General features: G+C 43.8%; 1 protein-coding gene and 1 long non-coding RNA gene across 2 annotated transcripts in view; both read left to right on the plus strand.

The window, feature by feature from the left end:
* The first annotated feature begins 11360 nt into the window (after positions 1-11360).
* On the plus strand, positions 11361-14044 carry LOC144691937 (histone H2B type 1-L-like). Its single transcript, XM_078560504.1, has 2 exons — positions 11361-11590; positions 13215-14044. The coding sequence occupies exons 1-2, from the start codon at positions 11558-11560 to the stop codon at positions 13629-13631; spliced, it is 450 nt and encodes a 149-aa protein (XP_078416630.1). The 5' UTR covers positions 11361-11557; the 3' UTR covers positions 13632-14044.
* Positions 14045-63381: 49337 nt separating this feature from the next.
* Positions 63382-72089, plus strand: part of LOC144691938 (uncharacterized) — a 24508-nt gene continuing 15800 nt past the window's right edge. The window contains exon 1 of the long non-coding RNA XR_013579237.1: positions 63382-63705. This is a non-coding gene — a long non-coding RNA (uncharacterized LOC144691938). The remainder of the gene's footprint in view (positions 63706-72089) is intronic.

A 72089-nucleotide genomic window follows, 5' to 3' on the forward strand; every position in this document is an offset into this window, starting at 1 on the left:
TTGAGGAATGGTAGTAATACTCTCCATTTCTGGTATTTGGTTGTCTCCATTTGATTCATTTTTTGCACTCCGAGTTGTGTTTCTCTTTATTAACAACCCATCTGCTTTTTCCGGACATTGTGGGTTTGTCCCATTCCTTCTACAGGGAATGTGCACTCCGTTCATTCCTAGAGTCGACTCAAATTTTCTTTATCCATGGTGTCCGCCATGTTCTTGCTGGATGTGAACGTTTCACAAATGGAACCATCATTTCCACTTGTTTCACAATCTCAGCCAAACACTTGTTGCTGTTTTATTTTCAAGGCCTCAATTTCATGGTTGACGTGTGTGCGAAGTTGGCGGGCCAGGAAGTGGATGTAGAACCTGCTCCCGGGAAACATCGCATTCTCAAAGTGAATTCATGCTGGGTGGCCAGTTAAGGCCTGCTTAACATGAAACGTATCTTCTGGTTGGCCTGACTGTGCAGGCAAGGGCAGGAATGAGTCAGGCACCAGGTCAAATGGTATCCCCCATGACTTTGGTAACTTCAATTAAACTTCCAGTGGAAAAACAGATAGATCTACAACATGGAAACGAATTTAGTGTAACACTGCGGCTTTTCGGCTATGAACTGATCCCTGACCAAAACCTTCATTGACTCAATGTATTTGTGTATAGTAGCTCTGAAATATGCCTTGAAAATCTGCAGGTCATGCTCAGCATCTGCCACTGATTGAACTAAACTTTGTGGCAGCAGTGAGGAAGCTGTGGATGGGGGGAGGGGGGATAAGAGTTGGGGAGAGGGTTCCCTTCATCTACTTACATCAGCGAAGAAAGAAAAATAATGAATACACATTTCTCCAGCACCTTTCATGACTTCAGGACATCCCAAAGTGCCACACTGCTTTCTGAATTGTGGTTACTGCTATAATGTGGAGAATGTGCCAGCCAGCCAATCTGCACACATCAAGCTCCCATAGATAGCAGTGTTGGATCTTTTACATCCATCTGAGAGGGTAAACATTGTCTCAGGTTAACATCTTATCTGAACACTGGCACCACAGACAGTGCATCACTCTCTCAGGAGTGCGCTGGCCTGTAAGCCCACGTACTCAACTCTCTGGAGTGGGATTTGAACCCACAACCTACTGAACTCCAGAAAGCAGAATGCTCCAACATGGTTGACATCCATGCCATCAAGAGTGCATCTGGTCTACCTGCTATTGCAGCAGCTTTGGACTACATGGCTGAGGTGGCACAACTAGGGCTACTGGCTGTGGTGGGGGTGCAAAGTGAGTGAAGGGATGCTGGGGCTGCAAACGCAACATGGTTGTTCTCTTTTGCAGGGGTATCCTTTTCGAAAAAACTGTTTTTAATTATGCAGAGATCTGATCATATTCCACATCTACTGCTGAGTCAGTTGGGACACTTCTGATGACAAACCTGCAGTGTCTGTATGCTGCGTCATAATGAAGACCTGGATTATAGGGAGCCTGACGTTCAGTGAGCTCCTACCCTCAGCTCAACACCCCCTCCTCCCATATAATTACTGTGGCAATATGCCAAATGGCCATGGGATTTCAAGGCCAATATCTTTTGTAAACATCAATGTTCCCATGGTTTGTACAGACTGATCTATTTTGTTAGAACTTTGGCACAGATTTATAGGTGAACCAGCATAGAAAGCCAGGGCAAAACTCAGGAATATGACAGCAGCAATATCACAAATAAAACGAAAGTGCTTGTGCTCTGGCGGCTTTTTATCTCTCCTTTGGATGACAATTTGATAAAAAATGTGCTGCCCGCCTGCCCATTTTGCATGTGCAATGAGCACAAAATCGCACGGGCAATGTAAAATCTCGATCAGTAGGCTTTTTAATGGCCTTAATTGGCCCCTTAATTGTCAAGGGGCGCAGCTCTGACTCCTGATGCGCCCGCCGACCTCAATATTGCACATGTGCAGGATGATGGCAGGACGCACACCCTACGTCATTTCGCGTGTGCCCGACCTTAGAACATAAAATTCAGGCCCAAATCTTTTTGCAAGCTTATGAATCTTTTCATTCAGCTCAATTTTGTCTTCTCCTAGTTCCTTGCACTTTAGTGTCGGATTTGCATTTTCCGGTCTTATTTCTGTCTTTTCTCTTGCTGTCTACAACAGAACTTTGTCCTTGTCCTTCATTTTATTTTCACTGTTGGCCAGGTCTGTTTCCAATGAAGTGTTAACTTGTTTCAGTTTTGTAATTGTGTTACTCATGGCTTTGTTATCCTCTCGCAGCTTGGAAAGACCTATGGCTTTTTCTTTCAATGCCTCTGTATGTGGCTTTTTTTTCTTGTAGTTACTGCTTTAAATGTCATTGCCCCTTTAAGGCTATCTGTGCAGGAACTGTTTTTTTTAACTCAGGCCATCTGCAGCCTGTGGGCTTCTCTCTCTGTGATTTCCCCATGCTTTTACAAGTTTTGTGGGTTCCCCAGTGATCAGCCACTTCATTTTTTTTTAAGCTTTCTAAACTTTTAAAACTGGGGACCCAACTGGAAACAGATTCCTTTTCTAAACTGTGCAGGCTTTTTCTCCTATTTTTTTTCCTTTTTTAACTGTCAGTATAATTTTTTTTTAAATCTTGAGAATGGCAGCAATTCTTTTTTTTCTTTACTGATAGACTTTAGTTTTCCCAACTGAAAAGGGTTCCCTCATGATCATGGGACATTTCCTTTTCTGAAAAAACCTTCAAAACTGCTTTGGTTTCTTCTTTTTTCCTTTTTCTTAAACTCTGCAGGAACTTATCTCTTTTTTTACTTCAGCTCAGCCACCTCATGTTATATGGTGCCAGCTGCCATGGCTGCTTTCCTCCTGCTGCCCTATGGATATGCTGAGCTGTGGGATTGCCACCTATTCTATAATGTAAGTACAGCTTCATTTTTGTAACTTTGCTCACCGTCTTGTGAGCTGACCAGTATTGTTGACACTGCATCACACAGGGTCTTGAAATTTTTTGTAGTTTTGCGCACGTCACTCAGGCGTCTTGCAACTGTTTCTTCAATTTTTCTTCTTAGGTGCACATCTCTCTAGTCCAGTTTTAGTTTTTCTTACCTTGGGATTATTTTCTGGGTTCATTGTTTAAAATGCCACCTTTCATATTACCACTGATCACCATGTTATATACCACTGCTGATCATCATGTTCATTATGATACCATCGCTGTGCACCATGTTGTGCTATGGTTTAATCTGATGTCTCAGTAATGAAATCTGGAGACTTGTACATTCAATCATGAACCATTTATTGCTAATCTTTAATTATGTACAGATCCCACTTGATGTCATAAATAGCGCTGCTGCCAAGATAGCTTGCTTCGAGAGTGTTTCGTCAGCCTATTACCATGTGACTCTCTACATCATACTGTGGGCGGTGCTATTCTCCAGTACCACATTAACCCTTGCTCTGCTGAATACCTTTACATTACAATGGCATGCAGGCACACACAATATCCTACAACAGTGAAATGTACTTGATCCATGCTAATGTTTAAGAACATAAGTAGGTACAACATAAAAAAAATCATTCATCAAGGCTGCTGCATCAATTCTGGGGCAAACCCACAACAGAAAGCTGTCTCTAATTGATCAGAGATACGTCATATCACCCAGATAGACAGGTTGATGTGTGACAATATTAATATAATAATGGTATACTGGCAAGTTAAGGGTAAGATACCCTGTAAGGGCAGTGTACATGGTAGAGTATTCTAACCTACTGGTTACTGAGTCCACATCAGCTTTAAACTGAACAATACAACTAGACTCTAAATGGTATTCATGCAAAAAAAGGAAAGGATTGATTCCTCAGCACTAAAATTCCTTATTTTGCTAAGTTTAAAATTCACACATACAAAAAAGAATTCAGCAATCTCATTAATCTAACAATTTCCTTTCTGTCAAAACTGGTTAGATTATTGAAGTGCAACAACATTCCAAATGCTAAGATCTTGTATGCAACCATTTCTGCCTTCAATTATGAAAGAAGAGTTATAATTTAGTAATCACTTTGTCTTCTTCACAAAATTCTGATAAAGCCATGATTTAAAAGTATGGGCCAATCTCAAAAGCATTATTTTTCCTTGGATATTCAGTGACACATGAATAATCTATAAAGCTACTTATACACATATATATATATATATACATAAAGAGTGGTGCGTATATTCTATAAATATAATAAAAATGATGTGCCTTCTAAATGGGACCCTAACCTATAATTGTTTTCAAAAATATTACTGCCTATCAGCTTTTTTGCCGTTTCTTCCTGTTTGATCTATCTTCTTATCATCCTTCCTCACCTACTATTCTTTGTTCTATACAGTGTTTATAAAAAAAATTGGCCAACAGCCAGAAATTGCCTCATGCAGATTTGAACTCAAATATACCATCTTCTAAAATATACACATAATAATCCCGAAACATCGCTAACGATTTTGAAAATCAGGGTCAAAGTCAGATATTTGAGCATTATTATGTTATTGTTAAATATGGTTTGAAAATGTTTAACTTGAAATCGATAAAGTAAGAACACAGGAATGCTCATTTTGATAGCCTTGTCAGTCCAAAAATATGAAAAAAGGCATACACTTTTCTCTCTTTCATTCGTCATACCTGCCTTTTTTGCCAAACATCTTACCTGGTTCTCTTTTGATGTGTCAGCACCATCTGCTTCTGGTGCATTCATCAAGCATATTGGGCAGAATTTTACTCTCCCCCCTGAGGTGGCCTATATAATTGGGCAGGGAAGTGCGGTGTGGAGACCCTGTCACCTTCTCGATTTATTCCGATTAAGTCCAGGGTAGGGAGGCCCAAGGACAGCCTTGCTGCCCAGAAGCCAACTGAGGCCCTTAAGTGGCCACTTAAGGGTCTCATCACACCTTGGTACTTAACAAATGGCAGCCAGGGCCACAACATGCTGGCAACCTGCAGCCTGGTTGGGGTGGATTGGGGGAGGGTGACGTTCTACTTGGGCAGTCCATGCCCAACAGGGATATATGCTGGAGGCATGGGCCACCCACAGGCAAAGACCCCCCTTTGCCCTAAACACTAACTGCCCTCTCCACCTCACTTGGTCTCCTTCTCTGATCCCAGTGAACCTGCCCCACGTATCTTACTCCTGGGGCTCCATTGCTGATCATTTGCCTGAACTTCCTGTAGACCAGCAGTGACCACTGCTCCCAATGGTGCTGCTGGTACTGGAAAACTGTCAACCTTTGATTGGCTGACAGCCCTCGACGCTGGGAATTCCTGCTGAGGACAGCAAGGACCCTGACTCCAACCAGGCAAGAACCTGATTGGCTCTAAATCAGATTGGCTGGGGGGCGGGCGGGCGGGATGTGGAATGACTGTGGCTGTGTTGCCACCGCTACTCTGGCCAAAGGACAGGCCGACCACCCGAGCATTAAATTTCATCCATTTTCACTAAACCAGTTTACCATCCTTCTTAGCTTAAGTCTACACCTTCTTGTTTTAGAGTTTGTGGCAATGTCATAGAATTATTAATATTCATTAAATGCAACACCCATATAAGTTTTAATAAGATTTCCCTTTTCCCCTCTAAGGGCTCAATCCAAAGTAATAATTAAGCTGTCCTTTGCTATATCTTTTCCGATACCAGTATGTCTTCACTGTCCTATAGTGAATAGAATTATACACAATACTCTAAGTGGGGATGTGGCATTACTTTGTGTTCACTTATTGGGGTAACTTTCAACTTTTGTGTTGGTAGAAAACTGTCAGTAGTGGATTGGTTGCCTATTATACACACTACCTGATTTTCCTTTATATTCTCAGTTGCTGGCAGCCTATTATAACATGGATAAAAACCACAATTGTAACGTTTGACCCTCTGATCTCTTTGAAAATGTTTTCACTGTATTAGCACTCCAGCTCCTCCTGAACACAACTAATTCTAAATGGAATAGATCTTTGATATTTAACATGGCCATTCACCCGCCTCCTGCATTGGTCCTTCTGTTGATTGCAAAAGACTACCTTTGATGTTCAGTTAATTCTTCATTGCGGTGCCAATGATGTAATGCGACTTTTCAATGTTAACTAGGCCTCCAGCTGCCTTTTGTGGGAGCCTCATCCACGACCTGATTTGGGGAAATAAAAATTTAAAGTTGGGAAGACGGTGGGTTGGAGCTGGAAATTTCAATTTTTAATTTCTCCCACCGCACCATTCCCCTTGGGCATTGGTGGTGGCAGTGGTGGCTGGTAGTGGTTTGTGAGGTGGGGGAATGGAGAGGAAGGTGAGGGTTAAAATCAGGGCCAATGGATCCTTACTCTGGAATGGACAGCAAAATACATATCTGGATAATGGACAGGTCAAAAAATGGTGAGGATGAGAGGATGGATAAATGTTCTAGATTTAGAATATTTGACAATTAGCCAGAATTTCCCCAGGGCTATTGAATACATAATAAAATAGATTGTAGGAAATGAGTTTGCAGGGTTGAGCATCAGTTCTTATTCCTTATTTTCTTATCTTAATCTTCTACCTGATATTTCCCCTTGTCATATTATTTGCTTCAATTTGTTTGTTCTCTGTTATAAGCCTGTAGCATTGTGCTTTTAAAAGATTCTTCTTAATTACAGGATAACTTAAGCTCTTGTAATAAGTTAAAAATCTACATGTTAAAACCTGAAAATTAAACAGTTTTAAAAATCCTGTGGTCTTAAACCTAAGTGTACGTTAATATGGGCATTTTATTTAAATTGCCAGGGGAATTAACCACAAACAGCTTTGCTATTGAAAGTATAACGTGCAGGAGCTCAGGAGCAAATAGCAGCTCAGAGCCTTTTTTGAAATCAAACACTAAAGTGACTTTTATTACTGTAACAGCAACTTATATTTATATAATGCTTTTAATATAATAAAAGGCTCCAAGGTACTTCACAGGAACAGTATATAGTGAAATATCACACCATGATACATAAAGAGATATTTTTAAGGAGTGTCTTAACGGAAGAAAGAGAAGTGGTGAGGTATAGTGAAGATATTCCAGAACTTAAGGCCTAGGCAACTGAAGGCGCAGCGCCATTGATGGAGTGATTAAAATCGAGGTGCTAAAGAGCCCAGAATTAGAGGAGCACAGATATCTCGGAGGGTTGTGGGGCTGGGAGAGTTTGAAGAGATAGTGAGGGGCAAGGCCTTGGAAGATTTTGAAAACAAGGATGAGAATTTTACATAATAATTGTTTGATCATATGTCTTTGATAAAATGCCACTTCATCAGTGTTGCATTTAAAAATTATCCATTTCTAACATTCTCAAACCATTGTCCTGGGCTCTCATCATGCTGCTTCTTACTCTAACTTGTATTTATTCAGGACCTGAGAACTGTGAGGTGGTGTGGAAAGGAAGCGACTTTCCTTGGGCCACGGTCAAGGCCATAATAATTGGATCTAGTGCAATTGGCCAGGATTTTCCAGACACCCCAGCGGCAGGACCTGTCACGGGTTTTGAGGGGTGGGGTTTAGAAAATTTGGCGAGCCAGCAAAACGCCCATTGCCTTTTGGCGGGGCCAGAAAATCCCACCATTGTCTCCTTCAATGTCTTCAGCCTGAGTTAGTAAAATAGCTGAAGGTTGTTTTCCTCTTACCCCAGCCTTGGAGCTTTATAATTGTGGCCCTGTGCTTCTCTGATGGACCTAGTCTGGGCATTCATGTCCTTTGAGTTGATACAGTTGGCTATTTGTGAAGTGATTGGGGAGGAGGAAAGAGAGGCTGCCTTTGACAGTAAAGGATTTATGGAGATGAGGTTGGGTGCATAAAGTAGCGCAGGGCTACTGTTTCTTTCTGATTTCTCTCATGTGCCATCTACCTCCATCATTACTGGTGTCAAGAATTCAAGTTGCATGCCACTCGGTCCTTCGAACCTGCTCCACCATTCAATAAGATCATGGCTGATCTAATTTTAACCTCAACTTCACATTCCTATCTACCCCTGATAACCTATCACCCGCTTGCTTATCAAGAATTTATCTAACTCTGCCTTAAAAATATTCAAAGACACTGCCTCAACCACCTTTTGAGGAAGAACTCAGAAAGAAAAACATTTTCCTCATCTCTGTCTTAAATGGGTGACCCCCTATTTTCAAACAGTGGCTCCTATTTCTAGATTCTCCCACAGAGGAAACATCCTTTCCACATCCACCCTGTGAAGACTCCTCAGGGTCTGTTATATGTTTCAATCAAGTTGCTTCTTACTCTTCTAAACTCCAGTAGATACAAGCCTAGCCTGTCCAGCCTTTCCTCATAAGACAACACACCCATTCCACATATTAACCTAGTAAGCCTTCTCTGAACTGCTTCCAAAGCATTTACATCTTTCCTTAAATAAGGAGACCAATACTCTACACAGTACTCCAGATGTGGCCTCCCCGATGCCCTGTATGACTGAAACATAATCTCCATACTCTTGTATTCAATTCCCCTCGCAATAAACAATAACATTCTATTAGCCTTGTTAATTACTTGCTGCACCTGCGTACTAACCTTTTGTGATTCATGCACTAGGACACCCAGATCCCTCTGCATCTCACAGCTCTGCAATCTCTCACAATTTAGATAATATGATTCTTTTTTATTTGTCTTGCCAAAATGGACAACTTCACGTTTTCCTACATTATACTCCATTTGCCAGATCTTTGCCACTTACTTAACCTATCTATATCCTTTTGTAGCCTCCTTATGTCCTCTTCACAACTTACTTTCCTACCTAGCTGGTTTTCAGTGCTATATTGGGGTTTGGTATCAAAAGAGAATAGAAATTCTCTTTCTGAAATGATGCATGAGCACCTGCAATTTTAGTTGAGTTGAACCAAGTCCGGACAAAATGAGCCTGTAGTGGGCACTGAGCTCCTGGTTCAATTCCTGTTAAGGAAAGGGTTGATAGGGTGAGCAGACTTTGGGCAATAAAAGGGAACATAATGTAATTTTAGGGCTTACTAAATTCTTCTTGATGTAAGGTGTAGTAGTGCTATTCAACAGGAGCAAGATAAATTACCAATTGTTGTAAACCACACAAAAAATACTACATATAGATACAATTTTAACATGATTTCAAAGCAACAAAACTCATAGAGCAATGGTACTTTCTTCATCAAGTTCAACTGTATGTGCTGAAGAAAACTGAGAAGGTGAAGGTGTGAATAGAAAACATTGGACTTGATTATTAAGAATGAGCTCCTCATACTCCAATGTAAATATTAGTGATGAGTTCACAAGCTCACCCTGCTTTAATTTTACAGCTGATGAGCCTTTAATAATTGTGAGGCGAGACTTCTGTCCCATTCCAGGAAGAAGTCCTGCTTCATAGTGCTTTTTTTTAATTCATTCATGGGATGTGGGCTTCACTGACTTGGCCCATCCCAAATTGCCCTTGCTCAGAGGGCATTTAAGAGTCAGCCACATTGCTGTGGGTCTGGAGTCACATGTATACCAGACCAGGAAATCTACTGTCTTTAGCAGATTTCCTTCCCGAAAGGACATGAGTGAATGAGATGGGCATTTACATCAATCATTTCATGGTCATCATTAGACTTTTTTAATTCCAGCCATTTTTTTATTGAATTCAAATTCTACCATCTGCTGTGGTGGGATTCAAACCCAGGTCCCCAGAGCATTATCCTTGGTCTCTGGATTACTAGACCAGTGACAATACCACAACACCATTGCCTCCCCTAATTGGCTGCCGGCCAGTCGAAGGCTACTAGCTCAGCAGTACCGGCAGTGCCACCAGGAGCAGTAGCCACTGCCAGTACTGCACCACGGACATTATCATGGAATGGACCTCCAGTTAAGTCTGGGACCCTACCGTGGCCGTGCTGGCAGGCTGCAGTGAGGGGTGTGAGGAGGGCATGTTGGACAGGGCAGGTTGGAGGGTGAACACAAGGAGGGAAAACTATAAGGAGAAGCCTCCGATTGGCAATGGGGACCTAGAAAGGAGGCACCTCCCTGCCTTTAATTGGTCAGCAGGTCCTCTGAACTCAAAATTTCCATCAGCCAGTACCTGGTGATATACTTCCAACTAAAGTATCTTATACATTGACTTCACAATTACGCAAGGGAGAAAATAAACATCAATAAGTTTGACTCAGCACATTCATATGGTTGAAACCCTCACCATCATAACCATGGGCATCATCATATTGCAAACACACTGGCAGGAAGTCATTCACAACCTGGCCCCCTCACTTGAACACCAATGACTGCAAATAGGGGTACATACCACCAAATGCCCAGTACATACCACCAAATGAGAGTGACACGATATCAGGCTTCAAACTTTATACATGCTGATGGGATAGTATGTTGTAGTATACACGCAAATGAGGCACCTCACACATGAGGAGCCCATAACTATGCAACAACAGCTCTCTAAAAGAACTTGCACATCATCCATTCCGGTCAATGGTCCAGTTTCTGATGTGGGTGCCATATGCATCATTCCTGGCTGCCATATACCTCTGCTTACTGCACAAAGCTCATCCTGTGACACCTAGAATGCAAATGCAGCCACAGTAGTGGGTACAGCAGACAATCAATATTACCTGCACGATACATGGCCTCTCGAGCTGTGAAGCCTACACCTAGGTCAATGTGTAATACTGCAGTGTAGAAGAATGTCTTCCACCCAGCACTCATGCTTGAGATGCGCCTATTGCCTAGCATCTAATCATGGGCAGAATTTTGTCCTCGGATGGCGGGCGGGCCCCACCAGCTCAGCAGCAGGCGGACAGCCGACCCCCGCCACCGAAACGGGGCCCGCTGCCATTTTGAGTGGGTGGGCCAATTAAGGCCCACCCAGCAGCCTGCCCGACAGGAAGCGCTATGCACTTCCTGTGTGGGTGGGGGTGGGAATCCCCATCTGTCAAAGTGCGCTCTTTCGCACATGCGCGCGAAAGAGCGCACTGCTCCCTGAGGCAAAGTCCTGTCTCAGGAAGATTCGTGACAGGTAAGTAAAGTCTAAAAATAGATAACTATTGAAATTATTAACATGTCCCATCTCATGTGACAATGTCACATGAGATGGAACATGTTAATAATAAACACATAAAATTTATTAAATGTTTAAAAAACAGACATGAAACTTCATCCCGCCAGTGGATGAAGTTTCATGAATAATCAGAAGCCCACTGGGGCTTCTGGCCTGCTGCCAGCCTTAAGTTTGGACAGACAGGTCTTTAATTATCTTAATGAGCCTGTCAATGGCCTCAATTTCGCTGTCCGCCCGCCTTCCTAAAAATTTAAAGGGACCAGGATGACATCGGGGATTCCTCCCGACGTCATCCTGTGTCATTTTCCCCTCGGCGAACGGGCCTCGCCCCCAAATTGCCGAGGGGAAAATCCTGCCCATGTAGTCTGATCATTGAGCGTCCCTTAAAGCCAAACTTAGATGGAGAATGAAAGATACAAGGATAATCTCAGTGCTTGACCTTTTGCACTCTGGAATCTTACAACAGAGAAGGAAGAAGCCCTCCAAAATATCATAAATCAGCCGACAACTTTGATCCCCTTGACAGCACATAGTGATGGGCCTCAGCATTCCACCCTCATTATTACTGGTAAGAATCGCCTTCGTAATGTTACCATGCTTTTTGAGCTCTCCTGTGTACTAATACGCACTGAGTTATGTACAACAAGTGTAAATAAATATATTGAAGAAGTGCTCAAATGTATTATGTACAATGTGAAAAGTATAACCACAGTGAACCCATTAGTGCTTTCGGTGAGACGGCATCCTTTGCTCTTGCACACTCCTATGAAGTGTCCCCTGTGTTGCCTCGGAGAAGGTGGAGGCAGGCTGCTCATTTCTCTGTCCAAATGGCAGTGAGGAGGGTGGGGGCCTGCCCTGTCATGCAGGCACCCATTGCGGACCTCCTTCAAACCGCAGCCTCTGCATCTCTGCATTGGCAGCTGTGGTCACTGGCATATGTAGAGCAGATAAAGGCTCTGGCGGAGGGGCTGGGGAGGTGGGGGAAGATGAGGGTGCTGGGGAGCTCTCAGTCCCTTCACCCTGTTCAGTGACCTGCACAGACGTAGGTAGGCCTTCAGGCAGGTTGATGGGGCTGGCTGCTAGTGCACAGTAGTCGTCCATTCCTGCAACTGCTGTGCCAATAGTGTGACCCTCCTGTTAAGGGTACATAGCTCCTCATGTATCCCATGGATGTCAGCGCTCATACACTGAGCGGACTGATTAGGCTATTGAGGGAGGCTTGCACCCTTTCCTGGCTGAGACGGTGCTCTTGCATTCACTTTGAGTGCCTCTGCATGAGATTGGCCGATCTCTCATGGTCAGAGCTCATACGGTTGAGCCCCTCTGACAATGTGGAGCTCATGACCATAATCAGCTTCTCTATTCACAGTCCGGGAGCTCCCACTGCTTCAGGGAAGTCCACCCGACGTCCAAATACTGTGTCCCAAAAGGTGACTCCTGATGCTCTGCGTTCCTGCCCACTGTAACATCATTGTGACTTTCCTCCCTCCTTCAAGGGGACTGTGCACAGATATCTCTGAACCCTGACATCTCTTTCTGCACTCCGGTGAGGTGACTTTCACCCTGTGCCGCTGATTCTAAATGCCCGCTACATGCCCCTGATGTGCCTGTATCTGAGTTGGCGGCGTGTGGGCTAGTATGATGTTATGCTGCATCCTCGGACATCTCTTCCCCATCTTGATGCACGAGGGTTGATCCGTCCTAGCAGGGTGAGAGAGAAGAGCTGGGACCTGTGTGAGACAAAAGAGGAGTTATTTAGGTAGACCCCTTTTCATTGTAAAAGCATGCCCTAATGCACGCCATAGCCTTAACCATGCTTGCGCAACCCCATTTTTGCACTCCCTCTCATGCCAATGTCACACTGTGCTCAGTGAACTAACATCATGACCTCCACTGTTATCACCATGTGCCAAGATGATTTCAACACCATCTTTGTCACCTGCTAACAGAGATTCACTATCACCAACAGACAGCTGTTCAGGCATCCTGGCAATCTCCATAGCCATCTATTCCATGGTCAGATGTGTCTCAGCCAGGCTGACCCACCCCCAGTCTGGGCCATCTCTGTGTTCTTTGCCCTTTTCACCTGCAATGACAACATTACATTAATCTGATATATGGTGCGTGGAGGGATATTGTTCTTCACTGTGTCTGTGCATTTCAGTGCTCATTCATATGTATTCTGTGCACAGCTACAAGCTGGCGTGAGTTGGTCCAAGTTGAGTGGAATGCCTGAGGTGGCGGCTGTGACTAAGGGCGTTTCGTCCCACAAGGCGTCGAAGCAGTTGCTGACTAAAGTCACCAAGAAGCTGCCCAAGAAGCGGAAGAAATTTCACAAGCAGAGCTATCCCACTTACATGTACAGGGTGCTGACCCAGGTCCACCGTCTCACCAGAATCTCGTCCAAAGCCATGGGTGTTATGAATTCCTTCATTGTTGACATTTTTGAGTGCATTGCCTCTGAAGCTTCACACCTCATTCATTACAACAAACACCATCTCGGCCAGAGAGATCCAAAGCGCCGCCTACCTCATGCTGCCGGGGAACTGGCCAAACACGTCGTCTCTGAAGACATGAAAGTGGTCACCAAATACACCAACTCCGTTTAGATCGATCATTCTAAAGATTACATGAGCTGTGTACACATACTAGCCTCAATGCTGAAGCAGAGGTACGTACTATGTCTCACACCTTAGCTGCAACATGCAGGAATGGGCCTTCCCTTGGAGCTCTGTGTTGATGAGCCAAGCTATTTAACTTGCCAGAATGCAGCAGATCATTGAACCTTTTCTTGCACTGAATCCATGAGTACTGATGGTATCATGCTGCACTCACTGCAGCCGCAATTTGAATCCAGGCTTTCTTGTTTGCTGCAAGAGTATTAAAGCAGTCAGCAGGGTACAGGACTTGTTTCCTCTTCTGGGCCCCTTCCACCAAATTTTGAGGGTCCCAGTCAGAAAAGCATGGGACAGCTGGAACCATCCATTCTCCCACATCTCCTTTGTATGACATTCCATGAATAAAAATGTAAGGTGAAAATGGTCGTGAGCCTGATGTCGAAGCTGAGAGTTTGGTGAGTAAGGGGATCTTAAGTGTTAATCTTTCTCTGAAGTATCGTTCTTGTTTACATTCAGCAATTAACCAAAAAATACTGTATGAGTAAAGAGGTAAGTTAATTTTCTTCCATGCTTAAACAGGAATACACAAGCTTTCTGAGAGCAGCTGTAGCTAGTTAATTAGTTAGCTAGCTTAAACTGGGTTGTGAGCTTCAGCAGAACTGACTCATCATTGCTTTTCAGGGAGTATAACCATAGGGCTCTCTGAGTGCTGTTTGAGTGCATAGAATTTTGAAGCTGGGAGTTTGGTGAGTGAGGGAGTTTGGCGAAGAGGGGAACTATAAATTAATTAAGAAAACTAAATTTAGTTAACACAATAAAGATGGCAGAATGGTTGATGTGTCACGGCTGCAGCATATGGGAGCTCCTGGATGCCACTGCAATCCATGGCAACCACATCTATAGTGAGCGTCTGTGGCTTGAGAAGCTTCAGCTCAGAGTTAATGAGCTGGACACTGTGTTATGCTATACATCAGAGAGGGGGATCGTTACCTGGATACTTTGCTCCAGAAGGCAGTCACACCATTAAGTTAGTGTCATCTGATTTGGTCAGTGGTCAAGGACAGGAGGTTGTGACTGTGAGACAGGCAAGTAAGGAGGATTGAGAAGCTGGAAGTGGAGGAGCCTCAGCCCTTGCAATTGAGCAACAAGATCAAGGTTCTTGCAACTTGTATGGACAACTGCGAGGGCTGTAGTGTGAACAAGCAGGCTGACCATGGCACAATGGTCAAGCCATTCAAGTGAGGAGGGTTAAAAGGAATGTAATGGTTGCAGGAGACAGTATAGTCAGGGGGTTAGACACTGTTCTGTGCCGAGAGCAAGAATCCAGAAGGCTGTGTTGCCTGCCCGCTACCAGAGTTCAGGATATCTGCTCAGGGCTGGAGAGGAAATTACAGTGGGTGGGGTGGGGGGAGCGGGGGGGTGGGGGGCTGGTGGTGAAATCCAGTTGTCATGGTCCATGTAGATACCAACAACATAAGTACGACTAGGAAAGTTCTGAATAGGGACAATGAGGAGCTAGGCCCTAAATTATAAAGCAGGACCTCAAAGGTAATTATCTCTGGATCATTACCTGAGCCACATGCAAATTGACATAGGTATATAAAATTAGAGCGCTGAACGTGTGGCTCAAAAACTGGTGTGGGAGAAGTGGGTTCCGGTTCGTGGGGCACTAGCAAATGGGGGCTGTACCGTTGGGTCGGACTTCAGCTGAACCATGCTGGGGCCTGTGTTCTAGCGAATCATATAACTAGGGAAGTAGAGAGGGTTTTAAACTAAATAGAAGGGGGAAGGAGTCATGTTGAGGAAGATTGAGTGAAATAAAAGGAAATGACAAGACAATAGATCAAGGTAGCAATAAAGGTAATGATGATCAGAGTGTAACAGGAAGGGGCAATGATTGCAAAATTAAGAGTATGCCAGAAGCTAGGGCCAGAGTTTACAAAAACAGTAAAAAAAAAACTGAATTAAGGACTCTGTATCTGAATGCCTGCAGAATTCACAATAAAACAGATGAATTGTCAGCTCTATTAGAAATTCATATGTATGGCCTGATATCCATTACAGAGAAGTGGCTACAAGGAAATCAAACCTGGGACTTGTATATCCAAGGGCATATGGCATCCAGGAAGGACAGGAAGCTGGGAAAATGTGGTGGGGTAACTCTGTTGATTAAAGAGGGTATTAGTACTGTAATGAGAGATGACCTTAGCTTTAAAGATCAAGAATTGCATCAATTTGGGTGGAACTAAGAAACAGCAAAGAGCAGAAAATATTGGTGGGAGTTATTTATGGGCCACCAAACAGCAGTGGTAATGTAAATGACAGTATAAATCAGTAAATTAGAGGTGTGTATGGCAAGGGTAATACAGTAATCATATGGGGGATTTCAACCTACACATGGACTGGGTAAACCTAATTGGTACTAAAATTATGGAGGCTGAATTGTTGGAATGTATGCGAGATGGTTTTCTAGAGCAGTATATTGAGGAACCAACTAGGGAATGGGCTATTTTAGATCTAGAATTGTGCAATGAAAAGAGGCTAATTAATAATCTTGTAAAGGAAAGAGGGATCATAATATGACAGAATTTTACATGAAGTCTGAAAGTGATGTCGTTCAATCAGAAACTAGGGTCTTAAATCTAAGCAAAGGAAACTATGAAGGTATGAGGGGCAGATTAGCTATGGTGAATTGAAAAACTATGTTAAAAGGTATGATGGTAGATGGGCAATGGGTAACATTTAAAGAACTAATATATAAATTACAACAAAAATACATTCCTTCAATGCACAAAAACCCAGCAAGGAGTGCATTCCAACCATGACTAACAAAAGAAATAAAGGATTGTAATAGATCAAAGGACGAGGCATATAGTATTGCCAAAAAAATGGTTAACTTGATGATTGGGAGAATTTTAGAATTCTGCAGAGGAGGACCAAGAAAAAGATTAAGAAAGAGAAAATAGAATATGAGAGTAAACGAGTGAGTAACATAAAAAGGACTGTAAGAGCTTCTATAGGTATGTAAAATGGATAAGATTAACAAAAAACGATGTGAGTCCATTACAAATGGAGTCCAGAGAATTTATAATGGGGAATAAGGAAATGGCAGAGAAACTAAACAAATACATTGTGTCCGTCTTCATGGAGGAAAACACTAAAAGCCTCCCAAAAATAATGGAGAATCAAGGGACCAGTGTAAATGAGGAACTACCTGATATTAATATTAATTTTTAAAAGTGCTAGATAAATTAATGGGACTTAAAATAGATAAATCCCCTGGACCTGTTGATCTACATCCCAGAGTGTTGAAAGACATAGCTGTAGAGATAGTAGATGCATTGGTGGTCATCTTTCTGAAGTCGATAGGCTCTGGAATGGTTCCTGCAGATTGCAAGGTGGCAAATGTAACCCCACTATTTAAAAAAGGAGGGAGAGAGAAACAGAGCATTACAGACCTGTTAGCCTGACATCAGTAGTAGGGAAAATACTAGAATCTATAATAAAGGATGTGATAACATGACACTTAGAGAATAATGGTAGGATTGGGCAGAGTAGTATCCAGAGATCCAGGGTAATGCTCTGGGGACCCATGTTTGAATCTTGCCATGGCAGATGGTGGAATTTGAATTCAATAAAAAAATCTGGAATTAGAAGTCTAATAATTATAATAACCATTGTCGACTGTTGTAAAAACCCATCTGGTTCACTAATGTCCTTTAGGGAAGGAAGTCTGCTGTCCTTACCTGGTCTGGCCTACATGTGACTCCAGACCCACAGCAATGTGGTTGACTCATAAATGCCCCTGAACAAGGGCAATTCGGGATGGGCAATAAATGCTGGCCTAGCCAGCAATGCCCACGTCCCATGAATGAATTAAAAAATACATGGGTTTATGAAAGGGAACTCATGTATAACAAACCTGTTAAAGTTTCTTGAGGATATAATTAGTAGAATAGATAAGGGGGAACTATAGATGCAGTAAAATTAGATTTTCAGAAATCTTTTCTTAAGGTCCCACAGAAGAGGTTAGTAAACAAAATTAGAGCATATGGGATTCGGGGGATATACTGGCATGGATTGAGAACTGGTTAATGGACATAAAACAAAGAGTATGTATAAATGGGTCATTTTTAGGTTGGCAGGTCTGTGACAGGATTGGTGCTTGGGACCCAGCTATTCACAATCCACATCAATGATTTGGATGTGGGGATTAAATGTAATATTCCAAAGTTTGTAGATGGCACAAAACTAGGCAGAAGTGTGAGTTGTGAGGAGGATGCGAAAATACTTCAAGGAGATTTGGAAAAAATTTTGGCAGATGGAATATGATGTGGAGAAATGTGAGGTTATCCATTTTGGTGGGAAAAACACAAGTGCAGTGTATTTCTTAAATAGTGAGAGGCTGGAAAGTGTTGAATTTCAAAGGGATTTGGATGCCCTTGATCATGAGTGAGTGAATGCTAACATGCCAGTACAGCAAGCAATTAAGAAGGCAAATGGTATGTTGGCTCTTATTGCAAAAGGATTTGAGTATAGGAGTAAAGATGTCGTCCTGCAGTTATATAGAGCCTTGGTGAGACAGCACCTGGAGTATTGTGTGCAGTTTTGGCCCCCTTGCCTAAGGAAAGATATACTTGCCATAGAGGGGGTGCAACGACAGTTCACCAAACAAATTCCTGGGACAGAGAGATTGTCCAATGAAGAAAGATTAAATAGACTGAGCATTTATTCGCTGGAGTTTGGAAGAATGAGAGGTGATCTCATTCAAGCTTACAAAATTCTTACAGAGCTCGACGGAGTAGATGCAGGAAGGATGTTTCCCCTGGCTAGAGGGTCTAGAACCAGGGGACACAGTCTCAGAATAGGGGGCAGGCCATTTAGAGCTGAGACAAGGAGGAATTTCTTCACTCAAGAGGGTGGTGAATTTTTGGAATTCTCTGCCCCAAAGGGCTTTGGAAGCTCAGTTGTTGAGTGTGTTCAAGACTAAGATCGATAGATTTCTACATATCAGATATGAGATAGTGCAGGAAAATGGTGTTGAGGTAGAAGATCAGCCATGATCTCATTGAACGACAGAGTGGACTCGAAGGGCTGAGTGGCCTACTCCTGCTTCTACTTCTTATGTTCTTATGAGCCATTTGGATTACAATGCTCTCATTCATTTTTCTGTGCTTACATGCACTAAGCATTTTCACCATATCATCAATGATTACTGTTAAGGTTTGGTAGAGAAAATAGCTCTGCGCAAGTGCTTGGTGCCATGTATGTTGCAGCTGTGACTCCAAGGTAGCGTGCTGTGGTCTGTGACACTGACATCCCTACCAGTTTCCTCCCTCTTAGTCACACTGTTATGCTGTGACAGGGGCCTGGATGGGTGGCAAGAGGGCAAGTGGATGGGATAATGAGCGTGGCACTGTTCATTATTGATCCACCTCTGAGTCATAGCAGCTAACTACATGACTGCATAATATCTGTACCATGTAGTGGCGGCAAGACAATGCCATCTCCATGGCTGTGTTTTGAGAATCCACACCATGCTGTCAGTGGTTCAGTGGAGTACACTTCGATTAGGCAGCAACAATGACAATTCTCCAATAGGGAAAATGTTCCAGGGCCAGCTAACAGTTGGACAACATTTAAGCTTTGACACTCACCTGACAAGGCAATGCTGCCTCCTCCAAGGCACAGGGACTTCACAATTGATGACCTACCTCTCAAATGTGCCTTTCTGAAGGCCCACATTTTATCTGTGCCCTGCGCCAGGCCCACCTCTGATCCTTACTTCTGGGGTCGCCTGCTCCAACACCTATCCTAGCCCACTTCCCAGACCAAAGATTGGAAGATTGGGCATCCATTTTTAAAGGTTGCGCTCACGTAGCCGGGGATTCTCTTGTCTCTGCGCACCCAACCCTGGAGCGAAAACCTGGGCCTTAATTAACAAGCAGAAAATTAATAAGGGCAAATAATATTCGGTTATTGAGTTAAAGGAAAATGAGGCTAGGGAACTAGTTGGTACTAAAGCAGTAACAAAATCCACAACTACCACTGATAAAAAGCTTTTAGCCTCATCCTACTTAATGGTGCAGAAAATTGCTAAAGCAAAAAAATCGTATACTGTTGCTGAGGAGTTGATAATGTCTTGTGGCAATGAAATTGCAAGGGAAATGTTTGGACATCAAACGGCCAAGGAACTGGAAAATACTGATGACAAATCACACAGTCAACCGATGGTTTAATCTAATGTCAGGGGACATAGTTTGCAGTGCATTGATCGGCTGCATGACAAGACTTTGCTGTACAACTTGATGACTCCACAAACATGTCTGAAATGTCCCATTTACTCACCTATATTTGGAATGTTTAGAATAAGGAAATAAAAGAAGACTTTTTGTTTTGCAAATAACACAAGACAACGGCAAAGGCAGGTGATAATTAGGGTGTTGTTGACTCATTCCATAACTTCAGCAGAAATCGATGGAAAAATTGCATTGAGTTCTGCACTGATGAGGCTGTAGACATAACCAGAAAGCATTCTGGTGTTTTGCAAAAAAAAGAAACCATGACACCTCATGCTACTTGGAGGTATTTGGCTAAAATTGGTTTGCATCCATTTTTGGGCATGTGTGTCACGATCAGTCCACACCCAGTCCTTTTGAGGCAGGGAACCTTCATGCTGCTTCCTCATTTCCATGATTGTAGTGTTCAACCTGTGCTCAGGAGGCCTTAGTTCAGCAGGTCGACAGGAGGAGGGATGCCATGTGTCCAATGGGGGAGGTGATGGAAATGGCCAGGAGGCACTTAAGGAAAATTTTCAGGAAGGAACGGGAGCAAGTGGCTAAGGAGGTCAAATCTTGGAGTGTTACCCTGAGGACCTGGTTGCAGTGCCGCAAGTGCCAATGACGTCACAATGGTGGTCAAGGTCAGTGAATGCATCTTCACATGACTCTCCTACCCACCACTCCACAAACCACTCCTGCTGCTCAATCTACCACATCCAAATCACTCACCCATCAGCAATCCTACAAGTCAAGACTCAGGCCTAACATGCTGATGCTCCATGTCATCCTTCCATACAAGCCAATAATGCCAGCCTTACAACCAGCTCTTACTGCTTCCACATACCTCACACTATTCAGGCCATGTTCAAAATGGCCAGAAGCATATTGGCCACCAGCGGTGCTATGGAGCACAATTTTAGAGTGTTTGAGATCTTCAGGCCATGGAATATTTCAACATTCTCAAAGTTCTAGAATTAAATATTAGAAACTAAACCCTATGTAGGTTCTTGTGAGGTATTTATTTTCCATTAATTGGATATGTTCCACTACAGAAAAGGATGACTAGATTAGAATGCTTTTTTTATTACTTCAAATAAGCTGGATGATTCATTTTTGAATTTGAGAAACCCAATTTTTTCTGGAAAAATGTTAAATCTAAATCTGAGCCCATTTGTTTATGCTTATCTGTATCTCTCATCACCACATGTGATTGTGATCTGACCCGTGTTCCTATTCTCTTTTCATTGTTATTTATTTATCCCAGGCTTCTCCTCACTCAAAAATATCAGCTCTTTCATGAAACATGAAACATTTCACATTGCGTGAAAAAATAAAATTGAATCAAAATCACGAGATCACAAAAGAAGAAGAAATGAATAAAACAGAGAGACAACAAGAAGCAGGAAATAAATAAAGGCAAAGTGAGGGTCCAGAAATGAGCAAAGAATGGGAGAGACAATTTTGTGAACTAGAATCATGTAGGAAGATGTCAGACATAGGCAAAGATTGCATCGGTGAAGAGCAAAAAAGAGAGAAAAGAAATAGTAATGCAGTGATTTTGAAAAACCCTTCATCAAACAAAGCACACACTAAGGTCTCCTGCCAGTTACCAGAATGCTGTACTGGTTTTGAAAGCACATCTTAGAAAGCACTGCTTTTCACCCATACAGATGAGCTCTCAAAGCAGACACTCCACCACGAAGACCATATTTCTGAGCTTGTTTCCCTCGATGTATATTCTTCTGCAGTGTGCTTTCCACCATAAGAAATGGTCTGCTATTCATTAAGGCTATACTGCTTCAAGCAATTCTCCTTTTAATAAGATTAATGTCAATGAGCAGTACCATGATAATTTTGTAGAGTATAATTACATTTTCCAGAAATTCATAACGTTTATATACTTATATTTTTGAAGAATCAGTGATGATATCTATGGAGCAATAATTTAATCACAGTGTTTTGTAGTACTTGTTTCTGCTTTAAGCTATTCCCATTCCAAACCGGAAAGGCAGTCTTTCCTGTTGGATACAATGAGACAAATGCTAGTGCATTACAAAACTACAATACATATATATATATGGATGCAGAAAGCTATTCAGCCTGTTCTTGCTCATCCATCCCAGTTTGTTGGTTGAGAAAGAACCCTCATCACAACATCCAATTGTTTCTTTAACGATTGCAGGACTTTTGCTTCCACTCTCCAATTTAAAGTTCATTCCACATGTTAAACATTCTTTTTATGAAAAAAAGCATCCAACCAGTCTTAAATTTGTCTTTTACTAGTTTGAAGTGAAACCTTCTTGTTTTGTTGATATTGTTTAATTTGAAATAGCATTCTGGATTTACCTTTTATAAGGTTATGATCTTACACAGATTTCTCCTCTTAGTCACACAGTTTCAAAATTAGAAAGCCCCAGTTTAATTAATTTTTCCTCAAAAATGAGTCTTCTGATGCCAGGATTCTGAAGTTTGTGTTCTCTGAACTTCCCCCAGGGCTTGAACATATAAGTCACTGGTTAGAATATTGTGCCCAAATTTTAGCACCTAACTTTAACAAGGCTGTAAAAACCATGAAGAGGGAAGTGAGATTTCACACACTATCAGAAGGAATTTATTAAGATTACACCAGGGAGAAGAAGCTTTAGTAATATTGAGAGGCTAAAAACCATGAGGGGAGAAAGAAAATCTAGTAGAGATGTTGAAAATTGAATCAGGAAAAGAAAGAGCGTAGGTGTCCAGAGTATTGTACACTTCAATGATGAATTTTCTGACTGTGTTCTACGATCCAGTTGCTTTGTTGATTGCTGGGTAGGAAATAACAATTATGGTAGACCAAAAATACACAAATCCAGTATGCAATTTAAAGGGATAATTGTTAATCCTCAGAATGGGGCTGCCTAACCTCCAGGATTGTCCAGGAATTTCCAGAAATTAAAGATTAGTCTCTTGTTCGTTTTTATGAGCAACCCAGGTTAAAGCTCATAGGGACATTTTAAAATAATTGTGGGGACAGAATTGCACCTCAAATGCTTCAGACGTATAAACCTCATGCAGCCTGCTAATTTACTGGATTGCATTTGAGTACCTGCATGCCTGAACAGGTGGTGCAAAATTGTGAGAAGCCAGCATGAATTAAAGCTAGTCTTCACTACTTAAAGCCAGACTGCGCCTCTTAAAAGGGAGGTGTATTGTTAATGAAGCAGGTACTGCAAGTAATTCTAGAAGTGATTCTGACATGAGGAGTACTCAATAATGGCACAAGGGAGACTGAGAGTTCCAAGATTTTCCAACACTGCACTGGAGGCCTTGGTGCAGACAGAGACACCACAGAGGGCCAGGGCAAACTTTGCAAAGGCAGTGGGACCAGATAGCCGTGACAGTCAATGCCACGAATGCGGCCCCAAGGACCTGAATGCAATGCCGAAAAAAATCCAATGGCCTCACATGAGTGGCTAAGATCAGTAAATGCATCTTTTCAAATCCAATACCCTATCAAATGCCTCTACCACTAGCCTGCTCAATGCAATGAATCGCCATTACTCAATGACCAACAATCTCTGTCAGCCATGAATCATACTTAACATATATAGCTTCACCACACCGTCACATGCAAAACACTGCTCCAAGACTAACACCCACATCTCTCAGCATGCAACTATGCATCACGCAAACACATTGGGAGGAATTTTCTGTTTTGGAGAATAAGTACAGTGGCGAGAGGGAAATTCGGTCTGATTCCCATTGGCTGGCAGGGTGGGTTTTCGCACCCGATCTTCTGCTTTTCAGCTCATTAATTATGCATCAGCAAAGAGCTTGTCGAATCTTGTGGTGGGATGGGCAGTGATTCATCCGCCCTGCTATTACCTCATGGGGTCAAAGATCCTGACACCATATTTAAATGGCACCCAAACACACATTCACTCACTGCAGCCCAAGCATGGGCTGAATGTTTCAGTTAGCATGCTGACCAAACATACAAAACTATCTGCACCACGATTTAGTGATGACTCCCTGGAGAGACTCCTCCAGGAAAGGTGGGAGGTCCTCTTTCTAAGGGATGGCAGCAGGAGGGCCACCCACCTGGCCTCAGTGGCCTGGGAGGAGGTCGCCAGGGTGGCCAGTGCCCATGATAAACAATGAAGGACCGCCCTGCACTGCAGGGAAAGGATGGATGATCTCATCCACTCCGCCAGGATAAGTGAACCTTCTACTCATTCCAATCTCACACTCTCATAGGGGGATCAGGCAGCCAAAAGGTTGCTGTCCACAGAGATTTCACACACTATCAGTAGGTGAGACATCAGCACTGAATGTCTGGCAGCCACTTTAACATCACCATCTCATGTCAGACCTTGCCCAAATGGCATCTTCAATCTTAACTGGGTCGGGCTCAGCACACACAGCAGCTATGCGTGCTTCTGAATTCCTCTTCCAACCATTGTGATTTCAATCCATCCATCTGTCCTTATACAGGACAATATAGCCTATATATATTATATATATATATAACAATATAGGAAGAGATCCCAGACTGGAGGGGAGACCATGGAGCTGTGTCACCTTTCCCTCTTTGAGGAAGAGGCAGCGGAGTTGTGTGGAGATGACAGAGATCATTCCTGTGCTGAAGGTTAGATCAGCCTCCTCCAACAAGCCAGTGAGGAAGCATCCTCTATTGCTCAGCCACATGCTGGCAATGACTGTGATTTAAATATAATGTGGAACCTGCCTACTCAAGCACTAATTCTACCTTCTCTCTGTTTCTGGTACCAGCAAGGCCAAGGCCCACCTTAGTCAGCACATCAGCCCCAGCCCACAGTCCACTTCAGATGAAGAGGCTGAAGATCCACTCGAAGTAGAGCTGTCACTGCATTCACCTGCACCCTCCACCAGCGTGGAGACACACACCTCAGTGGGTCCTAAAACTAGATTAAGCTCGGGGTCACTCGCTGGCAATCATCTCACCGACATGTCTCCACAGCAGGCGGAGTCAGTGACAGCTGAGATCTCTGGCACTTGGAAGACTACTGGTGACCAGGCCCCTGCAGAGCCTGAGTCAGCTGACAAGCCTCTGCAATTGGCCTGGGCAAAAATGTTGGTGATGCAAAGAGAGGCAGCAGAATATCAGGCAGAATTGTCAGAGGCCATCAACAGACTGGAACAAAGGTTGGAGGAGTCTGTCTGGTGTTGTGTCTCCAGCATGTGAGCGCACCTACATCTCCATTGGAGGGATGGCATCTGCCTTCAGGACCCAGGTCCTGCAGAATGCAGTTTCTGCTGGATTTGTGCTTGGAGCTGGACTAGCCATGGGTGGGATCCAGCAGTGTCTAGGTGAGAGGGGGAGGAGACACCTTAACCTCCCTCCAGGTACTCCTTCTCCTTATGGAGTCATGGAGGGGCCCTTGACATCCAAAGGGAGGAGGAGTATCAGCCAGACACCCTGGGGGCATCCACCCAGAACACTCCAAGGGTGTCCAGCCATTCCAAATCCCCTTTGCCTGTGACCCAATCAACTCCAGCTAGTCAGGCTGAGGAGGAGACCTTTAGCAGGCCAGGGCCCACCAGGCCTCAGGCCTCCAGAGGACGCCCGCCAAAGTCATCTCAGACAACAGGACATAGCATCAGCAGGTTGCCTCCGCCTCTGCTGCAGATGTCAGGGCTGCATCAAGACGTGGCAGTAGAGTTAGGAAAATTAAGAAATTATGAATGCAAAGTAGTGGCACGGGTGTTCAATCACGTATATACTTTGCACCTTTAAGTGAGAGAAGCAAAATATATCTACAATGTCAGTTACTGAATGGCTCTTTTGATTCAATGTTCCGTGTTCATTTAAGGGTCACTGACGATCCCCCTCCTCAAGTGTATCCCATTGTGTCCCTCAGTTCCATGTTGCCCAACTCAATTACATCTCAGTCAGTCACCTTTAGTTCCACAAAAGCAAAATGAACAAAGGCAGCTCCTGTATGAACATGATGGTTAGACAATGTAAATGTAAGCCTTGCATCAGAGGAACTAATAATGTGGCCTCATGAGTATTGTTCTTGGAAAGTTATTGATCATGCTGATAAGCAGCACTGAAGTCTGCTGTTGGTGTATGTTATAGGACTTGATCGCTAGCCGTGTTGCAGTTACTCCAATGAAGTTCACTTTACAATAGTGTGCATTTTAATGTCTGTCAGGTTTTGGTCACAGTATGGGTCATCATTAAGGACCACAGTCTTTCACAGCTGCCTGCAGCATTATCTCGTTACTACACTTGAAGCTCCTTTATTAGTTCCCACTCTCCACCTGCATGATGCAGAGCCATGGCAGTTGGTTCCACTTGTGAACATTTGAAGTATCTGCTAGACGGCAATGTGTGTGCAATGTCAGTGGTGTGTGCCCGGCCTGATGATACTAGCCTATTACATGTGAGCATGTTAGCTTGTGCCTGTAGGGCTGCCTAGATTGGGTTGACAGAATCACTGTGTCAGGTCACAGAGGGTAATTCAATATGGATTTTATGGTGCAATCCCATGTGTTAGGGTTCCTTGAAAATATTGAAATTTGGGAGGTCAAAAACATGGAGGACTGGAATGGGATTAAAGCATGCCCTAGCACATCTCCTGAGTACTCTTCAGTATTAATGTGTGTACAAAGTTATCATTAAATGATGTGTCAATACTGAGTGAGCCACATCCCTCCCAGATGCCAGGGCAATGTTGGACATTAACTTTGGAGGCTTCCGATGAAGGCAGGGTCATGAATGCCTTTCAATGATCACATGATGGTCCTGCTGAAGCATTCTCTGTACTCCCAAAGGTAACCTATCCTACAGGTTCGCTTCCAAGCTGTAGAGTGACAGGTCACAGTGTCCTGAAGAGCGATGTCATTCTGGGGCTCAGTATCAATTTGCAGCCTCACCATTAATCATGCATAAGAGATAGCATTTGGAGAGATGCTGCTGTCTGGATTTAGATCTGTCTTTAGACAGTCAAGCGATATTCAGTGACTGATGATTTTCCTCCTTGAGCTGCCTTGCTAAGCTCCTGGCATACTGCCATGAGCGCTTTGATGTTTGCAATAGTGTTTCTGTCTCTTGAAGGCTGCCATGGCCAGTGAAATGTTGGCACCATTGCAATGAAGATATAATTTTCATAATATTTTTCTTGTTTATTGCAAAGTAGGTTTATGGGTGTGATTATAGTTGGATCTGTCTGTGTGATTTAATTACATTTTGAGTCAAGTAGACTGCAAGCTTGAAATCATCAAAGGAAGTTAAGTGTAGGAATGTGCTTGACATGCTAATAAGTAAACATGGATGCTGGCTTAGCATGTAAGGTGTGCAGGGAATTTGCATTTTTAGATAAATGAAGGGATCGTTGGATTTCAAGGGATGTTAGTCTGTTTACAACTAGCCAGATAAGCAAGGCTAAGGAGTGTGTTTATTTTTCCCAAAGGTTACTGACAATATTGGCAACGTGGAAGTTTTTATATTATGAGGAAGATACAGTTTCAAAGATATATGTAACAATAGAATTTACATATTAAAAAGAGAGAAACATATATAAAGGAGAATGAAAGGCTATGTGTGGAAGGACATCTAAGATCTAACAAGAGTATGTGAAACAGACTTCAAGAATCTTTCAGCCATTTGTGAATAAGTCTGCTATGTAAAGTAATTTAAGTTGGAGAAAAGCCATTTGGAATTCTACTGTCAAGTGGGCACTGTGTTAACTTGCTGGGTTTGCTTTAAATCTAAAATCTATTTTGGAGAGTTGCTTTAAAGGAAGTATGTAACTGGGAGTCAGGTCAATTAGGAAGTTTGGGATTTGTTATAGTAGTAAGTCATTGTAGTCGTATGTATGTACTTGGAAGTTTTCACTTTTGTTAATAAATATTTTAATTTTGCTTTTTTTAAAATCTCTAAAGGTCTTGGTGGACTCATTACTTCTGAATTTAGTGCAGACATCTTCTCGTATTAAATACAAATTGCAAAACTATTGTAATAGCACAACCAAGTTTCCCTTGTGGATTTGGTCCACCTGGCACACATCATTTGCCATGTCATAACACCATGGTTGAATGCTTCAGATCAAGAACTGGTGGAGCACTTATCCTATTACAGAACAGCCACATGTTCCCTTGGGTGCCTAGCCTTCCAAGGATGAGGCCATCGTTATGCATGAATGTGACTATTCATTGTGAGAATGAACACCTTCATTGTTATGTTGAAAATGACAAAGAAGTTCATAATATCTACCCTGCATCGAAGGGACAGAATAACTCTTATTAGCTTGTCTTTGCCTTATTCACCCTGGAATCTTGTCACTATGAGGGTCTCCAGGCACTTATTCTGCGTTGTGCCCATGCAATGGCCTCTTCCTATGGCACGTCAGAATCCTTGCCCTCCTCAAAATCATCCTGTTCCACATCCTCCTCATCTGAGGAGAGGTGTACTTTCTCCATGTGGCAACTCATCCCCCCTTTACAGCCCTAGGTTGTGTACAGCACAGCAAGCAACGATGATGCTGGGCACCCTCTGTGGAGAGTACTGGAGAGCCCTGCCTGATCAGTCCAAACATCTGAAATGCATCTTAACATGCCAATGGCCTGCTATATTAAGGACCTTGTTGCAGAATGTGCTGCATTGTATCTCTCCTCAGATGCACTGTGTGGACGACGAATGGGAGTCATTAGCCACACCTTTTGGTTGTACTCCTTATCACCGAGGAGCCAACACTGAAGGCGCCGAGGGCTTTCAAATATCTGTGGCATGTGCAAATCACTCAAGATGTAAGAGTCGTGTGAGTTCCCAGTGTGCCACACACGAGCATGCATTATCTGCTTTCAGTGATCACAGATCAGCTGCACGTTTAAAGAGTGGAACCCTTTTCTATTGATAAATCTTACTGGGCAGTCGATAGTGCCTTGCACTTGTGGGAAGCTAGAGATTGCTGCGAATCCCACAGCTCTGGCAACCTTGGCTTCCTTCAACCATGATGAACTGCAAGTAATTGTGTGCTTTATTGCAAAGGGCATCTGTCACATCCCTTATGTATTTATGAGTGGACAATTATGAGATTCCACAGAGGTCTCCAGTGGAGTACTGGAACAACCCACTGGCAAAACGTTGAGTGCACCGGTTAACTTCAGAGCGACTGGTGTTGGGTGACCTCCCAGTCTGTGTGGAGTGAGGTTCTCAGGGAGAATGCAGCAGATATGATCCACCACATCTCTAGACAAGTGAAAACATCTGCAGCACTGCCTTTTGCTCATCTCCATGTATGAGAGGCATCTTCTATAGATCCTTGGTCACACCAAACACCTCTATGGATTTTGTCCCTCCTTGTCAGCATCTGTTTCTTCCTGGGGCCCCATTGGCTCTTGTTCCTCATGGCGGCACTCTTCCCTGAGCTGTGCCAAATGGAGAGAGGCCCTCCTTCTCCTCACTCACATCAAACCTAACAAGAAGGCAGTGTTGCCTGCATTCTACGCTCCACCTTGTATCTGTGGATAAATAGAACAGAGACATGATTGCACCTTACCCTGGAATGCTCCCTCCTTTGCCAACCCAGTGGGACACCCTAGGTCTGCCCTCATTCCAGACATGGCATCCCTAGCCCACCACTTGCAGCTGAAGCACATCCTGAAAGTTCACAGGTGGCTGAGCATTCCCCGCCGACATGACAGCGCATTAACAAAGAGGCTTTGATCAGGATGAATACAGCCAGGCATTCTTACCCTCAGTCATGCTGCTGTCAGTTTCCCTGCTTTAGCCTAGACACTAGACCAGCCTTGCACTAATTTCATGACAGCAAGCGTTGTGGTCTGCAAGCCATAACCAATCAAACAATAATGTGGGGCCTTATCTTGAGCATGTTGCTTATATGCAGCAGCCACGGCCCCTCAATTGTTTGATCCTCCTTCCCTTTTTCCATGCCTCTGTGACAGACACGTGGCCAATCAGACCAAATCAAATGTTGCCCCATGCCTTAACAGATTCTCGCATGAATGCACTCTAGGAGTTAAGGTGCCAAACTCCTTCAACTGACATTTGACGCACATTAACAGTTCTCAGTTGAGCCTTGATCTGCATGTCTTGAGCCGATAATTATCAGGGTGCCCCTTCAATTGTCCCGAAATTGCAGTCGTTGACTCATCCCACACGCACTCAGACCCATCCCAGGCAATTTTTTTCAAGCATTATCTTTCAACTGCATCATCCCAAGCTTTTAATCATCATGTTGGTGCTCCAATTTGTCTGGGTGACCAGCTTCCAACCTCTCTCTCTTTCCCTCCAAGTCCCTCCTATCCTCATCCATCCTCACTGCATCCATATTCCCTTCCTCTGATCACTCTCCTGCCCCCTCCTGTTACCCTGGTACCAATCTTCATACATGTTGATATTCCTGTCCTGCTCCACCCCATTTAACATTGATGTCCCCATGCCTTTTGTTGACATAACCCCTCCTCCTCTTGAGGCCACATGCATCGTGACTTTCAGGGCCACCCACCCTACCCCTTATGAGACCATCCAATAGCAGCCCCTCCTCCCATGACTTACCAATTCCCAATTTACAGGACGCAGATGCTTCCTCTGACCATGACTGTGCCAGTTGCCACCTAGCAAAAATCCTCCAACCCCAGGACCAAAATCTGTAACTGGCTGACCACACACCATGCTGTGCCCCACTGTCACTGCCGAGGGAGGCTTTGTTCCTTCCAGGAACAGGACCAAGACATGCATGCCATGTAGAGCCTTCTAGCATGGTCCAGTCAGCCTCCAACAATGTGGGCTTGGTCCCAGGACAGTCTCACACCACCATCCTCTGTACCTTTAACAACACCCACCATCTACCTAGTCATGGATCTGTCTTGCCCCCTTCCCTCCCATGCTCCAGTCAACCCCCTCTCAAGGCAAGCCTCAGCCTTCCCCACTTCTCTCCCTTGGTCTGCTCACTCCCCATCTCCCGGCTCCAGTCATTCCTAAGCCCGCAGCAGCACCCCCCCACCCCCCTGCCCCACCGGTATTGCCACCTGTGCACCAGACTTGGCGCAGCTCGTGACAAGCACCTAAATCCTGCAACACCGCTGTTAAATGGAGGTGAAATCAGCATCTAGGTACCTCGAAATTGCTGGTGAAGTGAAGGTCAGCAGGTTCACGTCACTTACACATGGGTCATGAAACAGACCGTTCTAATTATGCGTTCTTAAATTTGGAGATGATTCCGGCACGTTGTATTTTTAATGAGTCTTCACATGATGCAAAGGAATGCAAATATAGTTCTCGGCATGGAGCAGAGGAAAAATCGACCTGCCTTTAGCCCACCATGAAAGTCGGGAGAACAAAATTTCAAACTAATTTCTGCCGGTGGGAAACTGACTTTTGTCATTACTCCATATTTTGTGCCCCCGCCCGCTACAAGTCCCACTGCTGAGGGGAGCGGAAAATTCTGCCCACTGCATCACGCTCACTGACACACCTCCCTCTCTCTTACAGGACAAATTGGTGCATAACCAGAGGCAGCAGTCCCTAACTGATATATGTCCTCACCCTGATGGAGAAAATGGTGGTCATTATCATTGGATCAGCCATCATTGCGACTGTAACCATCAGCGGGTCTGAAACTATTGATGATGACAGTATACAAAATCAAAATAATGCAGATGCTGAAATAAAAACAAAAACTGCTGGAAATACTTAGGAGGTCAGGCAGCATCTTGCAGAGAGAAACAAAGTTAACATTTTGAGTTGGGATGAAAGGTCATCTCGAAGATGATAGCTTCCTCTTATCTAATCCTCCTTCTCACATCCTACTTCCCCCACATTCCACAATCTCTTCCAATATACAAGCTACAGATTGTGAAAGCATGCACCTCTTACTTTCCCCATTCTCTCATCACTACTCTACTCTTACGCCTTTCTCCTTTCAGATATCCAAGAACTGCCACTTGGTCAGGCAGTGATGGAAAAGCAAGAGATGAAAGAGAAGGAATACAGTAGTGAAAAAGAAATGCCATTACTCACTCTCACACTCACAGCCACCAGTTCAGATACTGCCACTGTGTGAACTGTACAGAGTAGCATGGAGATGGGGTCTGCACATGATGACTTATGGAGCATGAGCACCTACAACAAGGGCAGAGGATAAAGGACAGTGCAGGTGCCAACTTGCAGGAGAATTTGGCAGGGGTGGGGTGGGTGGGTGAGGTGTAGGGTGGCCTGCTGAAAAAGGAATATAGGAACATAGGACTTCGGAGTAGGAGCAGGTCACCATCCACATCCTGGGGGTTACCATTGATCAGAAACTGAACTGGACTAGCCATATAAATACTGTGGCTACAGGAGCAGGTCAAGAGGCTAGGTAGAAATCCTGCAGCAAGTAACTCAACTCCTGACTGCCCAAAGCATGTCCACCATCCACAAGGCACAAGTCAGTGTGATGGAATACTCTCCACCTGCCTGGATGAGTGCAGCTCCAACAACATTCAAGAAGCTCAACATCATCCAAGATAAAGCAGCCCGCTTGATTGGCAGCCCATCCACTACCTTCAACTTTCAGTCCCTCCACCACTGATGCACAGTGGCAGGAGTATGTACAATCTACAAGATGCACTGCAGCAACTCACCAAGGGTCCTTTGACAGCACTTTCCAAACCTGAAACCACTATTACCTAAGAGGACAAGGGCAGCAGACTCATGAGAACATCATCACCTGCAAGTTCCCCTCCAAGTCACTCAACATCCTGACTTGAAAATATATCGCTGTTCCTTCACTGTCGCTGGGTCAAAATCCTGGAATTCCCTTCCTAACAACACTGTGGGTGTACCTACACCGCCTGCAGTGGTTCAAGAAGGTGGCTCACCAACCAGCTTCTCAAGGGCAATTTGGGATCGACAATAAATACTGGCCTAGCCAGTGAGGCCCACATCTTGTGAAGGAATATAAAAAACAAAATCAGCACCTCGACCCTGCTCTGTCATTCAATAAGAGCATGGATAATCTGATTGTGGTCTCAACTCCACTTTCCTGCCTGTCCCCCATAACCCTTAACTCCCTTGCCTATCAAAAATCTGTCTAATTCAGCCTTGAGTACATTCAATGACCCAGCCCTCACTGCTTTCTGAGGAAGAGAATTCCACATACTAATGACCCTCTGAGAAAAAAGAAATTCTACTCAATATCCATCTTATTCTTAAGCTGTGTCCCCTAGTCCTAGTTTCCCCCCACAAGAGGAAACATCCTCCTTGTATCCTATCCACCCTATCAAGTCCCCTCAGGATCCTTTATGTTTCAATAAGATTGAAAGGCTGATATGCACAATGAAGTGCTTGGTGCATGGTAGGCCTGCCAGAAAGCCTGTAGATAATGTCAAGGAGATCAAGGAGCCCAGATTCAACGCTGGCAGCTGGAGCCCACCCTTTCTGATGTGGAAGTGTTGGCAAACTCAATTAGCAGACCCAACTATGATGCAGCCGAATGGCTGATGCCTCAGTTTCCATTGCAGCACAAGCAGAGGCCATGCTGCTAATGTTCATTTAAGCTGCTTGGGTGCATAGTAATCTGAAACTTGCCAAGCAGGGAACAAATCATGCACAATCAATGTTCCCTTTAAGATGAGCACAAGTGAAGCCGCACAGCAATTTTAAAGGGACCGCACAGTGCAAGCAGGCTGCACAGAACAAAGAGAAATTAGAGGGAACATTGCACCCCATGTCTGGGTGATCAGGTGGAAGCTCTGACTGCTGTAATACAAGCTCAGATTGCTCCCTTACAATCTCAGGCAGCTGCCATCATGGCTGTAGATACCAGCATTAAAAAGGGCTTGCAGGATATCTCTGCACTCTGGCAATCAATCTGCCAGCAGATTAATAGGATTGCCCCAGGAAAGTAGCAATGGTTTCATGGAGCACAAACCTGCTGGCCTTTGACAGCATTCACCCTCACACAACAGCACACCGTCAGTAACCTTGCTGTTGCCTGTCAGCCAGACAGGCCAGATTGCTGCTATGCTTGCTGAGGTAATGCAGTCGAAAGCTGGGCTTTTGAGGTCCAGAGCTGCTTGAGATTGTCCTGCAAGGCCATCTGCAGTCTCCCCCACTGAAAGACAACAGCCTTCCTCCAGTCATGCAGAAGCCACTGAGGTAGCAGTGAATAGGAGCACTAGGCCAATCAAAAGCACAGTGAAGCCAGGCACTAAAAAAATGCACTAGAGTGATTAGTTGACTTTTGTTTGCAATATTAGATGGTTAGCTTGATAAAGTTGGTTTGGATTCATTGTTCTTAGGTTGCATCCATTTTAGCTTTGTGGCCAAGAGGATACTATGGTGTTTAATAACAGAAGGAAGGGAGGGTGTGAGACTGTTGTTGGCCTGTTCTTGCTGGGGAATTGGGATTGTGTTCATTGGTACCAAAGATGGATGAATTGACAGCCCAGCCAGAAAGGGGGTTTGCTCTGTAGGTTGCCTCCTTCCTTTCCCCTTCACATCTCCTAATCCTCAGCTGGTTGCTGCATGGCTAGTGGAAAAGGCTGTATTTTACATGATAGTGAGGTTGTGCAGCATGCAGCAAAACATGACGAATCTTGGCATATGCTCTGCCGAGTATTGTAGGGATCCGGAGTGGCCCAAGCATCAGACATACCGTTTAAGCAACACAATGGTTTGCTCAGTTTCTGTGGCAACTGTCTCATGGGAAATGGTGCTAAAATTCCAGGGGTAATTTTGATGCAAGTTGTGGTAATTATGGTTTCATTTAGTGTGTATTACACCTTTAAGAGGAGTGTGTGTTAAGGAAGATCACATGATCTTTAGTACCCAATAGGAGAGTAGCGTGGGGTACCTCTGTAGTTAGTAGTGTAGAGATAGAGTTTGAGTTGGAAGCACACGTGTAGTTGCTGCTGAGTACCTTTGTAAATAAACTAAAAGTTTCCACCTTACAAGTGTCTGCTGATCAACTCTATCAATAGTACCAACTCAGCCGCCTCTCACAAAATGGCGATGGGAATAAAAGAAGTTTAACGGAAGAAATCAAGTGAAACAAAATCAACACTGTACTTCGCACAGTAATTGTAAGTAGAAGTTCCGCTCGAATCGATGAAGTAATTCCCTCTCAAAATGCCGCTAATTGGAATAAGTGATTCTTTTGATCCAGCCACGGACAATTGGTCTCATTACATTGAACGCCTCACATTCTTTTTCCAAGCAAACGAGATTATGGAGGAAGAGAAGAGGCCAGCGATCCCCTTAAGTATATGTGGGAATAAAGCCTATGGCTTGATTCGAAGTTTGACGGCACCCAGTGCCCCAGATTGGAAAAATGTTGATGAACTAGTGGACCTCGTGAAGGGTCATTATCAACCAAAGCCCTCAGTAACGATGCAAAGGTTCAAGTTTAACTTGAGAAATAGAGCCCCGGGGGAGACAGTTGCATGCTAGTTTGAAGCAGTTAACGGAACATTGTAAGTTTGGTACATCTCTAAACAACATGCTCAGAAATCATTTAGTGTGTGGTGTGAATGAGGACATGATTCAGAAGAGATTATTGTCCGAAACAAATTTGGCTTTCAAGAAGGCGCTAGAGATGGCACTGGCCATGCAAAATGCAGTAAGAAATTCAAAAGCCATATAGGCATGCAAAACGGCACTGTCCTCCACATCGGGCAGGAAACCCCAGCCAAAAAGGGTGCAAAAATGCAAGACTCTGCGGAGAAGCGGGAAACAATGAGAAAAAGCCAAAAAAATTAGAAAAAATGGCTTAGCAGCGAAAACAAAGAATAATTTCAATAGAGGTGGAAACAAGCAGTCTTTTAACAATTGGGAGTTAAAAAAAATTGAATGTTATCATTGTCACAGAAATTGACATATAATGAGGCAATGCAGGGAAAGATTCAGGCTTTTAAACAAAAGGAAAAACCCAGTGAGATCTACAAGGTAGGACAGCCTGAAACAACAAATTCAGATATTTACTCATTGTTTAATCTGAAGGTTGGAAAGACAGAACCAATATTTGTTGCAGTGAAAGTAAATGGCAAACTGGTTATAATGGAAGTGGAAACAGGAGCTTCCACTACAGTAATTGGGGAACATACCTTTAGATATCTGAATAATGTGGAACATCAATTAAATTTAGAAGAAACAACTGCCCAATTAAAAACATACACAGGTGAAGACATTCAAGTCAGAGGCATAAGCAGGTAACTGTCCATTATGGAAGACAATCAGCAAAGCTACCAGTGTTAGTATTGAGGGGCAGAGGGCCAAGCCTTCTCGGGTGAAATTGGCTAAGGGAAAACAGCCTTGTGCGGCCACTGAGATTCCAAAAGGAAGCTCGAAGCATTCCTGTTTTGGAAAAGGAGTGTGCAAGGACTGAACAACCTGAAGAAACGCAGGCTGTCTTAAGCCAAAACATGGTAGAACAGCAAAAGGAAATCAAAGAGACCATGCTTAATTATAGAGTTTGAGATGAGGTGAGCAACCTCCGAAAGGAAAAAGAAAACCTGCTGAAAGATCTTCACACACTACAAGATTCGTAAGGTCAAAGTTTGTGCCTCTGGAAAAGTATGAAGAGAATCAGAAAGAATTCAGCACTTCTCTGAATACACTGAAGAATGAGTTGGCAGAGAAGACACAACAATTCTCAATTTTCCAGGCGGCAGCACACAAATACAAAAGAGAGATGGAAGAGGTGGAGAATCAACTAAATGAAGCAAAATGGGTTTGGGAAGCAAAAGTCGCAGAATTCTCTAAGAAGCAGACAGATGATGAAATTGTGGGAGACTCAACCACTGAGCTCAGTCAAGTCAAGCTTGTAGCTGAGAGAAGTCTGCCAATAGTGAAGTCAAAAAGAAGGCCAAGATTAAAGTCAGCACTAGAAAGAAGAAGGCACATAGAAAGAAGACACAGAAACACAAATAAACTTTAATACTGGCAGCATATGAGCACCCTTTTGTACATAATGCCTGGCAATCAAATCGCAAATGCTGATGCACTTAGTCATTTGCCTTTACAAGAAAATGATGAGGACGACCCAGTTCCACAAGAACTTGTTTTATTGTTAAATTTCTTAGATTCCTCGCCAGTATGTGCTTGACAGATCAGAAACTGGACAAGTCGGAACCCAATCCTATCTCAAGTACGAGAACAAGTGCTTCATGGCTGGTCACAAGTGTCCATATCTAACGAAATGAAACTGTACTTTAACAGAAGACATGAAATAACCAGCCAGGATGGCATCTTATTGTGGGGAGCATGAGTGATAGTTCTTCCAAAGGGAAGGGAGCCACATTTAATTGAACTACACAGCGCACATCCAGAAATATCCCAAATGAAGACCATAGCACACAGCTACCTATGGTGGCCTGGGGTGGATGGCAAAATAGAGTTTAGTGAAGTATTTTGTGCAATGTCAGGAACTGCAAAAGTTACCATCGACAGTTCCATTACACCCCTGGGAGTGGCCAGGAAGACCATGGGTGCAGTTACACATTGACTCTGTGGGTCTTTCATGGGAATAATGTTTTTGCTCATTGTCAATGCCTACTCAAAATGAATGGACATACATGAGGTGCAGTCACCAACGTCTTCTGCTACAATTGGGAAGCTATGTCAAAATTTTGCCATTAACGGACTACGAGAAGTAGTCGTTTCTGATAACAGCATGACATTTAGGAGTGTTGAGTTTCAACGCTTTACCAGCCTCAACGGAATCACTCATGTAAAAACTTCACTGTACCATCTTTCCTCAAATGGACTGGTCGAAAGGGTGGTTCAAACATTTAAGGCAGGCATGAAGAAACTAACTGGAGAGCCCTTAGCAACCAAACAACACTTTCTTTTCCATTATAGGACCATCCCTCACACAACAACAGGTGTCACACCCACAGAGTTACTGATGAAACACTCTCTCAGGACGAGATTGAGCTTAATAATGCCGAATTCAGGGAGAAAGGTGGAAAGGAGTCAGAGAAGCCAGAAAACTAGACATGGCTGGCATAGTCGTGAGAGGAAATTTACCGTGGGAGAGATGGTATACATGAAGAACTTTGTAGAAGAACCAAAGTGGTTACCAGGTGAAATAAGTGCAGCGACTGGACCTCTATCTTACCATGTAGAGGCGGAAGGCCGAGTCATAAGGAGACATGTGGATCATTTAAGGAAGAGAGAAACAAATCACCAAGAATTGATTCCACCAGTGTTCACGACCGGGTCAGTGTTTCCTGCTGAGAGAACTCAACCCAGGACAGGCATGTCTGATGTTCCTGTAAGAGTTGAGGATACAGAACTGCAGGTGCCCACCGAAGCACCTGATGTTCAGGCAACTCCAGAAAAGGAGGTTCCTGACAAAGAATCTGAAGCTGTAGAGCTGAGACACTCTAAATGTGTAAGGAAACCCCCAGAAAGACTGAATTTGTAAATTACTTACTAGTGTAAATATTTTGCTGTCTTGAGAAAATTGCACTTGTAAATATCAAATGTATATCTGAGTAAAGGGGGAGGGATGTGGTAATTATGGTTTTATTTAGTGTGTAATATACCTTTAAGAAGAATGCTTACTTAGTTTGTAAGATACCTTTAAGAAGAATGCTTGTTAAGGAAGATCACATGATCTTTAGTACCCAATAGGAGAGTAGCATGGGCTACCTCAGTAGTTAGTAGTGTAGAGATAGAGTTTGAGTTGGAAGCACAAGTGTAGTTGCTGTTGAATACCTTTGTAAATAAACTAAAAGTTTCCACCTAACAAGTGTCTGCTGATCAACTTTATCAAAAGCACCAACTCGTCCATCACTCACAACAGAGGTCAATATGCAAAATGGATAATACTGACTCAGCTGCAAGTTATATATCTCCCCCAATTTTAACTTCCATTGATTTCAATCAGGAGTGATGTGAAACCAGCCCATTTTACACCACCAGTATCACCCACTTTATACAATCGTAAAATATCAAAATTACCCCTCCACTCTAAATTGCAATATTCATAATTAAGTAACCATGACTAATGACAACACTAATATGATTTTTTTAATCGAACCAATTCTCATACATATTTTACTTTAAATTGTTGTGTAAGAATGCTTTTCATGTAAACAAAGTCTTTGAGGAAGAAGCCTGAAAGCATAGATGTTTAAATGGATAGTGACTAATGGAAAGTCAAATACTTTTCAAAAAATCAAAGAAAAAAGGTTAGGTTTGTATTAGATTTCCTAGGAGAATGCTACAATACATTTCCATCAGGCCCACATTAGCAAGGGAGAGGATTGGGGCCAGAACAATTCCAAAAGGCTTTTAAACTATTTTAAAACTTTTTTAATGAAACTAGAAAGAACTTTGGCCTCCCTGGCCTCAGTACTATTGTCCCGTTCCCCATTGTGGGACCCTTGTGGGCCAGCCCCAGTGGCCCTTCTTCCGTGGCATTGAAGGGCAATCTTATTCTGCTGCAGATGGCCAGGAAATGATATCGGAAGCATGTTGGAAACCCGCTAGCTGTTAACATCCAGGGCATTTTCAACTGTGAGACCTGAATTTAAATAAATCTGAAATTACCCAGAACAAGTAAATCACTTAGCTATATTTTAACTAGCATTTGTTACATTGTTGTGTTTAGAAGTTAATTCTTTGTTCAACAGGCAAGTTATCTGATCTTATTTTAGACACAGTGATACAAATCAAGAGCGCCTGGAGCAGCTTAGTCATGAATCTTCTCAGATCTTATAACAGATGAATGAATCAATCAGAACATGGGACATGGTGCTATTAATTTGACTCTATTAGAATGAGAATGGAGAGATTAAAGCCTGGAATGATCTGCCTTTGTGCTTGTCTGACCAGAAAACAGTAATTGACTGTTTATTGATTGACATTTATTTTTAGTAAGTACACTTATATAAATAGGATTTTGTTTTATCCTTTGACTGTGGGAGAAGATGATTACTTCATAAATTACAGTTCAGCAAGCCTGACTTTACACATTAATCTTTGCTGTGAGTTGAGCTACTGGTGGAAACTAAAGATAAATGGAACAGCCTTTAAATTGTGAGAATCCCATTTTGATTGATTTTACCCAGGTAATTTAAGTGGGAGTCATAAATTCTTAATTATCTTCAATGGCAAAGTGCACTGTGAATAGCCCCCAAAATAGTTTTTCCAGCAATCTGGAATATGATGATATTGGGTAGAGGCAGTTGTGGCAGGATCCTATTAGGGCAAGATTCCACTCCATTAGGAAAATTCTGGGCTTCCTGTGAAGTGTCTACATTTAGACCCTTGGAAATGGATGTCAGGGACAGAGGTAGCACTGGCAGTTTGCTGTTAAGCTCCAGAATTCCTGCCAGTCATGCTGCCAGTGCCCCCAACACACTGTACACCAGCATGAAGCTGATGCACAGAATTTTAATAAGGGAGAAGAAGGGCTCAGCAGATTCTTAAAGGCCAATTTCTTTATAGCAGGCAGTTGCCGAGTGATTATAGAGAAAGTGGCCTTTGTAGAAAAGACACAATCTTTATTACTCTTTATTTTTTTCTGCTGTACCTCCTGGCACTACGCCTCAATGGCTTGTCAATGCTATAACCTTTGTGGACCTTTACGTCCGCTGAGCTTATTATGGTAAAAGTGCCCATGTACTTTATTTGAATAACCAAATCCTTGAACTTCTGGGTTCTGAAGAAATCATATTTGACTCGAAATTTTAACTCTGCTTTCTCTCTCCATAGATGCTGCCAGGGCTCTGCTGAGTATTTCCAGCACTTTCTGTTTTTATCCCTGAACTTCTGGTGTAGTCCTGACCTGCCAATGTTACAACAGTGATGAAGAATTGCTTATTTTCAGTCCTATGGGAGGAAATTTAAACCTCAAAATATTGATGGGTTTAGACTGAATAGGAGGTTAGAAAACAATATCTGACCTGCCTCAAATCCACTCACTTCCAGTTTTAATAGAGGTGGGTTACCAATCCAGTCACAGAGGGAGGACTGGTCATTAAAATATTTTGATGAGACTATGTGCCTTCATCTTAACTGATTCTACTTTTAACCACAGACATCAAGATCTCCCAAGCTACATTTAAGTGATAGGTGAAAGAAGGGCAAACTTCATAAGATAAGTGCTTTGTAGCACTGCTTCAAGTCATGAGGTTGCAAGCTCAGCGATCTAACCATAAAACCATTCCATCCTGCCACATGCACCAATACCCCAGGCCCCACTAGAACTCTCCTCCCATTATCAGCTGATCCCCTGACCACCATTGAATCCCATCTTACCAATTTCTTGGTATTCTTTTTGTTAATAATAAAAACAGAAACAGAAATACCTGGAAAAACTCAGCAGGTCTGGCAGCATCGGCGGAGAAGAGCACAGTTGACGTTTCGAGTCCTCATGACCCTTTAACAGAACTAAGTAAAAATAGGAAAGGGGTGAAGTGTAAGCTGGTTTAAGGTGGGGTGGTGGGGGGGGGGTGGGTTTGTTGGGACAAGCAGCCAGTGATAGTTGGAGATAACCAAAAGCTGTCACGGACAAAAGAACAAAGAGGTGTTGAAGGTGGTGATATTATCTAAAGGAATGTGCTAATTAAGAGTAGAAGACAGGACAGATAAGGTACAGATAGCTCTAGTGGGGGTGGGGAATACTAAAAGGTAGAAATAAACAATGGGTGGAAATACATTTAAAAATAATGGAAATAGGTGGGAAAAGAAAAATCTATATAAATTATTGGAAAAAACTAAAAGGAGGGGGAAGAAACGGGAAGGGGGTGGGGATGGAGGAGAGAGTTCAAGATCTAAAATTGTTGAACTCAATATTCAGTCCAGAAGGCTGTAAAGTGCCTAGTCGGAAGATGAGGTGCTGTTCCTCCAGTTTGCGTTGAGCTTCACTGGAACAATGCAGCAAGCCAAGGACAGACATGTGGGCATGAGAGCAGGGTGGAGTGTTAAAATGGCAAGCGACAGGGAGGTCTGGGTCATGCTTGTGGACAGTCCAAAGGATGAAACTCTTTTTTCTTGGCAGGAAACCAACATACAACAATTTTTAAATGTTCTGCATTTGACTGCAGGAGGTTCAAGAAAATCCAAACTGAAAACAGAAAACGCCACCAAATAGAACATGCCTCTGAGCTAATATCCAGCCCAATATGTTCAAATCATACCCATCTTAAGAAAAAGCTATTAAATAACATTTTGTTTTCAAACTTATTATTGACTCCACTTAATATGTTTCATTTAGGGCAGAATTCTCCCCCCGTTGGGGGGAGATTCCCTGAGCCGAGAGTGCGGTCTTTCATGCATGCGCACGAAAGAGCACATTCATCTCCCTGAGGCTAAGTGCTGCCTCAGGGAGATAGGCTCTACAGCAAAAAATCTTAAAAATAGAGAAAAAAAAATTCCCTGACATATCGCCTCATGTGACACTGTCACATGAGTTGGGACATGTCCATCACTTTTAAATACAGTTTAATTACATTTTTTAAAGCCTACATGAAACCTCATCCCGCCCGTGGATGAGATTTCATGCTTTTTCTAATGCCCGCCAGGGCTCCTGGCCTGCCCACCAACCTTAAAGTTGGACGGGCAGGTCCATTAATTACTTTAATGACTCTGTCAATGGCCTCAGTTGGCCATTGACAGGTTGGTGGGCGCACAGCTGATTCTGCTGAGCCCCCACCTACCTGAAAATTTAAATGGAGCGGGTGACGTCGGGAGTTCCGCCCGACATCACCGCGCATCACTTTACACGTTGGCGAGCAGGCCCCGCCACCTGCTCACCGACCGGGAAATCCTGGCCTTAATATCTGTTTTTTTAAAGGAATCAGAATTGAAACTTATTAAAATTTTAGAGTCTAAAAAGTACATTATTTTTGTAATAAACTTGGTGTACCGGACAGGTCTCTTACTTGAAACAGATATAACTTTATTTACAGAGCTCTTGAAGAAGTTACATACTTGAACCAGGTCCATGACTAGAAGGCTCTGCCCTTAGGATTATCCATGCTTAGGGCTGATTCATCAGTACAATCACGTGATCCCTGAAACAGTAGTAAAGGTTTTAACCACAATCACTACATTCTTCCCCCTTTAATGTTTTTACATTTCTTATTTACAAGAATATCTTACTCCAGAACATATACATATGTACACAGGTCATGCGATTATAGATTCAGTCTCTGAGGTGGTTTTCTAATTTGGTTAGAGCAACATAGCTCTATGACTTGAGATTCTCCCACTGGATTGAGATGATCAGGTATTGCAGCATCAGGGACATCCTTAGACAATGGCAGTTTAGAATTACTTAATTCACCGAGACATCAGGTATGTCTATTCTAGGTCGATCTGGCACCTCAAGGGTTAAAGGTTCAACATCAATTACAGGTGGAATAACTGGTTGTTGGAGTGTCTCTCTACTCCTTAGATGATCCAAATGTTTTCGAACAATCTGGTCTTCCACTTCCACTTGCTATTGCAGGTTTCAGAGACAATTATGCCCAGGAACCCAACTAGGACCATTTCCAAAATTCCCCTCAAAAATGTTTCTCCCACAGTAAATTTTCGAGCCTTGCTATGATTACCATGATTCACTTTCTGATACACTGATTGTTCTCTACCTTCCCCTCTAAGTTTGGAAACACCAGGCTTAACCTTATACAAAGGTGGCATTTCTTCAGTTATCCAGACTGTGTTGAACCCCTAATTCCATGAGTAGTCATTCGATAATTGAGAAGAAAACGTGAAATTGGAGTTTCTAATGTTCCTTCAGATAACTTCTTCATTCCTGTTTTGAAAATTTGCACTGCTCTTTCTGCAAACCCATTGGATGAGGAATGATACATTGCTGTTCTAATATGTTTAATTCCATTTTAACACGTGAATTTCTGGAATTTTGTACTAGTTAAGGCAGTACGTTATCTGTAACAATGGCTTCTGTATACTAAAACATTGGCAGAGCTTTTCAATAGTTGCACACAATGTTCATACAATGTGTAACTTCATACACATCCTTCCACTTGGAATGCACATCGATGATCAATAAAAACATGGTACCTAAAAATGGACCCACAAAGTCTATGTGTATTCTAACCCAGAGTCGACCTGGCCACTCCCACAAATGCAGTGTAGCTGAAACGGGCAACTTCTGTTGTTGCTGACACTGGAAGCAGTGTTTAACCATTTTTTCTATGCCTGACCACTAGACATAGCTTCATGCAAGTATCTTCATGCTCGAAATGCCTGGATGCGCTCTGTAAAACTCTGTCAAGAGTGGTTCTCTTCCTTGCGAAGGGCCGATGACTCTTCATCCCCACAACAAGATTCCATCTTGACAACTTAACTCAGCTTTATGGACTTGGAATGGTCTAATTTCTTCACAGATCGGTGCATTCGGCCATCCTTGCAATACCTGGCCTCAGATTTCTGATAAAATTGGATCCCGGTTTGTCCAATTCTTTATTTGCTTCGCACAGACCGGTGAAGAGTCCAGGAAATTCAACACAAGCACAACTTCATGTGGCACTGGAGCATGTATGATGCTACCTGGTAACAGAAGACGACTGAGGGCATCTGCATTTGTTATATGCACACCCAGTGCATAAAGGTGTATTCATACGCCGACCATGCAGATATTGATGGAATTTCTTTACTCCAAATATTACTGATAACCCTCCTTTTTCAAATTGTGAGTAACCCTTCTAGGCTGCAGAGAGAGTTCTGGAGACATATCCTACTGGCCTTTCAGAACCAACACCGCTCCCACACTGAAGGGAGATGCATCACAGGTTAATAGTAATTATTTTGATGGGTCATAATGTACGAGTAGACATGATGAGTGTAATAGCTTCTTGACTTATACGAAGGTTTCTTCTTGTTACATCTTTCATGACCATCAGTGGTTCTTTTTCAATAATAAGTGTAAAAGGATTAACACTATTGACAAGAAGAGACCATAATAATTTATCATGCCCAAAAAAGACTTGAGTTCAGTGACACCAGTAGGAGAGGGCACCTCCTAGATTAACCTGACTTTCTCCTCTATTGGGTGCAACCCCTGGACATCCACTCGATGACCTAAGTAAGTGCCTTCAGTCACTTAGAAAGTAAATTCTCTTACTTCAATCGTACACCAGCTTCCAAAAATCTCCTTAAAACCTCATCTCAGTTGGCCAAATGTTTGGCTTCCGTTGATCCTGTGATCAGGACGTCATCCAGGTACACTATTACTCGGGGAAGTCTTTGCAATAGATTTCCCATGGCTCTTTGGAAAATTGCACAGACAGATGATATGCCAAAGGGTAGGCGTGTATATTGGTACAGGGCCTTGTGCGTGTTGATGGTTATATACCCGCTAGATGTGCTGTCCAGTTCTAGCTGTTGGTATGCATGGCTCATGTCCAGTTTGATGTAAGATATTCCTACAGCTAGCTTAACATACAAATTTTCAATCCTCGGGATAGGATATTTATCTAATTTAGCAGCCTTGTTCACAGTTAGTTTGTAGTCTCCACAAAAGTGAATTGCTTGATCTAGTCCTCCATGGATGAGTCATAAGGGTCAATTCTGCAGAAAAGCGGCATGACTGGTGAGTATACTTTACTTCCTTTCCTTAAGAATTAATGTTCTCAAATTCACGAGGCGAGGCGCAGTGTCGGAGCTATTTATCCTCGTCGCCAATGTAATGAACTTGTTGGGCCGGACAGGTTTTTTACTTGAAACAGATATAACTTTATTTACAGGGCTCTTGAAGAAGCTACATGCTTGAACCAGGTCCACGACTAGAAAGCTCCACCCATAAAATTACGCGCACTTGGGCCTGATTTGCCAGTACAATCATGTGACCCCTAAAACAGCAGGAAAGGTTTACCCACAATCACTACAATTTTTTAAGACCAAATAAATTTCTTAAGTGTGGATTTTAACTCCTGGGCAGAAAGCTAATGAAGTTCAAGCCTGGGAGCCTCAGTGGAAGGTCCTGATGTTTTTAACAGCCGGACCTCAGTAACATTCTGCTGTCACAGGATAAACTGGGAATGCAACCTAGTACAGTACAAACTGGTCTGCATGTCTCAGTTACTCCCTGTCTGAATCCACTGAGCCAGCACAGGAGCTGCAGCCTCTAACCGGTACTCCTAAACAGGAAATGTAATCTCCCCAGTTTATAATTGTTTTACTCATAATGCAAGTTAGATGTATGCTGCTTTTCTTAAAAGAACACTAACTCAGAAAAAATCCTCTTTTGGCGTTGGTTGAGAAGGGATTTTGAATCTCTTCAAGCATATTGCATCATTAATTTTCTGAAGAAAAAGAAGTAAGCTGAGCAGGGCTGGCCAGACTTCCCTTTCCTCAGCCACAGATTCCAGCTCTTCCTGGGGGATTCCCAGGCGTTGCCAGGCCAGCGAAGAGATGTAATCCCTCCAGCGTGTCCTGGGTCGGTCTCGAGGTCTCCGCCCAGTGGGCCATGCCTCGTACAGCTCCAGCGGGAGCCTACCAGGGGACATCCTTATCAGATGCCAAAGCAACCTCAACTGGCCCCTCCCAATCCGGAGGAGCAGCGACTCTATTCCGAGGCTCTCCCGGATTGCTGGACTCCTCACCCGGTCCTGGAGAGTACACCCGGCAATCATGCAGAGAAACCTCACTTCTGCCGGTTGCACCTGCAGCATTATCCCTTTGGTTAACTCACAGTTCATGGCTGTAAGTGAGGATGGGGACATAGATCGACCGGTAAACTGAGAGCTTCGTTCTAAATTCAGTTCCCACTTCCCACCACCACAGACCAGTAGAGCGGCCACAGAACTGTAACCGCCACACCGATCCGCTGGTCAATCTCACGCTCCCTTTAGCCATCACATGCAAACAAGATCCTGAGATACTTGAACTCCTCCACTAAGGGAAGGTGCTCCCCCCTCACCTGGTGAGACAAACCTACTCTTTTCCAGGAAAGAATCATGACCTCAGATTTGGAGGTGCTGATCACCATCCCAGCCGCATCACACTCGGCACCAGATCACAGTCGGATGAGGCAAGAAGCACAACATCATCTGCAAACAGCAGAGATGCCGCCCTCAAGCCCCCAAACTGAATACTCTCCGTACCTCGGCTGTGCCTTAATATCCTGGCCATGAAAATCACGAACAGGAGTGGAGACAAGACGCACCCTTGGCGGAGTCCAACGCCCACCTTGAACAAACTTGAGAATGTGGAAACAACTCTCGCTGCATAAATAGAGGGACCTGATAGCACCCAGAAGTGGCACCGGCACCTCATATTCCCGCAGCACCTCCCGCAAAATATCCCGAGGAACACGGCCATAGGCCTTCTCCAGGCCTACAAAACAGAGGTAGACAGGATTAGCAAACTCTCACAAACCCTCAAACAGCCATGAGAGGGCAAAGAGCTGGTCCCCTGTTCCATGGCCAGGGCGGAATCTGCATTGTTGCTCCTAAATCTGAGGTTCGACTAATGGACGAAGTCTCCTCTCCAGCACTCTGGCATATGTCTTCCTGGCGAGGCTGAGGAGTGTGATCCCTCTGTAATTGGAACAGACCCTCTGGTCCCCTTTCTTAGAGATGGGGACTGCCACCCCAGTTTGCCAATCAAGTGGTACTGTCCCGCCTTCCATGCAACTTTGAAGAGGTGCGTTAACCACGATGCCCCAACATTGTCCAGCGCTTTCAACATCTCCGAAAGAATCTTGTCCACCCTTGCTGCCTTAACGTTACAGAGGCCCCTGACCACCGTAGTGACCTCAACAACAACGATAGATCCGATCTCACCGGAAGGTCCTGGCGCCACCTCCTGTAAGGAGGATGCATCCACCAAGTTGAGGAGTTCCTCAAAGTGTTGCTTTTGATATTTATATAGTATCATAAAATATGCATATTTAATCAATTTCCAGACTCTCTTTGATTTCAAAGGTGTAGGCTAGAGCCATTTATAGATTTCCACTATTCACAGTTAGGATTCTGCTAAAGCTATTGAGACAGTTATGTTACTTTTCTCTTTGATTATATGAAACTACCCTTCTTGGTTCAGTATTTCTAAAACCATGATCAAATCTTTTCACACCATTATTCATCATAGATTGTCACAAATGATTATTTCTGATTTCTTTCGAGTGATGATAAAGCATCCTTATCACCTTCAATATGTGTGCGACAATCCTTTGCCTTTTTCAATTGATTTTCTTTAGAATTTGATTGCCAGCCTACTGCTCTTCCTGCAATTTATAAATGATTTGCCTAAATACTAAGATGCTGCAATCAAATGTGTGCAGGCAACATTGTCATCTATCTCAATTTTAAAACCTTTTAACAAATAACATGCCTAAACTGCACTTAAACCTATTCTTTTATTTCCGAATGTTACGAATCCTGGAGCTATGGTTTTGCCTTGATTGAGCAATTTGTATTATTTCTTTTTCTGAAGTGTAAACTGGTATTACGTTGTAATGTTTGGTTTATATTACAATTTTTTCCTCCATGTCAAATCTATATTCAATTTGCTACTTAAGACCCTTAATAGAGGCCCCATTTTAAGCCATCAGATACTATTCTACATAATTTTCTTCAGTGAAAAGAATCTGAGAATTATTGACCAAGAGAAGGCACAAACCAATATTAGCTTCAATAAAAACAGTAAGTGCTGGAAAAACTCATCAGGTCTGACAGCATCTGTGGAGAGAGAAATGGAGTTAATGTTTTGAGTCCAATATGACTCTTCTTCCGAACTGAGAAGCTCCAGTTTATACTGTAATGATTTAAATGTGACAAAGGTAACCAGTGCACTGATGAGTATTTTTAGATGAACTGCTTTATGCACAGCTGGTGTCAGAAATGTACAAGGCAAGTTTCCAACCTCTTGACATTTGGGCATTCTGGCCAGAAAGCCAAGAATTTAGTATTGATTTATATGTTGTTGCTGAAGCTATTGGAGTGTAGAGACTGGAAAAGCTTTTAGCTTGGATTGCATCGTTAGAGGTCATTGTGGACCAGAGCGCAAATGTCCGACACCAACTGTCTGCATAAGTGCAGCCTCTTACAGCGCTGGCGCTCTGTCATTTGCAGGTAGCTGACTCTTGGGTGGTGTACTCGATGTCTTAGGTAGCACCTTCGTGTCCTTGCAGCCCCTGACCAGAAGGATGTGCCTCTGCTGAAACTCCTCTTCACTACCCTGTCAAATGTCATAGTAGCCTGCTCCCATTTCCACTCCCTCAACTGATGCTCATTTATTCAGCAGGTCTTCATCTGCCAACCTCTGTTGTCCAGGTGATTCCCCTCTCAGGACTCCAGACTCTCACTGGTGAGAAATACAAGCCTCTCAGCACCAATGACAGTGACTCTACCATTGGACGTGCAGCTGAGCTTTATTCTCCCTCTTCTAAGTGAGTTGACCAGTGTATCCATTAGTCCTCATGACTGCACGCTATGTGCATGCCAGCTGCACCCTTATATCTCCCAGACACTGTGTTCCTAGTGCCTGACAATTGAAAATTCAAAACTGCTCCCTAAAGCCTGTTAATGAGCTCATCAATGAGCTCAACAAGCACTTAATTGATAAAAACAAAATACCATAGATGCTGGAAATATGAAATAAAAACAGAAGCTGCTGGAAAGCAGACCTCAGCGGGTCTGACAGCATCTATGGAGAGAGAAACAGTTAATGTTTCGTGTCTCTTCAAGTCATACGGACTCGAAACGTTAACTCTGTTTCTCTCACCACAGCTGCTGTCAGACCTGCTGAGTCCTTCCAGCAGTTTCTGTTTTTATAAGCGCTTAATTGAGACGAGTGGGTTTCAGAAACAAACCCTCCCATCGTTCCTTTGACAATCACATCACGTTCAGGAGGCAGTGGGATCCAGTGTCGCTCTTTGGAAATGCAATTTTCAAATCCGCTTACACTCATTCCCGTTCCCACCCGCATTTGAAAATCCAGCCCCAATAATGTTTCAGGGTTGATAGCCTTTCTTCAATACTGGAATATACTGGAGATTAAGAGCCTGATTTTCAAAGCAAGGTCGTTAATCCAATTGCAGGATGACCCCACACCTCAGCAATATTAATATTAAATTCAGATGGTGCGAGTGATAAAGGCACGTTGAAGGCTGCCGCTGCCTTGCTGATTCGAGAAGGCAGTTCCTCAGAGGGCCAGTACCGTTGCCGGGGCTGGAAGGAAAAGTGCTCACAAATAGGTACCGGAAAAAAAAAGTGAAAATCAAAGTCAGATAAATTTTAATTGGCCCATGGCAGACCCAACAGTTCGATTCTGAACCAGATGGGTCCCTTAACCAGCTCATTAAGAAGCTTAAAGGGCCATTAATTGGTAACAAGCGGGTTTCCCATTTCCTCCCTCCATTGGCCCTTTGAAAATTGCAACCTATCCCGGAGGTTTCGGGATTCTGAGACAACACCCGGGAGGAGGGAGGTGGGGGGAGCCGCGATTTGCAAACCCCATCCACATAGGGTCCCAACCCACAATTCTTTGAAATTCCAGCCCATAAAGTCATGACAGCACAGAACGAGGTCATACGGCACATCAAGTCCATATCTGCTCAATCCAATCAGCCCTATTTTCCTATTCTATCTCTGTAGCCCTGCAAATTTAACTCCCTCAAGTGCCCACCCAATTTCCTTTTGAATTCTTTCATTGTTTCTGATTCCACCATGCTTATAGGTGGTGAGTTCCAGGTCATTGCCACCTGATACATAAAAACGTTCTTCCTCACATTCACCCACATCTGTGGGTTGGGACCCTATGTGGACGGGATTTGCAAATTGTGGCTCCCCCCACCTCCCTCCTCCCAGATGTTGTCTCAGATGTTGCCCAAAACTTTAAACCTGAGTCCGTTAGTTCTTGCACTGTCAGCTAACGGAAACAATTTTTCTTTGTCTACCTTATCTATACCAGTCATAATCCTGTACACTTCGATTAAATTGCCCCTCAATTTCCTTGGCTGCCAATTCTCCAACCTAACCTTGTAGCTAAAATCCCTCATCCCTGGAACCATTCTGGTAAATCTCTGCACTCCCTTAAGGATCCTCACATTCTCCTTAAAGTGTGGTGACCAGAACTGAGCACAGAACTATATAAAGCTCTGGTTAGACCACAACTAAAAGTTCAACATAATTTCCCCGTTTTTGTGCCCAGTACAGGAAGTCCTTGCATAATGTCATTTATTGGTTCCTGGAAAACGTTACATTATGTGAAATGACATTATGTGAAACAGTCTGTCTGAGACTCATAACCTGCTCCCAAAATTGTCTGCTCCCCACCTTACCCGAGATCCAAGACCAACCTCTTGCAGTCTCAACATGACAGTTACACAGGAACGACCAGGTATACAATGATGCTAACGTGAAAGAGCAGCAATGCGATGAGAATACAGGGTTCTAACTGGAGAACAATGTTAACGCAAAACAATGTTGTTCAGGATGATGCTAAGCAAGGACTTCCTGTATGATTACTTTATGAAGTACAGTATCTCTGTTCATGAAGCCCAAGCTCCCATATGTTTTGCTAACGAATACATCTCTTTATACATCCTACTACCTTCAAAGATCGATGCACATGAACCTCCAGATCCCTTTATCCCTGCACACGCTTTAGAGCTGTGCAATTAAGTCTATAATGCCTCTTCCTATCCCTTCTGCCAAAGTGCATTACCTCACACTTCTCTGTATTAAATTACATCCGTCACTAGTCTGCCCAAGCTGCTAGTCTATCTATGGCCTGTTGTAGTTGATTGGCACTATCCTCACTGTCTGCCATGCCTCTAAGTTTGGTATCATTGGCAAATTTTCAAATTTTCAAATTTTACTTTGTATTCCGAATTCCAAGTCATTTGTAAACACAAAAAAACTGAAGTCCTATAACACTGAGCCTTGGGGAACACCACTGTCTACAATCCTTAAGCCTGAGAAACAGCCATTTATCATGACTCATTTTCTGTCCTTCGGTCAATTTTTTATCCAAGTTGACACTGACTATTCCATGAATTTCAGTCTTCAGTTAACCGGTCTTTTATGTGGTACTTTGTCAAGCACTTTCTTAAAATTTATACAGACAACATCCATTACATTCTCTTCATCAACTTAACAAGAACCTAACTGGACCAGCCATAAAAATACTGTGGCTACAAGACCAGGTCAGAGCTGGGAATTCTGCAGCAATAACTTACCTCCCTATTCCCCAAAACCTGTCCACCATCTACAAGGCAGAAGTCAGGAGTGTGATGGAATATTCTCCACTTGCCTGGATGAGTGCAGCTCCAACAACACTCAAGAAGCTCGACACCATCCAAGACAAAGCAGCCCGCTTTATTGGCACCCATATTCAGCACATTGAACATTCACTCCCTCCACCACCAGTGCACAGTAGCATCAGCAACTTGCCAAGCGTCTTTTGATAGCACATTCCAAACCCATGACCCCTATCATCTAGAAGTACAAGGACAGCAGACGCATGGGAACACCAACGTCTGCAAATTCCCCTCCAAGAAAAACACCATCCTGACTTGTAGCTATATCACCAATCCTTCACTGGGTCAAAATCCTGAAAATCCCTTCTTAACAACTCTGTGGGAGTACCTACACCACATTGACTGCAACGGTTCAAGCAGGCAGCTCACCACCACCTTCTCAAAGGCACTTAGGGATGGGTAACAAATGTTGGCCGTGCCTGTGACTCTCCCTTCCCAGGATAGAATAAGTCAAACCTTCTCTGCTACTTAATCAACAAATTCAATGTGATTAGTCAAGCACGATCTGGTTTTATAGTTCAGTGCTGGCTCTCCTTAATTAACTCAAACTGTTCCTTAAGTACATTTTTCTCTCATTATTTTTGCTAAAACCTTATACACCACTGATGTTAAACTGACTGACCTGTAGTTGCCAGGAATATCCTGACACCCTTTCTTGAATAAGGGTGTAACATTTGCTCTCTGCAATCCCCTGGAATCTCCCCCATATTCAGTGGCGATTGGAAGATTATGGCAAACCTCTCTGCTATCTTCACCCCCACTCTCCTCAGCAACCTGGGATGCAAGCCATCCAGACCAGACAATTTATTCACTCCAAGCACCAGTACTACTGGAATTCCATTTTCAGGAACACAAGACCATTTGGGCCTGTACCAGTCATTTCCAAGTTTTCTCTTTTTTCCTTCCTTTCCAGTACAACCATCTTATCAATTTTCACCCCATCCCTTGCCTCTAGCATCTCTGCTTCCACCAATATTTTGTCAGCACCCTCTTAGTAAACACCGAGACAAAGTATTCATTAAGTATTCTAGCCTTGTTCTGAGTGTCTTAGCATATGTCAGCCTTTTTGTCCCAAATAGCATTCACCCCGCCTCTTATTATCTGCTTGCTATTTACATGCCGGTAGATTTTTGAGTTCCCTTTTATGTTAACTGTCATTCTATTCTCATATTCTTTCTTTGCCAGTCTTATTTTCTTCTTCACTTCCCCTCTTAGCCACCTGACCAATGAGAAAAATTAATAGGAGACACAGGCAAAAAATGGTTACATGCTTCAGCAGCACAGAAACAAAACAGACAGAAAGAAGCCCTTTGTACCAGAGAGAGAGAGAGAGAGACAGAGAGAGAGAGAGAGAAAGATTTCATTCACTGGAAGGAAGGCGTTGGAGTACTGCTTCAAATAACCACCTGCAAGAAAAATAACAGAACAATGAGCTGGAAAGTCAGGGAGTATGCTTTCTGTAGAAACAGGCATGTTTTGAAGGTTGAGTTATTTTCACCCATGTCAATCATCGTAGCACAGATCTATAGCTGTAACATGATCAAATCAGTATTGAACAATACATAATCAAAAATGCATTTGATGTAACCACGCAATGTAGAAACATGTGAATTGTCACTTATAATTGTGACAATGTATAAGAAATGACAGTTTGTAATGAACAGTTGGAGTCATAACAGTTTGATCAATCTATATGCTGAGCTCAGAATTATAAAGCAGATGTGGTGTAAGTGCTATCTTTTAAGTACATCTTTAAGTATTACTGCAGGTACTGTATGTTTAAAAATCTATAAATGCTTGACCTCAATATTTTAAGACCATATTGATTTTTGAAGAATAGATAGAACATCAAATCATCAATGGGAGCATTAACCCAGGCAAAGGTGCCTGCAAGGCAGGCACTATGAGAATGCACAAGGGTGATTAGTTGGCCTTTGTATGGAATATTGATTGATATATCTAATAATGTAGATTTGGAATCATTGGGCCGAATCTTCCAAGCAATGGCAAATTACCGTCAGATTGCTACTCCACTCCTATTTACTTACCTTGTACCAGAGCTTCGCATTTCTCAGCTGGACTTCTGAACTGAGAAATGCGGAGTAAACGTGTTCTGAGAGTTTTTCCTTGTAGTGCAGGATTGTTGGGGGAAACCAAGCCTGGCTCCTTTTTTACAGCACTAGCTGCCGTATCCTGAAGTAGAGAGTTTAAAGGTCCCATAGCCACTTTGAGAAGCTACGGAGAGAAGGTAAGTGTTAGGGTAAGCGGATGAGGGGGTAGGATGTCAGGTAAGTAGCTGAGAGGGTATGGCGTCAGATAAGTGGGTGAGGGGGTAGGATGTCAGATAAGTGGATGTGGGGATATGGTGGCAGTTAAGTGGGTGACGGGGTGGGGTGTCAGTAAGTGAGTCATATTCTTGGTACCCTCATGATGGCCAGGATGTGCAGGGTACAACATAACATGGCGAGTCTGCTGTATGATGTTTTGTCATTAGATGCACCCTGGCCACATGTGGTTGGGTTGCACCCTTACACCCAGAGCCACACTCTGGTTTGATATGGTAGCTCAAATATTAATAGTACAGCAGATTGGCACAGAATAAAGGCAATATTACTGTTGCTAGGATAGTGAGCATTCACCTACATGGTGCACACCAACTGTACATTCAGCCAGTAGTAGCGTTTGCAGCTGTGGTACATCTCAGCATTGAGATGTGGTGGTTGCAGAGCCACGTGTGTGCAGGGAATGGAATCCTGGATCATGCAGAAGCCCGCCATGCTGGCAAAGCCATGTGTCTGCTCAACCTGCTTCTCTCTGGTAAGAGAGAATGTAACAAACTTTTCTATTCTGACATAAGCAGCATCAGTCATCTCCCCCTTACAATAGTGGATGACAAATTAGGAAACTGCTCCAGTCAGGAAGGATCCAGACACAAAGAAATTCAGGGCCATGGTCCCCTTCACAGCTACTAACAACACTGCTCTTGCCCTACTCTAAGGTTGCAGGTCTGCCAGCGAGAGGTGACAAATTTCCCTGAACACCTACTTTGTAAAACGGAGCTGTTGCACACACTGTTCCTGGCTTAAATTGAGGTAACAGAAATGCTTCCTGAAGTCCCTATTTGATAAGGATTCCTCTTCTCTCCTCCTCTGTCTGTAAGCAGCTTGTCTTCTCTGCTGCCTCCGCTCCATCTCCCCATCTTGCTGCAGGACAGGAGGTATGGTAATTACAGTCATCCATGTTTTGGAAAAGTAGTCTGACCAGAACCCTTGAAATCAGAGCCAAGGCGTGCTCCACATGCAGCATCAGTCCCTTTTGGCCTCACCAAAATTAATCAGTGCTACAAACCACCAAGCATTTCCATAAACTCAAACAGAGTCTGTAGAAATTAACTCACAGCCAACCTGAGAGCGGTTGCTGATTCTTTTAAATAATATTGTGTGGGTGATGGGGGTGTTCTTTCTGCTGCTGAATGTGCTAAGCGAGGGCATTAATTGAAGCAGCGAGGTTGAAAATGACACTGCTGGTGTTAATTCATTGTTGCATGCTAACTAACATCACAATCTGCCACTCTGAAACTTCCAGGGCAAGTTCCTAATGCACACACTACTGACCTCCCCAAAATGTCATCTGGCACACACAGCACTGGAAGTGTCTGTGCATGACACAAACACCGTTTTGGAACTAAAGTGGGACCTGCACCGTTGAAACTATGGGTGTCAGAGTGCGAAATTTTGCAGCCAGTAACTTCCATCACATCTACTGATCTTTGCCTTAGTGGGGAAAAGTAGCAGTTTATGATTTGAACCAAGTTTCATTTACCAATGGATTGAGTTTCAACAACAACTAGCATTTATATAGTAGCATTAATATAGGCTGGGAATTTCTGTGCCCGCTGACGTCAGGCGTGATTGATGGCATGAGCAGACAATATGACGCGATCGGTTTCACAATGGTGTGAAAATAGCTTGCGGTCGTCCGCTCAGCCTGCCAATGGCAGGCCGCGTTTCCCACCTTCGGACGTTGGGAACCTCATTGTAAAACATCTGGATATCATAATTAGGCCAGCCCGCCGGAATTGCCCCTCCCCACCCCCCGCCACTGAATCGAGGGTCCACGTCGGTGGGAAAGCACACCGATGTGTTTCACAACAGCATCTAGAAGGTGTGCACTTGGCGGGCTGCACTTTGAGGGGAACTCGGAGATGAGTACACAGCAATGGGTACAGCGCTCACCAGGGTCGCCTGTTGGACTTCAAGCTGGAGGCGTGTTGTGGGGGAGGGGGGATGGCGGTGGCAGCAAGGGTGGTCCTGCAGTTGAAGTGACTTGTCAGGACGGGCGGGGGGGTGGGGCAAGTGCCTGCCATTGAATATAGTGCACAAGCAAGGGTAGGGGGTAGGGTGGGCGAGGGAAGCAGCCATGCATTAGGGACACATTGTATAAAGTGACCATTCCTCTGCAGCTGAGACAGTTCCGGCTCAGCCACATTGATATAATTGGAGTCAGGCCTCTAGCTTTTTTCCCACCCAAGCAATACAGAGGCATCAAAGTGCCACCAAGTGCTCCAGAGCTTTTCACCCCTTGGGCACAGACTGCAAAGTAATAAGCGTTCTAGTGGACTGCAGAACAGTCGGACGACTGGGCACATTGTACAATCTCCTTGCTAAAACTGGCCATGGAGCAGTCACTGGTGGAGGCGCTCACAGCTCCTTGCAATGTCATCATTCATGTTTGGACCAGACTCACCCATGGTTCAAGCTAACAGTGCAGCCTTGCAGTGCGGGTTAGGTGACTGCCTGTGCCTGAGCTGAGAGCACAGCATGCAGTCCAATGGGCAAAGCTGCTGCCAGTCGGTCAGGTGGAGTGGGGCGGAGGGCAGCCATGCAGCCCAATAATCTCTGGGCATCCAATTGGTGGCCAGCACTCTCTGCGATTCATTAAATGGCTTTCACATTTAACCAGGACAGGTTCTTAGCACACCTATGTTAACCGCGTGTCTCTATCTTTAATCCTGCAGGAGGAGTACAGCAGGATCATGGTGCTTGGTGAACTAGCTGTGAAGACGATGGAAGAGAGTGCAACTGAGGTGCCTGGCTGCCCAGGGGGAGAAGCAGTACCCTCTGGAAAAAGGGGCAGCTGGGGCTACTGCACACGCCGTTGAAGAGCCACAGTGAGCTGTCGCTGGTCAGCGCTTAGCAACACCCAGGGTCGATAGACGCCACCTGTCATTCATGCAGATGACCGAGAACCAGTGTCGCCGATGACTGCGCATGTCTATAGAACTGGTCGGTCATATCTGCCACCTGCTGCAGGATTTGGCGCCACGGGGACATGGAGGGCATCCAATACCAGTGACTGTGAAAGTGACAGCAGAGCTCAATTTCTAAGCCAGTGGCTCCTTTCAGGGCTCCACAGGTGACCTCTGTGGGATATCACAAGTCCCCACCCACAAATGCATTCATGAAGGCACGGATGCCATCTTTGCGAGGGCACACAGCTTTGTGTATATCGCCGAGGACCAGGAGAGCCAGGATGTAAGAGTGATTGGATTTGCCCAGATCTCGGATTTCCCACAGGTGCAGAGTGCCATCCACTGCACTCAAGTAGCGCTCCGGTCTCCGTCACAATATACGGTCAATAACATCAACAGCAAGGAATTTCATTTGCTGAATGTGCAGCTGGTGTACGACCACCACAAACGCATCCTGAAGGTCTGCGCTAAAGGGAACTTGGTGTGTATTCAGGAATGACAGCAGTTTTGAATGAGCTCAAGTTTATGGAGGCCTGAGTGTTTAAGCAGCAGAAGGACATTATTACAGAATTAGTTCCCTTTGAATGGTTTACCCTATTTCTCCAGTATTTCCATCAAACTTCCTCTAAACTTTCACTGGGTGAATGAAAGAATCCCCAAGGAAATTCCACCTCATTGTTTTAATTTGTTCACTTTTGAATAGGTGAAAGGAGTACATGTATGAAAGATGGAGTGATATGGTTCAAATCACAAGGGTGTTTCATTGTTACACATTCAGGTGTATGACTATATAAGTAGGTGCAAGACAGTGAGACTGCTTTCGAGAGTGACTGGCACCAGTGATTCCAAGAGGATGACTATGGGCTGCTCAAATTCTAATGATTCTTACAGGAGGGCTGGTGGAAGCTTGGACAATGGAAAACAAGGACAGATCAAATCTGTTGGATAGCTTCCTACACATTTTGGTGTTTTTCCAGTTTCAGGCTTAGCAATGTGTTACGCTGGAGTGTAACACGTGGTTCATTTTTATATATGAAATTCCAGATTGCTACACCTTTGTATCTATCTCTGCATATACCTCAGTGCCTCAGGGCTTAGTGTGTATAGCAACCACAATTGCTAATTGGGGCATGTGTTCAGAAAAGCACTAAGACCCCAATATTTACAGGAGGCACGAAGGATATGGGGTTGTCCTGTCAGTGGCTAGGAAACCTGAATGCGCTTGAACACAGAGGTCCAGCCAAATTTAATGACTCGACCTCATTAGATTATTTTTTACTCCATTTCCTGCCCAACGTCTAGCCAGATTAAAGGCTAGTTGGTTGCCAGGTGAGAAAGCCTGCACTAAGCAGAAGTTAGGAACAGTTGGAGATGGACATGATAAACAAGAAGATCATGGATTGTTGCAGACAGGCTCAGGTCATGATGGGAGAGGGGATGACCGTTGGGGATTGTGGCGGGTAAGAGAGTTACTGGAGGGCAAAAGAGACTTTGAGAAAGAAGGATGGTGGAGGGAAGTGATGGTGGGGAGAAAGATTGTGGGGCTCTTGGAGCTGGTGGATGGTCATACGATCGGGTGGAAGGGAGAGATCGCAGCATGTTTGCTTGCTGGGTAGGGGTAAGCAATCCTGCTTCTTCTGGCCCACAAGCAGTCCTGGAAAAGCACTTACCTGCTGCAGCCAGCAGCTCTACTACCCCTTGGGAACTGGGTTTCCTAAGCCCTGGATGCCTGGATAGCCTCAGCTGTTAACTTCAAGTTGATGATAATATATAAGGCATGCAGCCTCCTTTAAATAATGTAAGTACAGACCTAGCTCTGCAGAGCCGATTACTTGACTAATCACAAACCCCCACCATTGTTAAATCAGAAGTAGGTGAGTTTGCAGCAGGTTGGGGACGTATTTAACCCTGTCCCCCAAACCTCTTCTGTCACTCGTGCCAGCGGGGGTTGATGGAAGGAATTAAAATTACCCCCTAGATGTTAGCTATTTTTGAATGTTAATTCTTAATTCATGTGTTTTCCTACATAACAACCATTTAATCCATAAGTAGTTCATTCGACAATGTCCTTTGGGATGTGTCAACAATGTAATAAGGCACTCTACAGGAGCAAACATTTATTTTTACTATTTGTTTTTAACTTACGAATTAAAATATTTTCTTTTTCGTCATCTCACCTCTTCCGACATAATCATCATTATCCATCATCTTTCAATGTGCGGATACCCTGCAGCCTTTTTAATTACCTCAATAGATGTCACTTTGAGATCCTGTCACCTTTTCTACTCCTTTCAGTTCCATGGCATAAAATTGCTGAAAATATAGCTGATTAATTGATGATTATGTCAAATTGCTTTGGGGATATAGATTTTATATGTCCCCAATCCAAGATAACTGCGCAGAAAGCATCATAGTTCTACAAAAAAAGGGAATACATGCAAACTAAAATCTAGGTTAATGCCTTTGAGCAAGGATTTTATTTAAACTCATTACAGGCTTATGCTACATGAATGGGTTAAACCCAATGAGTTTTATGGATCTCTTTTCTTATTTCATTACCCTTCTATACAGCAAGGTTACTGAAAATAGGGCAATGCCCTGGAGATTGTGTATGCAAAACTCGGTATTTTTTTCTGTTCTGTTTTTAACTGTTGTTACCCCATTTCTCTGTGCCACACAGCCTTTGACCTAGTTTTAAATGGTTTGATTTCACATGAATTATCATAGCTGGAGTTTTCTAAATAGTGGGTTGAATAAAATGCAGCGCGTTAATGTATTTGTAGACATACTGGAGACATCTTCTTCCTGTGCATTTTGAGCAACATATGTTGCCAAGTTCACAAGGCAATAAATGACGCTCATACACTGAATAAATTATGAGACCACTGACTCAACCATTTATTATCACAGAGCAGCCATTTTTGATAATGAAGTCCGTAGGTTTGATAGCAGGCTTTCAGTGTCACAAGTGACTTCCGTAATCATTCTAGGAAATTTTAGTAAAAATATTTTTTGTTGTGCGCAGACTTCTGATACCTCACCAACATTGGAAGGATTTTGAAAAATTGCCATTGAACTACCAGAAAATCAGTCTGACATTCAATTTGGTGTTTCTTTAATATAGGTAAGATATGTATACAAAAACAGAGTTATTTTTAAATGTGTTTATTTCCTGCCCTTTAAGTTATTTTTATCACCTCTTTATGTTTCGCAGTGCTGTGCATCCTCCTAATGTGAAAAACGTAGGTGCCATATACTTAGGTTGCAAGCAAAGGTGTTCTGTAACTAGATGTGGTCATTGCGATTGACTTGACTTGCTGTCTGGTTCTGCTTCTTGTTCTGTAGGGAAACTATCTTGACTACATTTAGTGACCTAGCCCAACAATCTGATTTGGATCAGAAGCTTTCTATATAGGCAATTACAGGAAGTAACTTTCTCCTAATTGGTCGACAAGGCAAAGCATTTTAGTGATTCAGTATCCCATGTGACAAGCATACCCTTCTGGTTAGGATGGAGAACAGAGAGGATGGCTACCAATATCAAAATCAGAAAATCAAAATGGCCAAAATATCTCACAGTAAACCTTTTCAATATGTTATAATTTCAAAAAGCTTCAATTTGTATTTTTTTATTATATAAATAATAAACAATATAATTTATGTAGTATCTGAATAATCAAGCATTGTTTTTTAAACTGAAATACAACTTGCAAAAAACATTCTACATTCAAAGCAAGGTAATGAAAGACTTCTTGTATTGCAAACCCTTCAAAACTCCCTCCAAATTAAAAACATAAAATGAATACCGTACAATTGGAATTGTTTTCATATTAATGCACACAACCTGGATTGTAAAACATAAAGTAGCATAAAATTTTACAAAGTATTTATTCAGTTTATAAGTGGATCAGAAATTCCATTAGCTACTTAGAATCCATGAACCAAAAACTTTGCAGATTTAAGGTTAATGCTTTCTTGTTCCCAACATGTAAAGATGCCTTGAGGCAGACAACACTGGCATTTAAGGGACTTTGCCGGTAAAAAGTCTCTGGTTTACAAATTGGACCTCAATACAGGTGTAAAATAGGCATATTTTAGTCCAGGCCAGTCATCTAAAAGTGACTAGCTAATGCTAATGAGGGGCCTAATGCCTGTTTTAGAACCCACTGTAGGAAATGGTTGGCTCTGAGAAGACGAGGTGCTGCACCTGCTCCACTTGGGCTTCACTGGTATGGATGTGGTGTACTGTCACCAAAAAGGTGATTTAAAATGTTTTTGACATTTTATTTGGAATCAGGACGAGCAGACCCAGTGGCACATAGCTGAGGTTGTTTCTAGCCAAGCAGCAGCCTGAATTTAATTCCTGCAAAACGGTGAGAGTCTTAAATTGTGACAGGCTCTGTTAGCTTGGCTAGATTATTCAGATTAGGCTCAAGGCCTAATTTCAGGCCAGCAGTCTAAAGTCTCGCAGTCCAGGCACAAGTTGCAGTTGTGCTGTTGCCTTCACATCTGAAATTTGATGCCAATGGATTTCTACTGACTAATAACCAGACTTAGAAGTTGGATCATTGTGAAGTTCTTGGAAAGAAGCAGAAAAATTCAGTAAGAAGCATTCAGAATCAGAACTGCACGTGCTGTTAAAACATGGATTTGTTTATTCTCTTTCTAGATTCCCTCTGCTGGTATATATGTATGATAACCTTAACTGGATAAAATGCACAATGCAATTTTCAATGCATTACAATCATGTTGTTTAGGTTTACCAATGAAACTCATTGAGCAGAATCTTATCAGGCTAGCAGAGGTGGATTTTGAAGAAGGGGTAGGGAATCTTTGAAATCTGCGCGTCAGGTTGGCTCTCTGACATGTCCCCACCTCAGTTTGACTGCTTAAAGATGGGCAGCCAAATAAGGCAATTAAGGCTCCACTTGGATGCCATTTCCAAAACCCGAGGTCAGACAGGCCTCCTCCTGAGCCTGGAGCCTGGCAGCATCTTGGAGGTGGCCTCCCAGCAGGGCAGGGGGTATAAGGGGGTGTTATTGGAACCTCCTCTCAATCATCCAAACGTGGAGCTGCTGGGATGAGAAGGCCACAACCACGGTCACAGGCAATCATGTGGAGGGGTATTCCCTCCACACTGATGGCCCTGACAGCTGTGGGCATTCATTATTTCTAAACTTTCATCATGTTTCAGAAAGTGCCTCCATTCTGAGGCACCATCACAGTTGCCTACCCGTCTCAGCAGCACCCACCTCTCCCGATGGGGTTGCCAGCCATCCAGTGCTATAAGTCCTCTGGGCCTTGGGAACCCACCTGCTGTTCATAGAGGCAGCCTATTAACTGGCCACCTTCCTTCAGATTCCAACTGTTGGCACATCTCAGGCCTGTGCAGGATTGGGACCGGGTAAATGGTCCCAATGCCTGAAATTTTTCAAACACTAACTCTTGCCGCTGACCAGAAAGGCATCGGGATCAGTTGTGCTTGTGCACTCAGACTGCACTGCAGCCACCGCTGCATGTGAAACTGATCCTGGCACCTTTCCAGTCAGCAGCTCAAATTACAGTGAAAATGAAACAACAGATGCATATATGAATTTATGGATTTTATTCTTTCAGAGATTCATACATGTTAACCAAAGTGAATCCACTATTAAGGGATGCTTGGGCAATAATTACCAACAGCACTCTTGAATTTTCTGATGGGAAAGATCTGTAGCACAATAGTTCCAGTCTCTTACAAAAGCCAAATATTCCAGATGCTGGAAATCTGAGATTAAAAACAGCAAAAGCTGGAAATATGCAACAAGTCAGGCAGCACCTGTGGAGAGAAACAAAGTTAACAGGTGGAATCGCCCCCTCCCACCACAAGTTCCGTGGCAGAATGAGAAAGTCGGAGCGATCCTGCCGCAGGGCGGGTTGGGGTTTTACTTGCAATCGTACGTCCCCCATCTCATTAGTTATGCATGCGCACATTCCACGTCATGTCCCGTGGCATTGGGGGCAGGAAGTCAGGCGCCCTGCTGTCATCTCCGGGCACCAGATTTAATGGCCATCCGGACAGACATTCACTAACAGAAGGAAGGAAAGGATGAACAGGAGAAGGCAGCAATCCGCAGCTTCCCATTTCAACAATGCACCCCTCGAGCATCTCCTGGAAGCAGTTCATGGACGTCCCCTTCCCCATGGATGGCTGCAGGAGGCCATCCCAGCTGACCACTGCAGCCTGGGCAGTAGCCAGGGCGGTCAGCACCAGTGGGGTGCAGAGGAGGACCACCCTGCAGTGCAGGAAAAGGGTGAATGACTTAATCTGCACTGCTAGAGTAAGTGACCATTCTACCCCTCCAACCCACCTCTCCATCTCTGTGTTTCTCTCATGGGACATGGGCATCATGGGCAAGGCCAGCATTTCTCTTGCCCATCCCTAAATGCCCTTGACAAGTTATAAAAATAAAAAGAGCTGGAAAAACTCAGCAGGTCTGACAGCATCTGCAGGGAGGAACACAGTTAACGTTTCGAGTCCATATGACTCTTCATCAGAACTGAGGAAATATAGAAATGAGGTGAAATATAAGCTGGTTGAGGGGGGGTGGGACAGGTACAGCTGGATAGAGGGCCAGTGATAGGTGGAGAAAAAGAAGAGATTGCCAAAGATGTCATAGACAAAAGGTCAAAGGGGTGTTGACGGTGGTGATATTAGCTAAGGAATTTGCTAATGGTGACATTATGGGTAGAAAGCAGGATGAGCAAGTGACAGATGGCCCTAGTGGGGGTGGGGTGGGGGGAAGGGATCGAAATAGGCTAAAAGTTGGAGATGAAACAATGGGTGGAAATACATTTAAAAATAATGGAAATAGGTGAGAAAAGAAAAATATATTAAAAAATTATAAATTATTGGAAAAAGGGGGATCGGAAAGGGGGTGGGGATGGAGGAGAGAGTTCATGATCTAAAATTGATTAACTCAATATTCAGACCAGAAGGCTGTAAAGTGCCTAGTCGGAAGATGAGGTGCTGTTCTTCCAGTTTGCGTTGAGCTTCACTGGAACATTGCAGCAGGCCAAGGACGGACATGTGGGCATGAGAGCAGGGTGGTGTGTTGAAATGGCAAGCGACAGGGAGGTCTGGGTTATGCTTGCGGACAGACCGAAGGTGTTCCGCAAAGCAGTCACCCAGTCTGCATTTGGTCTCTCCAATGCGGTCTGCATTGGGAGCAGCGAATGCAGTAGACTAAATTGAGGGAAATGCAAGTGAAATGCTGCTTCATTTGAAAGGAGTGTTTGGACGGTGAGGAGGGGGGAAGTAAAGGGTCAGGTGTTGCACCTTCTGTGGTTGCATGGGAAAGTGCCGTGGGAGGGGGTTGAAGTGTAGGGGGTGATGGAGGAGTGGACCAGGGTATCCCGGAGGGAACGATATTTCCTCAGTTCTGATGAAGAGTCATACGGACTTGAAACGTTAACTGTGTTCCTCTCCGCAGATGCTGTCAGACCTGCTGAGTTTTTCCAGCTATTTTTATTTTTGTTTCAGATTTCCAGCATCTGCAGTATTTTGCTTTTATCTTAGCCCTTGACAAGTTGTTGGGCTGCTGCCTTATTGAACCCCTGTAGTCCCTGTGCTGTGCTATTATTGAGGCTACTACAGGATTTTCACCCAGCCACAGTGAAGACACAGCCATGGGATGGAGTGCAAAGCAACTTGCAGGTGCTGCTGCCCTTATTCTAGCTGGTAGAGCTCACAGGTTGGAAGATGTTGTCCAAGGAGCCTTGGTGAGTTGCTGCAGTGCATCTTGTAGCTGCCACTCTGTGTCAGTAGTGAATGTTGAGGATTCTGGATGGGTATCAATGAACCAGGCTGCTTTGCCCAAATGGTGTCCAGCTTCCTGAGTGTTCTTGGAGCTGCACTCATCCAGGCAACTGGAGATTATTCCATCTCATTCCTCACTTGTGCCATGTACATGGTGGTTGGATTTTGGGGGGAATCACGAGGTCAGTTGGCAGCCACAGAATTAGCAGCCTGCTACCTGCTCTTTCATCATATGTGATCACAATCCATTTATATCTCTTCATGCAGAAGAAGGTGGACCACAACAGGAAGGGGAGAGAGAAAATGGCAGGGCCTGATGTAAGGCCCCTCACACAATTTGGACAGCAAGCTGCTGAACTAGCAGAGGAAGACTGTGACTATGTCTGTGCCGATGTCGAGGTCGACATCCCAGAAGCATCTAGTGAGGAAGCATGCATAATCCAAACACCCTTAGGAAGTCAAGGTGATTGATAAGTACCAACTTTGAGCCAGCCTAGGCAGTCACCCGTTCTCTTCTCTCTCCATTCTAGGTGCCAGCGGGAAGAGGGTGAGGCCAGTCCCCTCACCTGAAGTCAGCCCCAGCCCGCAGGAGACCTCAGAAGAGGTCAAGGATGACTTCTCACCTGTAGAGCCGTCACAGCATTCACCTGCACCCTCCACCAGCCCAGAGACAAACACCTCAGTGGCTCATAGATCTAGTTTACGCTCAGGCTCACACCCTGGTGGTCACCTCACAGACACGTGTCCTCAACAAGAGGAGGTGGTGCCAAGATCTCTGGCACTCAGAGGACTGCTGGAGAAAAGGCTTCTGCCAAGTCTAGGTCAGATGATGAGCCTCAGGAAGCGGCCATGGAGAATATGCTGGAGTATCAGCAAAATGCAGGAGAACATCAGTTAGAGATGGCAGAGGCCCTCAACAGAGTGGCATGCGAGGCAGAGGAGTCTGTCCGTGTGCACTTGACCTCATGGCTCCGCCATGTGAGAGCATCGAAGTCTTCTTGGGAAGGATGGCGGATGCCATGGAGAACCTGGTGCAGCAGAAAGCCCAGTTTCTGCCGGAGATGCACTTGGACCTGCACTCCATCGTTGTTGCCACGGGTGAGCTTCGGTAATGGCTACAGGAGAGGGGGATGAGGCACCTTGACCTGCCTCCAGGTGTCCCTTCTCTTCAAAGAGCCAGGGAGGGGCCCTTGGGCACCTAAAGGGAGGAGGAGCATCACCTGGACACCTCTTGGGCTTCCAGCCAGGAATCTCCAAGGGTGTCCAGGTGTTCCCAATCCTCTCTGCCTGTGACCTCATCAGCTCCAGCTGCGCAGGCTGAGAAGGGTGCACCTGCCCCTGAGCCGGAGACCCAAAGCAGTCCGGGGCCCTCCAGGCCTCGGTCCTCCAAGGACGCCCACCGAAGTCATCACAGACAGGGCATGGTCATCAGCAGGCTGCCTCTACCTCTGCTCAGATGTCAGGGGAGCACTTAGGCGTTGTGGAAGAGTAAGGGAAATTAAGAAGTACTGAATGAGCACAGTGGCAAAGTTGATCAATCATTATAAATAGTTTTTCCAATCCCAAATATATGTTATGTGTTATGTTGCATGTTTGGAAGACTCCTGGATTCATTCTTGCCGCTTGTAGTTTTACTCCACGTACTCCACCCTTTCAAGTGAGGCCAAGGATGGGTCTTCCTTCCCCTAATACATGACTGCACTTCGAGACATCGCTTTTTGACAAGGGTGATGAATGTACAAGAGGCCTCCCACTCACACGATTCTGCTTGCCTCCACTGCCCTCAAGACGCTATGGAGAGACCTTGTCACAATGGAAAGCCTAACCACATGACCCCTTGTCAGGCAGGTCCATTCCCCTGGGAGGATGGAGGTTTGCAGTCATGCCTTGGCTGTCATTCACCTGCATGCCTCTTGTAGGCATCTCCCTTCCTCCCTGCCCGCTTCTTCCCTAACTCTGCCTGGAGCAGATAGCCAATGGCTCAGGGTTAACTGCAGCTCTCCAGCTTGCTGGGGTCTCATTGCTGTGAGAACTCTCTGGGCCAGACCTGCTGCCATGTGGCCTTCACCCAATAGTGCGGAGTAGCAAATGAGAAAGCTCTCATACATTCTCCACATGATTATTAGGTTTGCCCTTTAGTTGTCCAGTTGTGCTGACCCTCAGCTCCACCAACCTGAGAAGACCCTCCCCACCTCAATGTTTTACAGTTGGACATTGAGGGTTTTGCTTTGGTCTGGAGTTGGCTCTGTCTCAGGATGGTGTGTATTTCAATTCAAACTGTCTCCACCACCATTTCCCCCACCCTTGTCACCCACCAACATCCTCCCCCTCACCATCGACCTCCCCAATGTCACCTTCACACTCCCCTCGATAACCCCTGAGCCTCCCTCCATCACCCTGGACCCTATCATTGTTAATTTGGACAAGCCTTCCCTCCCCAATGAGCCCACCCCAGTCAATGTTCCTATGCCCACCCTGATCCCCCCCACTCCTGCAGTCCATGTCACCATTTTTGTCCCCCTTAACAACCTCCTGGATGATAACCATGCATGCCATGCCCGGACCTGACCCTCCCACCTACTGCGTACCACTTCCCCCTCTCACAATCTCTGTCCTGTCATAACACCAGCACCCTCACTTCTCCCCCCAGGATTCCAATGTCAAATCGAGTGACCCCTCCCTCTGAAGCACTCTGGCCTAACCCTACCCCCCTCCCCCTTCTCCCTCATGCCGTCCTTCCACCCTTTCATTTCATGCCTTCCTTGCCCCTCACTTCATCCACAGTCCTCCTACCTTCTTCTCATCCACACCTCCCCACCTTCTTCTCTTCCAGACACCATCCCCTTTTTCTCTTCTGGACACCCTCCTTTTCTTCTCCTCTGGACACCCTCCTCTTCAGGCCTTGCATCCACAGCCCCCATGTCTTGCACACATCCCCCCTTCATCTCCTCCAGACCTCCCAAACTCATGTCTTCCACGCACACCACGTCTGCGGCCAGCTGCAGTGGTGCAGCCAGCTTCGACTCCAAGGTAAGTGCTTTAAGATTCTCCCTCACCGGATGCTTGCCATGAATGTCCAGTCAGGTTACAGAATGTCATAAATTGCCGCTGGCGAGGCGGAAGATTTGATGGGGGTGCATGAGTTTGGTCTTTTGGGGTTTTAATGAGCATGCATGAGCTGCAAAATGGGTTTCTGTTGAGCTTCTGCGGGGGGGCCAGACCTGCCATCAACCTGCCATGAATGTCAGGAGGGAACAATCCCAACCTGGCTTCCCGATGTTAGAAAAATGATTTTTCACTCCCTGCCATGTCTTCTGCCCCCACCCAGCATGAATCCCACTGATGGAGGGAGGGGACAATTTCCACCCAATGTTTCAGGTCAATGACCCTTCAGGTCGGGTTTCAAGTTTCAGTTTGCAACTCAAAACTTAATTTAGGCTGTCTAGATGCAAATGATAAAATGAGTTATAAGACACCAGCTGCACTTAAAAGCATCTCTCACTTTCTGCAACTGACACGGTCTTTGCTCTCCCTAGTGTTGTGACACAAATAAATGCAGCCTTTCCATTTATATTGGAATGAATAAAGACAATTTAAAGTAGTAAACATATTATTATGAATCTTTAAGAAATTTCATATTAATCAGCTAAGAATTAGTATTGTTCTTACATCTTGTGCAACTATGATATTCTTACAATTATTCTGAAAGCATGGTCAGGAGACTCGTGACTATCTATTGCAGAACAGATGGAACCATTATTATCCCAAGAGACTATCTGATCCCCTTCAAGCTTTATGAGATACTGCTATGAAGGAATCATTGCTCTCTCCATTAGGTCACCCAGGGCTTGCAGTCCATTTGTAAATGGCTCCATGTTAGAGGTATTCAGTGCCTTGAAAGTCACCCTGTTGGAGGAGACGTTGTGGCAGCTGCAATTAGCATTGCTGAATAAATATCTCTGCTTTGAATGAAGCATTAAACTGCCCTTTCAGGCGAATATAAAAAATCCATGGTACTATTTCAAAGAACAGCAGGGGAGTATTCAGCCAGTTTCCTGACAAAAAAATTATCCCTCAACCAACAGTTAAAACAAATCTGGTCATTGAGCTTTTGCTATCTGGGAGCTTAATGTGCATGAATTGGCTGCCACATTTCCCACATTATACCACTTCAGAAGTACTTCACTGACTGTAAGGTGCTTCCAGGTGCTCAGAGAATGTGAAAGGGGCTATATAATTTTTTTTTATGATGCCAGAGGATGACATTGGACTACATCACAGTCACAGCCAGTTGCCAAAACAAGGCTCCACTACCATCATTATCTGCATGGTGTGATCCATGAGATCATTGTCCATCCACTCTAGAGCCAACAATTGACTTGTCCTGAGCTTCCACTGAAGAACATCAAGTTCTTTTTCCACCCCCACATTCTCTGCCTTCCTTGTGTACAATAATTCACCCAGTAACAATTTCTCATCTGCACTATCTATCTCACATTCCTGGGATGGTATGGGGTGAATTATGGAGTGAGGAATGTTCTGATGGTTCTGGAAACATTTGTTCTGGGCAGCCCTCCTGTGGGTTTTATTTTCTTGCTTCTGTAAAAAGAAAAATTAAATAAAACCCTTCAGATACCTGAGGTCAGTGTGAGCAATTCCTTTTCTATTTTAATCGGGGTGCCACACAATTATATCTATAGATATGATGGGTATAAATTTTCTTTAAACTCACAAGCACTTAGCTGGTGCACACAAACCCACTTGGATTGCAGGGTCTCCAACTGTCCTACTAATTTTGAGATGTTAGTCCGTAGAATCCCCACAGTCTCATCCTTATGCAATATTGATACCTTGATATCTGGTAATTCTCCACCTATTGCCTGACTTGCTCTGGTATGTGAATTTTTTTTCCTGTATGAAGAAGGAAAGGTTTTAATGGCCTACGATAGACTTCAAACCTTTCCTTTTCAGAGGAAGTATTAGAGGCTGTCTGAGAACTTTAACTTGAAAGGACATACATCACAAGACATTGATGCATGGAAAGATCTGAGGGAAGGTGATTCAGATAGACCTAGATGATAGAGTAAGTTCAGCTGTTAATTCCTTGCTTACTGTGACACCCCACAGCTGGGATACTTACAGCATGTAGTGCACACTCGTCTCTTTGGCTCTGTGGTACTAATTAGTCTTGGCACATTGCTACTAAGTCACCCACCTTCGCTGTCCTTGTCAGACTACTGAACATTTTTCAGCATTGCTGTGTGTCCTGCTGGTTAAAGTTGTATCATTAGCTGCCTATTCCATTTCCTTACAAATCATTCTTGTGTCATTTGCAGGTTTTTTGTTTCTAGCCCCAAACAAGTTTTCTCCCCTCTTTATTTTCCAAAAGTATACTTTATTCATAAAATTTGTATCTTAAATAGCAGTTGAAATTCAACATTGCACTTTACATAATACAATTCAATTTATTCCATTAAAGCATGTGACACTATGAGGTGCTTCACATTTTCCTCTCCACCTTAAGAGCTGTTTCATGTCACCGTCAGTAACATTTGCTGTTTCTTTCCTTTCATATTCTGCTGCTATCTCCACTTTCTGGTCACACCAAAGGTCATTCTTAGATGCAGGCTGCTTTCAAATGACCACGAAGATCACCTTCCTCCATCACCTTAAATGTTCTGATCCTTCTAAAGTATTTCAGGCCTATGATTGGTGGGATGTATGATTATGTCCTGCCCAACAGTATGCTAATCAGCTTACCTCAGGATTCCCAATGAAGTTAGCGCACCTGTGCAGAATAGAGAAATTAAGTATTGCACCATCAAAGTTTTTGAGATGAAACCCTTCTATTAAAGAAAATTGGAGAACACCTGCTTTTATCTATATTTAATGGTTGGCTAATGAAACTGTATTCTCAGAACAGCTTCAAAGAAAGAAGCCTTTTACAGCCTTCTTAAAAACACCACCCTTGACCCCTTAGTCCTTTAAACTACCACTCCATCTCCAAACTCCTTATTCTCCCTAAAGTCACCTGCCAAATCTGTGACCATCCTGCCTACAACTTGATTTTTGAAATTCTCCAATTAGGCTTCTAACTGTCGCAGCCCTGAAATGGCCTTAATCAAAGCCACAAATTAAATTCTATGTGACAATGGGCATGGTGAATTATTGCTCCTCGTCTTTCTCAGTCTCTCTGCAGCCTTTGACGCAGTTAACCACACGATCCTCTTCTAATGCCTCTCTTCTACCGTCCAGCTGACAGTGGGACCTTCCCTGGTCCCACTTTTACCTATTCAGTTGTAGCCAGAGAATCTTGAGTTTTATCTGCACATTTATAAGAAAAAAAGTTTATTAGATCCCCTTAAGGGTTTTTAATCTGTTCTGAAAGATAAGCATAAGGTTGCGGGTTCGAGTGCCAAGCTTGCTGATTTGGTTAGCAAGTTGCATATTTTCTAAATAGATGTCAAATGCCAATGATCTAATTGTAGTCTTGCAGTCAAGCAGATCTATATTTTATCAATCATTCTCAGATATCTTGAGGAATTCAACAAGCTGATTTTGAAGCAAAGTTTTACAGGCATTTAAACTCAATCAATGTAAAATATGGTGCACATGCCTTCAAGGAATTCAACAACATGTTCTGAAAAATGTAAAATTAACCCAAAGTCTAAACTATAATACATGATATTTATATTTATTTTTGAGAAACAAATTAGTTCATGCTGGTTCAATTGTTGTCCTTGCCCAGCTCAATTTAAATTTTGAGTAGATATTTATCAAATCATATGTTACTTTGCTGTGTGCAGCAAAACATATTTCCATGGGTTGTGTGTTGAAAGTAGCTCTAGAAATACTATTTTCAATTACTGCACTGTCTTAGCATTGAGAAGCTCCCAAGTGATTCTC

Source organism: Cetorhinus maximus, chromosome 16 (assembly GCF_964194155.1).
Source record: "Cetorhinus maximus chromosome 16, sCetMax3.hap1.1, whole genome shotgun sequence".
In the NCBI taxonomy this organism is placed as follows: Eukaryota; Metazoa; Chordata; class Chondrichthyes; order Lamniformes; family Cetorhinidae; genus Cetorhinus; species Cetorhinus maximus.

What these genes read in the sequence shown, in the direction of transcription:
- LOC144691937 (XM_078560504.1), top strand. Translation starts at nt 11,558, where the DNA reads ATGGGCCTCAGCATTCCACCCTCATTATTACTG. An exon ending in TTCCACCCTCATTATTACTG is followed by an intron (nt 11,591 to 13,214) that starts GTAAGAATCGCC and finishes TTCTGTGCACAG; the next exon opens with CTACAAGCTGGCGTGAGTTG.